This window comes from Azolla caroliniana, unplaced genomic scaffold (genome assembly GCF_043228905.1).
Source record: "Azolla caroliniana isolate FFs.n. ecotype wild unplaced genomic scaffold, voAzoCaro1.0.p SCAF_3, whole genome shotgun sequence".
In the NCBI taxonomy this organism is placed as follows: domain Eukaryota; kingdom Viridiplantae; phylum Streptophyta; class Polypodiopsida; order Salviniales; family Salviniaceae; genus Azolla; species Azolla caroliniana.
In genome coordinates, this window is record NW_028230438.1 from 25,269,118 (window position 1) to 25,323,825 (window position 54,708).

General features: G+C 40.3%; 3 protein-coding genes across 5 annotated transcripts; 1 reads left to right on the forward strand and 2 right to left on the reverse strand.

The window, feature by feature from the left end:
• Window positions 1-639: 639 nt before the first annotated feature.
• On the forward strand, window positions 640-5,555 carry LOC147866832 (lysine histidine transporter-like 8). The gene is made up of 5 exons (XM_087317326.1): window positions 640-1,862; window positions 2,665-2,798; window positions 3,204-3,631; window positions 3,931-4,062; window positions 4,439-5,555. Exons 1-5 carry the CDS (start codon window positions 655-657, stop codon window positions 4,925-4,927), a joined length of 2,391 nt encoding a protein of 796 aa, XP_087173452.1. The 5' UTR covers window positions 640-654; the 3' UTR covers window positions 4,928-5,555.
• A 5,405-nt stretch (window positions 5,556-10,960) lies between these two features.
• LOC147866833 ((R)-mandelonitrile beta-glucosyltransferase-like) lies at window positions 10,961-13,564 on the reverse strand. Of its 2 annotated transcripts, XM_087317328.1 has the most exons (3): window positions 12,980-13,564; window positions 11,943-12,635; window positions 10,961-11,900 (listed from the first exon to the last, which is right to left on the reverse strand). In XM_087317328.1, the coding sequence occupies exons 1-3, from the start codon at window positions 13,473-13,475 to the stop codon at window positions 11,371-11,373; spliced, it is 1,719 nt and encodes a 572-aa protein (XP_087173454.1). In that variant the 5' UTR covers window positions 13,476-13,564; the 3' UTR covers window positions 10,961-11,370. The 2 variants fall into 2 exon arrangements, with proteins under 2 accessions (XP_087173454.1, XP_087173453.1); XM_087317327.1 differs by having other exon boundaries at window positions 10,961-12,635.
• A 7,614-nt stretch (window positions 13,565-21,178) lies between these two features.
• LOC147866834 (transcriptional corepressor LEUNIG-like) lies at window positions 21,179-32,248 on the reverse strand. 2 transcript variants are annotated; one of them, XM_087317330.1, is made up of 19 exons: window positions 32,122-32,248; window positions 31,338-31,403; window positions 31,153-31,250; window positions 29,479-29,588; window positions 28,455-28,730; window positions 27,923-28,008; window positions 27,724-27,811; window positions 27,536-27,638; window positions 27,190-27,239; window positions 26,751-27,074; window positions 25,305-25,517; window positions 24,588-24,833; window positions 24,341-24,488; window positions 24,136-24,245; window positions 23,673-23,822; window positions 23,409-23,564; window positions 23,188-23,304; window positions 22,426-22,632; window positions 21,179-21,574 (listed from the first exon to the last, which is right to left on the reverse strand). In XM_087317330.1, the coding sequence occupies exons 2-19, from the start codon at window positions 31,367-31,369 to the stop codon at window positions 21,431-21,433; spliced, it is 2,658 nt and encodes an 885-aa protein (XP_087173456.1). In that variant the 5' UTR covers window positions 31,370-31,403; window positions 32,122-32,248; the 3' UTR covers window positions 21,179-21,430. The 2 variants fall into 2 exon arrangements, with proteins under 2 accessions (XP_087173456.1, XP_087173455.1); XM_087317329.1 differs by having other exon boundaries at window positions 24,341-24,833.
• Between the last annotated feature and the right edge of the window lie 22,460 nt (window positions 32,249-54,708).

The window sequence follows — 54,708 nt, forward strand, 5'->3', positions numbered from 1 at the left end:
GCGCATCTCGGACTGGTTTATAAACCTTGACAATCGGGAAAGAGTTATGTGGAGTGTTGAGATTATAGGGTTCGGCCTGTACGTGCGCCCACCTCGGAAAATACTCGTGTAGATTGCTTTATTCAGTACACGTAAGCTCGACCATTTTGTAGATGAACATGACTCTCTCTCTCTGAGTTATTGCTGGACAAAACAAGAGGCGGGTGCACACGGGGGTCCATGGTCATGTGACGACAATGACAGATAAGAACCCCTTGTCATCCTAGGGTTTAGGCATGTACATACATACATACATACATACATACATACATACATAGATGCATGCATATATACATGCATGCATACATACATACATGCATGCATGTATGCATGTTACACACACACCCTTTGTGAGAGAGAGAGAGAGAGAGAGAGAGAGAGAGAGAGATTACCGTTGGGAATCAAAACGAGGAAACATGTTGAGCTCTCTCTCTGTTTCTCTGTCTCTGTCTCTGTCTCTGTCTCTGTCTCACATAACACAGAATACAGAAACAGACTCATTAATGAGCAGTCACTGTATGTAGTCAATGGTAACTAGGCATAGAAGACAGACAGACAGACAGAGAGAGAGAAGGAGAGAGAGAAGGAGAGAGAGAAAGAGAGAAGGATAGAGAGATGAGTTCAGTCAGCAGGCCGAGGCCACCACACCAGATAGACAGAGCAGACAGAGCAGATCAACCAAGCAAGCAAGCTTTCATGGCATCACCACCAGCCCCGGAAGGTGAAGAAGTCGCCAGCCTTCAAACTCACCCTAACCCTATCAAAAGACCAAACCCTAACCCTAACCCTAACCCTAACCCTACTAACTTTGGGAGAAAATCTAGCCCTAACCCTAGCCCGAACAAAAAGTCTATTCCTAACCCTAGCCCTAGCCCTAAACAGAGCCCGAGCCCAAGTCATAACCCCCCCCACTCACTTCCTAACTCTAAACAGAGCCCAAAGCAGAACCCACAACGAAACCTCAACTTTCACCACCAAAACACACAACTCAAAAACAACAACCCTAACCCTATTTCTAACCAAAAGACATTTCTGAACCCCAACCCCATCCCTAATTTGTCTTTTGCTCTATCAATTCCAGCTCCTCCTCCCGCAGCGGTAGCGTCTTCCTCCTCTTCTCCTTCTTCATCATCATCTTCTTCCACATATATATATAGTCGGCCATTGACAACATCACCATATCCTTCCTCATCTTCTGCTGCTGTTGGTGGCTCTCCACAGTTCACCAGCAAATCAGCCATGACAATAGAAGAAGGAAGAAAAGAAGAAGGAGGAAAAGAAGAAGAAGAAGAAGAAGAAGCAGGAGACGGAAATGATGGAAAGAAAGGAGTGCTCGGAGGAAAGCCCATTGCTGGAAACAACCTGAAGACCTCAAAAAACCCTAACAATAACGTTATTAATTCGAGCAACAACACTGATGGTGGTGATCATGATGATAATAAGAACAACAAGAAGAAGAATTATGATACTATAGTGAAGGACAGTAAGGATACTACTGAGACTGCGGTGAATGGCGGGGGAATGGACCATTCAAGATTTAAAAGGGTCGCTAAGTTCGGGCCGAATGCACACGATGGAATGGCATCAAAGCCTCCAAATTTAGGGCCGAGGCTCACTACTTCAGTTGTGGCCAAATTTAGGGCATGTGTCGGGGGGTTGGGCCACTTCACTGAATTCAACCCGCACGATGCGTGGCTTCCCATCACAACAGATTCCCGAGGCTCCGGTAGCGCACTCCTCCTCTATTCCTCTTTCCACACCCTTAATGCCGGCATTGGCTTCCAGGGCCTCCTCTTGCCCTTTGCCATGTTCTACCTTGGATGGTAATATTTCTCTCTCTCTCTCTAATTTGTTGTTTTTGGCTCTACCTTTCGTTCTTTTGGCAATTCTTCAGAGTTTAAAGCTAAATTTTTTCTTCTTCTTAGCCCTTACTATTACTATGATTAATTTACTTGTTCTTAGGCAGTTGTTTATCCTGTTTTATGCTGTGATTTGTCTGTTGTGTATCGGTGGAGTAGAGAGCCACAGTTCTTCCAAGGGTATGAATTCAGGAGAAAACTCTGATAGATAGATAGCAAAAGACCATAGACGATGGCTGCAAAAATTTCTGCCTGTATACAGCAGAGAGGTTTTCTATTTCACCCTATAGCTACCAAAAGAAAAACTAAAGTAAAAAATAAGAGCACAGACCATTTTGGCCTTTTCACACTATGTACATGTATCTATGTATATATAACATTGTCTTGCTTTAGGCTGTTTGTCTATCAAGTTTTTTTTGCTGTTTTACTCTGTTTTTCTCTATATCCTACGATATCGTTTGTTTTCGCTTGTGTTTTACCCTTTGCTATGCTCTGGCATGGATATGTTCTCCCTCAATATGTAAACATATCTAGGTTGTGTAAGTAATCATGTGGTTTTTAATTGTTTGTTCCCACTCCAGAATCCCCTTATGCTCATGTTTTATGCGTGTTCCATATACATCGTGTTTGATGAGTCATGTGTTTCATCAGTGTTTATATGCATTCATGTAAAACGAATGTGGGATTTTCACAGTGATTTTGTTTTTGGAGCAACCCCATTCTTTCTGTTCTTCTGACTTTTGTTTTTGCATGTGTGAGAATTCAGGTATTGGGGCATCATTGCGCTTGTGATCGCCTATATTTGGCAACTGTACACAATGTGGATTCTTATAAGACTTCATGAATCAAACCCGGGATTACGATACAATCGTTATGTGCAATTAGCTCAGGCTGCCTTTGGTAACCATCCTGTCTCTTCTCCAAAAGGAAAGATATCCTCAGTGGATGAGCAACAAATAAATCACTGTGTTTTTGCTTATAGCTTTATGATAGATAATTTCCTATTCCTTCTATCTTATATAGTAGCACATTATCACGTCAAAGCCTCACGTAGTTTAATCATTTCAACTTGTTCGTTCTTCTCGTTAGATGAGACAAACATTTCATTTCTAGCTGTAAATTTATTGTTTGGTCTGATGGGCATTGTTTCCTTTGTGAATACTTTTCAGGTAACACATTATGTGGTTTAATCATCTCATTTTGTTGCATTTCATCTTATTTTGTTGTTCTCATATATGAGACACCATTTTACTTTCACTTGATAAGCTCTTGTCAGGATTCATCGTTTTCAGTTCTGGTTTTTAGGTAATCGACTCGGCTTTTGGCTAGCTACTCCGCCCAACATTAATCTTACTGTGGGAACTTCCACAACCCTTATCATCATAGGAGGAAGTACTCTAAAGCTCTTCTACAAGATTGTGTGCGGCCCTGAATGTGGAGAGAGTCCTCTCTCCACGATTGAATGGTATCTTGTGTTTGCGGTCCTCTCCATGGTTCTCACACAACTTCCAAACCTCAACTCCATAGTTGGATTATCGTTGATTGGTGCTGTGACGGCAATCTCTTACTGTATATTGTTGTGGGTGCTGTCTATTACCCGACCCCGACCATCTGGAGTTAGCTATGGTGCTGAGGTTGGGCATACTCCAATAGCTAGCATCTTCACGGTTCTTAATGCCCTCGGTATCATTGCATTCTCTTTTCGGGGACACAACACTGTGATGGAAATCCAGGTAGGAAACAGCATTTTATTCATTTATATATATTTGTGTATTTACATATAGCAAAGAGTATTCTTATGGACTAAAAAAATGTCACCATATGTTAGTTGGTCCTACTCAAATCCTACTTGTGTAGCTTGTATAGCTATCGAGGATAGTCTATTTATTGTCCTCCATGAGCAAGCAAAAAATGGCTGTGTTATGTTTCTTGTTAATTCATGCTATTATTAGTATAATATTTGGTAGGCCAAACTTTTTTTTTCTACTAATATATTGTCACCTTGCTGAAATAGTCATGTCTGCTTTGACAGGCCACAATGCCTTCTACCTTGAAGCATCCGGCCCATATCCCGATGTGGAGAGGTGCAAAGATTTCCAATGCTATCATTGCAATCTGTTACTTCCCAATTGCAATTGCAGGGTACTGGGCTTATGGACGCATGGTGCGTAATGAGTACTATTTCTTAAACAATCTTCAATTGTTTCATGTCAGTGCATGCTGATCTAAATGAATCCATAGTATGCTGGCGAATCCACAAAATGAAAATTGAATAGATGAAATCATTTGTAAACTAATGTAAATTCATGCATTAGTGGCAATGGATCTGCATCCCTTTAATTGTGGCATGTGTAAATTAATGCTACTGATTTTCATCCTGTGTGGCATGTGAATGCTTATATAAATGAAGTCATGTGTAAATTCATGCATAGGTAGATGAAATGCATATGTGAATGTGTATATATGAAATTGAATGGCATTCCAATGTATAACTCTGCAATAAAAAGGACTCATTGATTGCTATCCATCGATCCCTGCAGATGCTCTCATCGGGTATTTTGTCCAGTGTCTACGCATTTCACCAGAGCGACATTTCACGCATGCTCATGGGTTTCCTCTTCCTCTTGGTTGCCATCAACTGCTTGACAGGATTCCAGACCTACTCATTCTCTATATTTGACAACTTCGAAGCTGGATACACAGCGAAATGCAACCGACCAATCAGCATGCACGCCAGGGTCATATTCCGAGTGTTCTACGTGTTAACAAACTTGTTAATTGGCATAGCTTTTCCATGGGTTTCAGGGCTAACGGGATTGTTAGGAGGATTAACTAGTGCTCCGGTCACGTTCGCATACCCATGTTTTATGTGGCTTGCGATTAGGAAACCTAAACAGTATAGCTTTAGTTGGTACTTGAATTGGACCCTCGGGATAGTTGGGATGTCCATGGCGGTAGCATTCGCAGCTGGTGGAATATGGAGCATTGTCACTGCTGGCCTCACCTTACACTTCTTCAGGGCTTCATGAAGTAGAGCTTGGATAACTATAATGAGCTCATCTTCTTCATTTACCCTTTTCTCTACTCTCTCCTTGTGTTTTTGTTTCCCACATTAAAAGGAGGCATTGGTTTGCCTGAACCTCGACCCTAACCCTAACCTTAACCTTAACCTCTTCCCCCCCTAATGTTAACCCTAACCGTAACAATAACCCCTGAAACCAATGTATTTAATCTTCGTTTGTGATAGTGTTGATGCTTTTCTCAACTACTGTATTTCGCATATCAAAATATCTTTGGTGGACCCTACTTCTAACCCTAATTCTAACCTTAACCCACTGTAATTTGAACCCGAAATTACCTTAATCTTAACTATTACCATAACCTGCACCATAGCTTACTTAAACCTTAAACCCTTAAGTCTACGTTTATATCAGCCACAATCCTAATCATATCACACCCTAAAACCCGAAACTCTGACCATGTATAACATTGGTTGACAAATTTTTGGTTTCTATGTAGTCTTTATTCTTGTCTTTGTATATGGTATACAAGGAAAGCATAGCCCCAAATGTTTGTGTCAGAATCAGGACACGAGTGTTTCTTGATCTCATTTGAATGAGTTGAGTTAGTAGAAGCTACATCTGGTTTTGATTTTAAGGTCATGGAGCTGAATAAAGACAGTCACTAATGTTTTTCATTAGAAAGACAATGCTGAATGTACAAAACTAGTTGTGAAGCCAATGTACATGGAGAAGAGCAGTAATATTAACAAGTTTCTACAAAAATTGAAGAGCTTGCTAAGGAAATTGTTTGCTGATGTTGCCAGAAAGTAGAGAAGACTGGCATGGTATGTGAACAGAATGTGTTAAATTATGCCCATGATAGAAAATGTGAAACCCCATACCTTGTATGGAGAGGGACATTGATGCAAAAAGAATATGATGCAAAGTTGGGGTGATTTGCATGTGTTTCTTTCAACTGTAAACATTAGTCCAAAGGAGGCTCTTTTTGGTAATGGAGGATTAGAATTACACTATCACTTTGGATGCGAAGTTTTTGCCCTTGTTCATGGATTGATTATCTCAAACATTTGTTTAGAAATTTTGTTCTTACTCGAGAACTAAGCAAACTGTAATGAGAGGGTGTGGCAGCAATATGCCATGGCCAAACAATCCTTGAATGCCTAGATATATCTCTTGGTATCCTAATGTTGATCTTGAGTTGGATGGTCTCAATTGACAACGACATGCCAAACTTACATACTTTCATTTTTGGTTTGCATCATATGACAATATAACACATCAATTCCATCAACTTCAAGAGGTGACATTTATCTTCATCACCTTGAGTTCAAACTCATTGCTTAAAATGAGCTATTCGTTTTGGAAATTTCATCTCGAAAAAATATACCTCATGAACAATTAATTGTTGTACATATGACCTTTATTTTTTCCCCATGATAATATCCCCGATTGGTATTAACATAAAGTGGCCAAAGGCAATATACAAAACAGTCCAGTATTACAAAGAAAATTGGAATATAAATTAACGAGAAAACTATTGAACACTTGTACAGCTTTAATAGTCTCAACAACACTGGGTTCAAGATTTTTGGCCTTTATCATTGGAGTCTTTGCCACATATATTGCTCAGCATTCCTTCTCCCAGTTTTTGGTGGGCATATCCTGAAATAAGTGTGGTCCAACATGTGAGATCACAGATGGTGAGCTCGCCAAATACTTCCTTGGCTTTCTCCACTTCACCACATTTTCCATAAATATGATATTCTTACGATGACATTGGAGGGTTCTGTAGCAAAGAGGGGAGGCTTCAAAAATCTCTCCCTTTAAAAAGTGAAGATTTGATAATGAACTCTTGCTAGTTTCATCTCACCATGACTCATGGAAAAAGAACATGTGCCAAAAACCTAATATTCTAACGATATAAATAGAAACCTTTTCTCATTAATCAAAGTATCTTGAAGCCTATAAAATATTGAGGCTATATGGGATAAACTAATCTCGAGGGCGAGAAGACAATAAATACTATAGATTATGGTAGTGGCTTTAATATTTGGGAGGACACACATTAAGATGCATACCACGATTAGGGATATGAGACTTCACCATTGAGGACCACCTAAATTATCATTTGATTTTTCATTAGTAGAGTAAAGGTCTAGTACAAAGTAATTAAGCACAATAATAGGCAACACCATATTTTCATTGTGAATATGTTAATACACTTAATGATGTTTTCATAGTTGGGTCGCCATCATTGCCATGGGGCTGTTGCAAAAGCGTATGGTGTTCTCATGGGCCACTAGGTAGGTCAACACCATGGGTTGTCGGCACCGCCATGGATAGTTGAGGCAGACACTTTCGGCAACATCACAAGGGAAGGAACTGAAGTTTGAGAGGTTGAAGATGAGTTGGGATGATTGAGCCTAGTGAGGAATGAACTAAAGGAGCTGCTCGCAAGAGATCACATTACAAAGACATCATATGGAAGGTGAACAACAGTTGATCACAAGACAAGCCTAATGAACAAATGAGCTAATTGTGACACAAATCGAAAATTAAGCAACCGTAAATCATTGTGCAAAGTCGATGATAGAGCAAGCCGAAGTTCATTATTTGTTAGCAAAGAGTTGAGTGATCTTCATAATGACTAATGATTGAGCCGATGGTTAATCATTATAACCGAACACTAGAACAAGAGAGATAGTTGATCATTGACCAAGTGGATAATTGATAGCCATTAGCATAGCAATGAGTAGAGAGGGATGGGAGTTTGTTGAGCCCAACTTAGTTATGAGTATAGAGGATGAAATGGTAAAATGAAGAAATGGTAAAATGAAGATGAGGATAAATTACACATTGGGAGAGAATAAGAGGGTTAGGAAATTTTGATAGAAGTGCAAACATACAAAAATAGACGAAGACAAGATTGACATACACCCTTCACCTAATTGGAAAGGTACTTAAAGATGCGCTATGGGAAGAAATTGTGGGATCTAGTGCTTCGAAGAAGCTGTCGCATGAACACGCTAAGTTTGATCTATACGACCAAGTCATTCAATAGAATTAAATGTGTTAAATAATTTTTATTTTTATTTTAAAGAAGGTTCACCTTGGTATTAATGGAAAGATGCCGAAAGGCTACAACGAATTCATACAATATATTACAACCCTCATATCCACATCAACCATCATGTCAAGTATCAAAAGCCCTCATGTAGGGTTGCTCCAAGACGGCGGGTGGAAAAAGCCATCTTGGTGGAGCATATCTCGACTTTATTCTTTCTCCAAAAGAGGTGAAGACCTCAACGTATTGCCAAATTTTGCGAAATTGTTGTTATTTACGAATCACAACCTCAGGCTCACCAACTATTGCATCATATTGACCTCTTAAAGTGTGTAAGAGCATTAACCATACCTCTTTGACTAACTCAACTGCATTCTGTTTAATTTTCTGAAATACACATTTACATCTAGCCTTCCACAATACCCAAACTACTAGAGAAGATATCGTAGACCAGACCATATCCTCTTCCAAACAACAGACTGTTGTAGTATTAGAGACCTCCAATATATGTGTTAAATACTAGGTGGTCCTTAGTTATCTAAGATCTTGAAAATTGACGACACAATGTCTATATATCCCACTCTTTACACTACGAGGATTGTGTATTAGATGCATCTCCCTTAGTCCTTTAATCTTATCATGACGGGTGGACAATAATCATATGCTAAAAGGTTACAAGGAAGCTAATATTTCTTTCCTTTCTTTCGTTTTATTGCTTTGTGAGAACGCAGGTTCCTTTACTCCCTCTAATAACCATCTCCACTTGTGTTTAGAAAATTAGTAATTATACATTCCAAAGAGCTTCAAGTTTGCTCTCCTATTATACCTAGTTTGCATCACTATTTATCAAGAGCTCATGATGTGTTTCCTATTATACCTAGATGTAACAAATGGAGCACTTGATAAACATATTCACTAATGACACTTCTATTATTGGTGACATGGTTTAGATTCAAATGGAAGTACAAACTCTATTCTAAAGGCAAAACCCATCCAACAAGTGTCTCAATGCATTTATTTTAATTTTTTATAAGGCTAGAAGTTGAAAAATGTTTTCCATCAAACTCTAATGTTGCCATCACATGAGTACAATCCAACCTTACCGTTGCTTTCACACTGTTGGTGGCTAATAAAAAAATACGTTGATCCAATTGCATTTTATGAGACATGTTCTTACTACATGTGAAAGAACTAACATGTTCATAAATGTTTCCTACATTTTAAGATGTCATGTTCATATGAGACAACATTTAAGGATCTAATCTCTCATTTGGTCTTATAGGCCGTTTTGCCCTTGGGCCCCTTAAAATACATCAATATATCTTTCTTTCTACCTCAAAAGCCAACATTTTGTCTAAACAATCTTATACAACAAAACCTTCGATAGAACATATATCATAAAACTCTCTTCAATGTAATAAAATGAAATGAGAAAGAAAGAGTTGTCACCATTCAATGTTGTGATGTTGTAAGATTTTCCTTCCATTTCCGATGGCCTCAAAAAGTGATGGACTAGGGCCGTAACACTTCGAACAGAATCGAGATACTCATTTCCCTCCATTGCCATAGAGCATGGGGAAAATTGTGCCCTCCTACATTTAATAACGCAAAGATCCCACAACGTCTCTTTCCTACTCAAGTGCTGAATACAAGGAGCATGTTACATTAATCGAAGAAACCATATTGTTTTTTGTTGTAAAATTCAAAGAGGAAATGCTAGGGAAACATTTCAATACTATGATAGACCAATCTTCCTTTGAGTGCAATGAACAATCAGAACTTAGTTGGAAGTAGTCGAAAATTGTGACAATGGACCATATAAATTGTGATAGGTCTTACTTCCTTTTGTTGATGGATGATTGAAATTTGCAAGCCCAAAAATCTAGGTATAAAATTTTGGTGAATGAGGGGGGCCTTTTCCCCCAACCTTTGAATGAGAAGACAACAAATGATAAAAAAGAAACCATAACGTTCTAGGAATGTTGAAGAAATGTATGTGAGAGTGGGGTGTATTTTTTTGTTTGTATTACAAATATTTCCATTCGCAAAACATCTACGTGCATTTTATATGAATTCATATTACCATTATTACATTAAAATATATGACATTATAGCGCATTTTCGTGTATAAATGTTTCGAACCAATAAGTTCAAAAATGCACTTGCCATTTTAGTGAACGCTTGCACTTTCATTTGGAAGAGAAAATATTGATTTCGTTCTATGAAATCAATGAGTTTTTATGGAACATGCATTTTAAATTAATTCATAGTACCATCAATACCGAGGAATCCACCATAAAATATATGTATGACATTATAGCGCATTTCTGTGTATAAATGCTTCCAAGAAATAAGTCCAAAAATACACTTGCCATTTTAGTGAACACTTGCACCTCCATTTGGAAGAGAAAATATTGATTTCATTCTATGAAATCAATGAGTTTTTATGGAACATGCATTTTAAATGAATTCATAGTACCATCAATACCGAGGAATCCACCATAAAATATATGTATGACATTATAGCGCATTTCCGTGTATAAATGCTTCCAAGAAATAAGTCCAAAAATACACTTGCCATTTTAGTGAACACTTGCACCTCCATTTGGAAGAGAAAGTATTGATTTCATTCTATGAAATCAATGAGTTTTTATGGAAGATGAAACATTATTTTCATTCACGAATCACAATGCGTGTGAAATATTTGTTTCCTATAAGAACTCATGAGAAAATAAGCACACAATGTTGAGGTTGTGGAAAACAAATTTTTTTAGAGCTTCCACGTTAGTCGGGTTTCCTCGTCATGCTTGAAAGCCAAGTAAATTGTGAGAAATATTAGGATTCAGTTAATTATCTATACAATTCTGTTGAGTTTCATAAACTTGAGATTGTTTCATTTAGAATGAGTTTGTTTCATAAACATGAGCAACATGTTACTAAACACAAGCACCATTCTCATGAACTCCGTACTATAAGGCGTAGAATAAAATCTATGTATTTATGTTGATTTGGTTTCTCCCAATACAAATGGCAATCCCTACATTGGGACTTACGGTTTAGTGAACGAAACTTTATTTGTTTCTTGAACAAACAAGTACGAAGGTGAGGGGAATATTTGGATTACGGAAGGAGGGTCGGTGAGATAAAGGTGGGGTCCCATGAGACAAGACCAACAAATGTATAGAAATTCAATGCAAGATCATATATATGTACATACATATCAAGATTCTCGCGGATTTTTCGTTTCCTCTATATTAGAGAGAGACACTCTTGATGGTGCCAAGGTCCGAGTGAGCCCCATTTTCCCATTCTCGTAAGCACCGGAGAAATATTCCCGTTGTAGAAATCGGAGAATATTCTCTCGGCCATTGCCATTGTTGGGGAGCTAGGCCATTTTTGGGTGAAAAGGCATTTGGGAGTGTAAGATGTCCTCAACACTAAGTAGTGCAGATGAAGATGAGGATAGAAAACGGTTATGGAAGTCTATAACTGAATTTCTTATGGCCCTGCCTTCTTCCTCTTGCATGAGCCTCCTAATGGAGCCACACACCAAGTCTCGTGTGATCCTCTCCAAGGAACTAGCTCTAGGAGGAGGGGCCACTGGGTCATGATGCATCGCAATGGCGAGTTTCCATCGGCGCAGACACTTGAGATTTGTCCGTTGCTCACTCTCGCGTGGACACCCGATGAGCGGGACACCCGCGCATATGCTCTCCATGGCCGAATTCCACCCGCAATGACTCACAAACCCCCCTATGGCCTTGTGCCTAAGCACCTCCACTTGAGGTGCCCATTCACATACCTTACCCCTACCTCTCACTCTCTCTTCAAAACCCATGGGTAACAACCTAGTCATCATCTTAACCCCATCTTCTTCACACCCACGCACACATCCACATTCATTTCTATCTTGACCTTGACCTTGCCCTTGACCATGTCCTTGACCATGTCCTTGACCATAACATTCACCATGACCATGACCTTGACCCTCACATTTATATAGGCATTGACCTCTACCATGTCTGGCGGCTTGACCTTCACCCGAATCTGACCCTGCCATTGCCATCCCTGGTCTCACCACCATTAGGAATGGCGTCCCTCCGGCTTCTAACCCTATTGCCAATTCCCTCACCTCCTCCGCATCGAGTGTGACCATGCTTCCGAACGCGGCGTAGATCACCGACCCCGTTTGTTGACCGTCTAGCCAATTCATGCAATCCCCATCCTTCATCACCAAGCTTGTTGACAATGTTGTTGGTAATGATGATGACCGGAGGAGCTCCATATTACTATTCGCCATGTTGGTGTTCCATTGGTTTAGGGCATAGTTCGACTTTGGTCTTTCATTGAGCACCGAAACCGTGGCCTTCGTCATCATGCTCATAGTGTCGCCCGATCTTCCATTTAGCACTGGACCCATCGCATCCACCATCACTCCCTCCGCTCGCATCGCGTCGATGACATTCGATTCGAGATGGTAGAATGAATTCACTATGACTTTGGACGCCTCTTTTCCTCGAGAGAATGCATTACACACGATATCGAATAGCGGGGATGAAATCGACGTGGAGTCGATGTCGTAGAAGAAATCAGCTAGTCGGAATGTTTCAAGGCCCGGGATGATGTCGATACAGTAATCTTGACTACAATCTGAGCTAAAAATAGATGTGGTTATGTTTTGAAGGATTACAAAAGTTGTTTAAGAGTTATACCCAATTATGATTGATACATAATATTGGTCTAGTAGAGGTATTGAAAAGATTCATTCATGACAAACAACAAAATCTCATCGAAGCATTGCTCCTTAACAACACTAAGAAGTACTCCTAGATGAATAATCAACAACATGCAAAATTGGACAATGGGAAAGTTAGGAACCAAAGACTTTTTTCAGTGCTTCCTTTGTAACACAAACAAATCTACTATGGATAAATTTAAGGTGGTATTGTGATGAGAAAATGAGTACATCTGATGTCAAAAATCTCTTTCTATACCTTGGAGTGGAAGATACCCATTGTTAATGAGCTCCGGTATGTGATAGCCCATGGAGTATACCGTCACTGAGGATGACCAAAACTCGATCCTTGGGATACCAAACTCATTTGCGACATCTTGTGTCCAAGGAAGAAAGCTGTCCGAAACGATGCATGTTACTGGCTGACCCTTCTCCACAAATGCTCTCATAATCTCCTCTAGTTTGCTCCTATATAGTGATTGATTGGTGAGGAACCGAAGAGCCGCAGAACTTGGCGATAAATTGTTGTCATGTGATGGATTTGGGAGCACTTGCATTTTGAAGTAGGGGTGATTTTCCTTATCATCATCCATGTTGTTGATGTTAATTAGCATCGACAAACTTCTTTCAGTATGTAAGAATGTAACCATTGTGCATGTTGATGCCAATTTTCTTGCTAGGAGCATCATTGGATTGATATGGCCTTGTAGTGGGATAGGAAAAATTAACACGTGAGCTGTGCTACAGCTCTCCATCAAGTGCTTGATCAATATAATGATGACTTAGAAATGTAGATCCTCATACAATATTGAAATTTGAGCTATTGTTGAAATGCATTGCTTGTAATTCTCTCCAAATATATATAGAGAGACAACATACAAGAAAAAGTTGCCGTAGTAGATTCTAGCAATTCATATAAACAACTCGTTGTCATGTCCCCTAGCTTTTTGAGGCTTACACTTTTGACAATGACTAGATTGTCGTTTACAGTTTATGGCTTCTACAAAGGGGATGGTCTTTGTGACCATCTTTTTCGCTCTTTGCTCTTTGGTAACTAAATTTCAACAGAAAGCAAAGGTATAGTGCAACAACAGAACTTGACTCCATTCGTGTGACATAGGGGAAGCTCCTACCCAGGTAAAGAAATATAAATGTGCTATTATTTAATGGAAGTACCACCTTCCAACCGTGGTTTTGTAGGGATTTTTTCAAAGTACAAAAAGCTGTTTTATGAAAAGGAGCACTTTGATGTAACAACTATCTACTACGCATGGGTTTACTATTTGAATACTCTTTAGTCTTCCAATCATGCACGATTTCACATACATATTATAAATGTATTGATCGACAAACCGAAGTTTAGGTAGTGCGATTGGTCGGATATGTTTGTTCTTCCCAATAACAGAAAGGCAAGTGAGGTTTATTGTTGATGATCTCGCATAATGGTTAGAACGTGTCATTCTTCTATGCATTGATCCTTGGACAAATGAATTGTAAACCTTGTGCTGCTATTATTACATATTTAATCCATTGAAACTATGGGTGATTAGCATAATTGCATGATTTTGACTATACGATTCTAGTGTCATGAGGACAAGGAACTTGGTTTGAGATCGAAATCCATGCATTGTGCTTTGAACGAGATAGAAGAGACATGTAATGATGCAACGCACACCACTTTCAAAGATGACCTTTCAAATATGATGTACTAGGGATGTGTGATTAACAAATAATTATATACGTTGAAGGAACATTAGATAAGAGTGTATAGGAAACACCACTCTCAAAAATGGTCTAGAAGTCTAAGAAACCGGAAAGGAAAAAAAAATGCCTCCCAGCTTGCAAAAGCCTTTGCTACTCATAAAAAAATTGGGTGATGAAGAAATTTTGCCCATATAGAAATCATCATAGAAAAGCTAAATTTTAAAAAAAGACATGCATTTAAAAGACGCTTTAGATCACGTTGTAACTGTGAGAATCGACAAATAGTTATACATAGTCAAGCTAAGACTCGAATCTCCACCACTAATAAAAGTGTTACTTTCGCTGGTCTTATGTCTTATGTGCTTTATGTCATTATTCAAACACTTGTTAAGATTATATAATATCTTCTTTGTCTACAATAGTTAATGCATTATTTAATGACGACAAAAATACCTTATGTGCAAATAATATGTGATCATGGTTTACATTAGAGTAATTTTGTAGGATAGACACTTGCAAGTCAAGAAGATAGTTGACCTTTGTGTCTATGTGTATCCATATATTCCTCTTGGTGGATGCTAAAGTTACAAACAAAACAATATAATGTAATATAAAACAATATATCATAATGCATTTGAATGGGTGAGTCCTTTTAATGGTTTTTCTCCCTTCAACTTTCATAAAGTACATTCTACACTTAGTGAATATTATCTCTAATTATATTTGTAGAACTTCGAGTCTTTTATTCATGCAATCTATTCCTACCATGCATGTAATCATGCACGCCCTTTCAGATACATCATGAGTCAACTGATGCAAGAATTGTATGATTTACAAAAGAAGTAAATGGTAATTTTCTCAAATGAGGCTAGTCCTAGTCTTATGACTTTCCAAAAGTTGTGTTAGATTTTACTACCCTCTTCTCAATAGATTTCAAAGTCAACATGTGATCATTGCTTGAACACCAAATTTGAAATGAATTGTTTGAGGAATCACAGATTCACCAAACAATCTTGATTGTTTCTAGTTCAGTGAGTTGTGTTGATGGAGTGAGGCAAAGTGGAAGATCTTCAAATTCTCATAAAGACCTATTAATTGATTTCTAACCTAGCTCGTTTGTTTGGCTTACATAAGGTTGGGAGCATGTTGTGCAAGCTCTCTTACGTTTAATATGTGTATTGCTAACTTGGGAGGCTTCTAATCACTCTTGTATACAATGATGAGAACTTACTATGGTAAACACAATTCATGAGAGCCCATCAATTATCAAGTTGCTTTTCCTATCGTCCTTTGCAACATTCCTTCACGTTGCTTTTAGAGAGTATTCTAGGTAAATTGTTTCAAGCAATTTAAAGAAGGTGAGCAACTATGGACATGTCTTAATGACACTGTGCATTTCGCCTCGTAAGAATAACCATGTAGTTCCAAAAATAGGGAGAAGACATCTAGGTTTCTACAAGCTAGCCAAAGTGTGTTGAGAAGTTTTCAGGTGACTTGGAAGGGCTTATGTTGTAACTTGTTATCCTAACAATGTGAGTTAGAATCACTCTCTATGTGGTAGTATAATGTATTTTTTCGAAGAATCGCAATACTTAACACCAATGAATTATCTAAATCTACATAAAAACTTCATGAGCAACTCCTCAACACTCAAGGAAGCTTGTCACTAGGTGCCCGTTCCACTACTTTTGAAATCATAGCCCTTCAATTAAAATCTACACAAAGAAAATAAGAAGAGACGGGCCATTACTTGTGATAGTATGCTTTGAAATCATAAACCTACAATTAAAATCTACACAAAAATAATTGCTTGTGATACTATGTTTTTATGACATGAGGTGACCATAGTTTAGTGCGTAATCCTCACATTTATATAGAATGAAAACTTGTATTATTATTATGAATGTCGTGGTATAGAATATTGATGCCATTACATTATATTATGCTTTACCCCCAACTTATGAGACATACGGGACCCTATTTAATAAGCAGAACTACGAACAAAGGAACAACATTAAAATGAATACTTTTTTCTCGACAACATGAGTATGACCCATCTCTAAAGCCATCTTTATGCGAAATATCGTAATCTTGCAATACGTTCTATTACATGTACCTTTATTATGCTCATGATTCAACCCCTAAGCATGGGGAGTCAAGTGAACCCTCATACATTACCATGTATGCAATTATGTTTGCAATGCCCAACATATACACAATATTTGTACATGTCTTGTTTGCAATTGTTGGTGTGAGTGTGCAATAATTCCAAATCCTAACATGTGCATGGAATGTGTCTACATTGTCAATCTTTTACTATTATCTACTTGATTCGATTCTTCAACTTTGCACGTGCATGTAACCAACTTGATATTGTCTATTTTCCAAACAAGATGAGGTGGAAGTGTATTCAAACAATTCCTTACTCATTCTTGACTTAAATCTCAATGACTAATATGACCATTTCAATTTGGAACCCATGTGAATATAACAATAATGTTAAGAAGCCTAAAGATAAGACAAACTTTGCAACAATGTCCTTATTTCCAAAGAAGAATTAATGACCCCATGGTTATCTATATGCTTGTAGATAGAGGTGACAAATTTCCATCATCAAATGATTGCATGTCAAATTTTAGTGACATAAGTTCGATGTATATAGATTAATGACTTGAATGTGTTGTGACTCATACGGGGAATGATAAATAATTAAATATCTTAGAGCTAATAATGGCAGTTTGAAGACAAAATACTATTCAAGAAGGTATGTATACTTTTTGTCTTGAAAAATAATGATGGTGATTTTTGTTTTCCCACTAGCTAACAATATGTTCAACTTTTTTAGAGCACAAGCTAGACAAGCACATGAAGAGTAACAAGTTCACTCGATCATTATGTTATGGAAGGGGACACAACGTCACACTCATTACTGTATGCTCCATGCCATGAGACCTTGTGGTTATCTTTATGATGTTGCAAATCCAATTACGATGCTAAATCGACATAAACCATGAGAATGCTCATGTAAACGGTTTGTTATCTACATGTACTTATTTGTTTGCTTGTGCACTATATTCACAAACATATGCATACATATTTGATTATCTGTCATTAATTTTTTAAAGAACATTGCAAAGAAAACAATACTTTACCCTTGTTTTTACCACATGGAGACCCTATAGCGTAAGCCTAATTAAACACTTTAGACACCTGAGAATAACAAGCATATAAGTTTATGCTACAATAGTTAATATTCCTTGGTGAACCAATACATTACTACCAAAGGAATTTTGGCTCATAAATAAATGAATTTTACATTTTTTAGCTTAAAATCAATATAATATTTAAGTACTTGTCTTTAAAATAATGGGTTTAGTGGAAGTCTTGAAGGTTTGATGTAGATGGAAGAGTCTTGAAGTTGTATTATAGGTAGAAGAGCATGAGTTAGTCCAATCATGTAAATTTAGAAAGGGATTATGCAAACAGTGAGTGGCGTATTTATCAAGAATATTTTGCACTAGATATGTTTATAATTGAATGAAAATGCCTCTACTTTACATTCGTAAATCATAATCTTATTGTATGACTAAAAAAGTATGTTGCTTGGAAAAAAGAGCAAGCATGTTATTGATCTTTAAAAAAAGTGGAAGAAAGTAGTTCATTTTGAGTTGAGTAAATGTCGAAAATGAAATCTAACGTAATGCGTAGGGTGTGTTTACCCTGGTTAAGTTGTGCTTAATTAATTGCCCATCAAGTGCACTATTCTTGAAAGTAAAGATGCCCCCACAAACAAATGCTAATGCTGATACAGAATTTTTTATCTTTTTAATATTATAATGTCGAAGACCTCAGAAAATGTAGCTTTACAAATAAGATGAGATAGTTGTGATCTCTCTCTTTCACAAAGTACTTCAAATGCAAAAGAACCAACTTAACAACTTTGCATGCAAAGTCTAAACTACTTTGAAAGTTATTTGGGCCCAAGAGCTTTGGAGTTTACTTAGAAACACAAAAACATAGACATATGCGCAGAGTGCTCTCACACAACGTGTGTGGAAGGAACACGCTAGTTTGGAGTATTTAAGACTTCGTCAAAAGTTATTTGGAAACGTACCCTCAATTGTTTGACATTTCCATTTCAAGTATTTGAAACGTACCCTCAATTGGAAGATAAAGTGTACTCTAAGATCATTTTCTCAAGCTCTACCCAAGGCACCAATAATAATAGCCATCAATTCAACTATCCATTGTATATTTTAATATTGTAAAGTGCATTCATTAATGTGTCTCCTTCACAAAAAAAGACATCAATTTCTTTGATGTGCAAACACAAAATGTTTGCCTCTCCTGATACGTTACTATACATAATCTAATATCTCTTCAAATTGATGGCTGGTACTTAACAATATATTAGAGGATATCGAATAAGAATTAAAACAGCAAACTCTTTTAAAAAAAGAAAATTGATATATATCTCACTTTTTTGGATATGTTACAATTGACCTCACAAGTGGAAAGCTTGAATAATATAAATTGGGTGGATATACATGCACTAGTGGACCAATATATGAATTGGAGATTGTTGGCCAAGGTGATGCATAAGCCTGAAGAGATACAATCATACATGTGACAAAACAAACCTACTTTTCCCCTCAGTTACAATGGGCTGCCAACTAACTAATTCCACACACGACTTTCAAGGTACTAAAATGTGATTCCTCAACTTTTTTATAATCCATGAGGATTCCTCACCACCACTCAATGGAATAAGGTGGCCTCCATGTGGACAATAAAATCTCTCTCTCTCTCTCTCTCTCTCTCTCTCTCTCTCTCTCTCTCTCTCACACACACACACACACACATAAATGGGTGCGAAAAACACTTCTGACAATGGTTGCCACAATGGAGTATGAATACCCACTAAGTACACCAATGTAACATGTTGGATTGTTAATATGCAAGATGAATACTCCACGGAGGAAAGAATTTCAACTTGCTCTAATAAAGAAAATTGTCTCATTAGAACTCTCTTCAACTTTCGTAGATATGCTTTGACACAACGTTTACCATCAAATACAAAAGCATTCCGCATATCCCAATTATGCCACAATCCCCAATACCTCAGAAATAGGAAAATGATCTCCATTTGTGATTTTAGGTCGATCTATGTGAATTGTGCAAACACCCACCGTATTTGTGTCAAACAACTCCGTCCCAGAACTTGACAAATTTGAGAAATGTAACACCAAATCTAACCAGAAATCAAACATTATATGAAGCAATGAGTACTATCTTCCATTTGAACAGTGCCAAAGAAGCAATTACCCGTTGCTAATGCACATCACATTAGAGCTAATCTCAAAAGCAAACCTCCAATCAGAATTCTCTAAATGAAGACCTTTGCTATGAATAACAATTTAGAATAAAAACTACATTTTAAGATTTGTAAACATCCATTATCAAAGTTATGTACTTTGCATTCTTGTTCAACCTTAGACCAATGATACATGAGATTAGTAGTCACTTCAAAAAACGTTGTTTGGCCCCATAAACATCAATCAACCTGCGGTTGCTCTTCCATTAGTAAATGGCAAAGGACATTGCATCAATGCAATATTTTATAGTTGTTGTCAAATAAACCCAGAATTGGGCGGGATCTCGATCAATCTCTCTCACAAAACGCACAATTATAATATTAAATGTGTGAAAAACTCTGCAATGGTACCACAACTAAGTGGTCTCGCTATGACATGAGTAGTGGGACATGTTGAATTGCCAACGTGCAATACAAACACCCCTTTCAAACTAAGGAAAAAATTTGACATGCCACATAAAAACTACCATCAAGTTTTGTAGATATCTTGTAAATCAATTGTATAAAAACCAATTATGATGCAATTAGACAAATTTCAAGTCACATCATTTTTAAAGAAGTTAAAGCCCACTAACACTACCAAATTACTAACGGCAATGTCACTTCTATTACAATGTGGTGAATGGTCATGATATTCAATACTCATCGTATCAATGACAACCATAAGACTCTGACAACATTGGACTCAATGAAAAACATGACTCAAGCAAATGAGTGAAATCTTGCAATATCTGTTGACATCATAAATGATGACCCTTCCCTTCAAAGTTATAAATAACGAATTCAATGCATCAATCAACTTATTTTATTGCCTAGATATAGATTGCTTCACCGTAAGTCCTTAATGGATTTTTTGTTCTCCATAGTGACAATTCACATACCCATTTCTGGCATCTATAATGGCAATTCACATACCCACAATAGAACATTACAAGACAATGTTCTTGGTTAGCTATTGTGCTCCTTAGATTTAAGGTATATCACATTACCCAAAAAAAGTACCACCAAACATGGCAAAAAATGAAAACGAGTATAAACCTATTAGCTATCTTAAATTATGCCTCATAGCAAACTTATACTAACTTACACCATCCTGTAGACAGAAACCCATTTAGACAGGAAAACCTCATCACTAAACCAGGACAAAAATTGTACTACAAAAATATTCAATGAGTTTTAGTCCACATCAACCTTGAACCAAAAAGTGATTCTGGTACCCGAAAAAGGCAGCCAGACTTAAAATTATGCTTATTAACCTATGGTTGAGTTTTTATATAATGGCTGGAAAAAACACCATAAGAATCTGATTAAATAGCAAAAAAAATTAGCATTTTGCACACCCAGATTCTTAGCTTTAATATCTATCACCGACACACAAAGTCACAAGAAAATTAAATTTCTACAGATATGAGGAAAAAGTTTCTAAATAAGCTGTGAGCACAATACACTTTGTCGAATGAGACACTTTTCCACATCGGCATCGTCCAATCAACACAATCTACAAGCAGAAAGCACCAGTACACTTTCTCAGCATGAGACACTTATCTGCATCAGCTTAGTCCAACCAACACGATCTGATCTATACGAACCACAACTCGTACATGCTATACTAAAACTGCATAGAGCATGACACTATTTCCATAGCTTGACAATCTTATCATGGCTTGCCGAAGCAACCATCCCCGTAGCTGGTGCCTGGGCAAGAGCTGCAATCAGTCCGTCATGGGCAGGTATTGTCATACTTGTCTTCTCTTGCATACACCAAAGCTCCAGTGACTGAAGATTAAAACATTACATCAATGATAAATCAATAAATTGATCTGTCTTTCTTTTTTATCAACACAAGGTTGTCAGTTAAAATCCTTACATTTTACATCTATGTTCCATCATATGATACTTCGGCTAAACTAAATACCACATCTGTGTCTCGAACTAATGATCTCACGATCTCCAAATAGGTTACAGGGCCAATACAACCATGCAGCAATGGTTTTCCTTGTACAGAATTAAGATTCAAATCTCAATGATCCGTTGTGCCTTTCACCTTATTGATCTACTAATTTAAAATCCCCCAGTCATGAACAAAGTGACAGAGCTTCCCTGAAAGGCCCAAAACATATCGGCATATTCTCCATCATCCCTTGTCTTTCTGATAGTATTCCCCACAACCCTATTGGTCTGGAAAACAAGACACACACCTAGTGCCCAGGGCATTTTTTTTATTTACTTCATTGAAGTTCAAATACTTTCGGCTACTTATACATCAGCGTAATGTACATACCAAAGATCAGCAATCAATTCTTATTATGACATTAAAACTTGTTTTAAGGTGAAGGCATAAGAACCCAAAACCCTCAATATTCCAGGGCATGTTGTAATTTTTATCATTTTTTTATGTCCACTACTTACACATCAGTGTAATCTTGACATGCCAAAGATCAGCAATCAATTCTTATTATGCCTACAAAATTTGTTTTTAGGTGAAGCCATAAGAACCCAAAACCCTCAATATTCTAGTCTGTAAAAATCAGCACAACTTTCAAGAAGGATAACATTGTTAAGAGATGATACTTATAAACCTCAAGGTTCATTTTTAACATACGGTATTTTGTGTAACAAAAGATTACCTGGTAGCACCCAATCACAAGGATCTGTGGATAGGTAGGATGAAAAACACAAGAGTGAAACACATTGCCATTGCAGCTAAGCTCATGCAAGCACTCTCCCTCGGAACCAGGCCTCAGTGACCACACACGTACTGAATCTTCACTCACAGAAGCAACATAATCACCAGTGGTATCCCAACATAATGAATGTACTAGTTTTGTATGCCTCTGTTCAAGAAATAAGAAAACAAATTACAATGCATCGACCTTAAGATACCCATATGGTTTTAACTGAGAGCAACCAAACAGCAGTACAAGTAATCAGAATTTATGGTCTACATGAAGGCATAGAATGTGTGTATTAAGTTGAGCTTCAGGAATGCACACTAGGTCTGTTTTCAACAATTTTACTACTTAAAAACCTATTGTAACAAACCATTCACCAAATAGATGAGGGCAAAAACCGGAGAAAAGCAACCATTTACCAAATAGATGTCAATACCTAGAAACGGTAAAAGAAGCATTTCCTGCAATCCGTACAAAGACAGCCAGTCTAGGACAGCTTTTAATTTAAATTGTAAGGCAAACTTTATTGTGAACTATTTAAATTACAATGACATTTAAGACGAGATTTTCATATCTCAACTAACATGCTAATCAAATATTGAATTAAATCTACCTGCAAAGAGTGCAGACATGTTTTGATCTCAACATAATATATTGCAACAACATTCTCAGATGCATCTCAACTCACATGCTAGCCAAATATTGAATTAAATCTACCTGCAAAGAGTGCAGACAGGTTTCAGTCTCAACATCATATATTGCAACAACATTCTCAGATGCAGCAGCTAGTAATTTTCCCGTCCTAGGCTGAAATCTGACTTGACTCATTCCCCCCTGTAACAAATTAAAGAAAAAGTTCAAAATTCATTCATTCAGAATAATGTACATTTCAGAAAGTGATGATTTTCTCCATGATATTAATTAGTTTCTAAATTAACCTGGAACATTCTTGTACAGACACCCTGGTTGACACTCCAGTACCGAATCTCGTTTTCTCCATCACATGAGCAGAGAAGATCTTCATTCTTAGGATGAAAATCTAGTGACATCACTGACCCACGATGTCCTGTGAAGCTCCTCAACAAATAGCTTGGCTATGGGAAAATTTGCCAAAAAAAATCATTACTGAATCCTAATTGCAAACATAACATACAGCACTCTAATTTCCAAATAGTTAAGCAAAGTTAAGGTCGTGTACTAACACTGTCTGCTTCCCAGACTCTCACGGATTTGTCGAAGGAGGAAGTTGCAAGCCGTGTGGAAATTGAGCTAAACCGAACATCAGTAATTAACATGTTATGTTCTTCCAGTGTGCTCTTCAATTTCAGAGTATCCATGTTCCATAAAACTGCCTGAACAAAAAGAAATTCAATCAAGGTTTTCAAACATCAGTTCTTTATTTCTCCAAATGCCCCTGAGTTCTGTTATTTACTCATTGTCAATATCTCACCAACTTATGTTCTACTTGAGAAATTATATGGCCTGGTCAACCCTTTTTTCTCTCCTTCAGGGGTTGACCAGGCCCCAGCAGCATTTCAGGAAATATGATAATTCATGGACATCTGGGGAAATATACGAACACTTGGGAACTTCAAAGTTTTCCCCTCTAAACTATCAGGCATTAGAATCACTTTGATGAGTTTAAGTTTTGTAAAATATCCTTGCCTTCTTATCATGGCCAGCACTTGCAAGTAGCTTTCCATCGGGGGAGAAGTGGCAAGACACCACTTTGCTATTGCTTGCCTGAAGGTGAGCAACTTCAGTGAAAGAAAAGACTGTTTAACAGAAAACAATGAAGGGCCACTTATAATTTCTTCGTAAAATGCAGACGAGATACATAGATTAATAAAACAAGCTAAGGAGAAGAGACCTTTGCTAACATCCATATTCTGCCCTGTAGTAGGGCTCCTCTTACTACAACTGAACAATGGTTCTCTTTGATCTGCCTCTTCATGAGACAGAAAAGATTCAACATTGTCGTCTAATGAACCATCATCTGCAAACCGATCTATCTCAGCCTGCATATTAGGGGAAAGAAAAGGTAAGAAGCCAAAATCCTCAATGACAAGAGAAGCATCCACATCATTGAAGGTGCGTTCATCATCATTGATTCTCACCAATTGATTAGATGAGCCTCCTAAAGGTCCAGCACCATCAGAACCATACATCAACAATGGTTTTGATGAACCACCATTTTGTTGAAGTGCACTGGCCATAGACATGACATCACCTGCCGTATGAGTAGAAGGAGTTGAAGGTGCTGAATTTGGTCCAGCAGTATTTCCAGTTCCAGTACTATTTGCAGGTCCCGAAGAAGAAGTCGGCTGCTTGCGCTTCCTTCCATTCTGTCCTTTTGAAACACCCTGACAACAAAAACAGCATTGTAACAGAACAGCTTTGACAAAAGTTAAAGAACCAAGTATTCTAATGAGCTATGTGACAAAGCTTTATTGAACATAATATTTTATTAATGTATAAACTAAGATTTCAAATGGGTGAGGTGATAAAGCTTTGTATAATAATTGTACTAACAATTAGATAAGCTGGGTAATTCAAATTACCTAAGTAACATAGCCCTGTTGAATATAACATCTGTACTATTGTAATCACTGAGAACTCAAATGTGCTAGGTAATGATTCTTTTTTTGAAGCTTAGCTTTTGTATTATTATGCATACTAATCAAAATGAACTAGGTATAAAGCATTTCTTGGGCATAATTTCGTAGTATGACAAGTATTCCAAACTGAAATGTGCTAGCATAGGAACTTCTAATTATGGTATTTTTTCCTATCGAGTTCATGAGAGTGACTTAAGTTAAGATGCTGAATCTTACTTGGTCACTTGTTCTGAAACTATTGACAAGGTTACCATCCACATTACTACCAACTCCTACAAGCTGTTGAGATGGTGCAGCAGATTGTGTCTGTTGTGCTGATTGTGTCTGCTGAGAGGTTTGTCCTTGACCACCACTCAGTTGCTGTAATTGTTGTTGCTGTTGTTGCAATTGTTGGTGCTGCTGATGCTGTTGGAGTTGAGCTAGCTTTACCTAGTAGCAACAAAAATAGCCTTTATATTTCAGAAGATTATTTCTGCAAAAACATAGTATCAATTGTAAACAAAATAGCATTATACGGGTGGTGGTCCACATCAATTAGTCAAGTATTGATCAGGCTTACAAATCCAAACAACAAACTGGACTTAAAAATGAGAAAGAAATAAACAAGAATTTCCAAAGAAAAGAAAATTAACAAGAAGGAAAGCAATGCAAAGAAGCACAATGAGGACACATAGAGAGAGAAAGAGAGATGAAAATGTACATACAACTACAAATGCAGACATCATCTTGAGGGATTCAATATGATCGACTTTATCATGCATCGCCATTCACATCTCTCTGGCTCAAAAACCAATACCCATGTAAGCTTCAGGATTTCAATCAAGGGTGACAGCCGGATATACAGAGCAGGGCTTACAGTCTTCATTCCTCTCAATTACAAAGGTAATGGTTTCTGGTTAGCTAGGTTCCATGGTTTCTGGTAAGCTAGGTTCCAAGAAAAGTACAACTATCACTGTACATGTCCCTTCTCAATTCCCTACAGTGATTTCAATGAAAATTGGTGACAAATTATTCGTTGATCTTTTCTGGATATCTATTGGCATACCAACTATATGATCCTGAAGAAAAGGACATCATGAGATTCAATTAGTAGTGGCATTTGTAAGTGGCCATTTAGGCTGGGCATCTACGGAGATGAAAAACAAGTACACCTAAAGAAAGAGAGAAGTACAACGTAATCTTCAGAGTTTAGTTAAAAAGTACGTAATTTTTCTGATCCTCCAGTTCACTGGAGAATGTTTAATGTTATAGGTGAATTTCTCAAATCATCACAAACCTCATAGAACCATTGACATCTTGTTAAGAGAGAGAAACACTCATATGTTCAAAAAAACAAATTAGACGTTCTAACAACTGTCTTCAATTCTCAGAAGATGAATATTGAAGAATCACAGCATGAAGTTCAATCATATTTTTTAAATTAATCAACTATCAAGGTTTAGTTGATAAATATAGTTTTTCGACATGACAGTAACTTCTCTCTCCAAGTCTATTAAATGTACTAAATGTCTGTAGGATTCAGAGCAGCTACAATCTCACAGAAGTTTGGGTGTTCTGTCCACAAATCTGTCATGATTGTGCATGCATTCTCTCCTTTAGACTCTATATCTAATATATAGATAGAATTCAATAATTACATAGCAAGCTATAATGACCATGCACCTTCATAAGTAGTTCCTCGCTATTGCGGGTCACAGGAGATGCAGTTTGCATAGGAGAACCCACACCTTGCATAACATCGCCCATACTATTAGGTTGACCATCCTTATTAACTATTCCACTTCTGCTTAAAAGCATTTTAAACCTTCTAGATTCCATATCACTTAGAAGCGGAGAGCTAGTAGATAAGAGATTTCCTTGTGCTTGTTGTGATTGCAATAGATGTTGTTGCTGCTGAGAGCTCAACATCTGAATCTGATGGTATTGTTGTGGAGACTGGATGAAGGACTTTGATTGCACCAAATTTGAACGAAATTGATCAAGCCCCTCAATTTTTACCAGAACAAGGTAAATTTTGGAGTTAGTTTGAAGCAAATAACTATATTTTAATATTGGTGATGCACAGAGATATACAGAATTAATAATAGATATCAGGCCATACTGTCAAAGGCCATCCTTTGATAGGTAGAGCATTGCCGGCTTGATTTATCCCTAGGAAATAAAGCAACATTATTAGAATGATGATCCACGAACTTAGAATCCACAAAAGATGTAAATCATATTAAACGAAGATATCTCTTTGACATAACATGGCACTCATCTAGCAAAACAAATCACCATGAAGTGCAAGGTTAGATATTGGCATTACAAGAGTTAATATTAATGGTAAACAGGTAAAACAAAAATGCACAAAATCCAGCACAACAAAATCATCAAAAGCTGTCAATAACGGAAAGATCATGGAGTCTTCTTAAGCAATTTTAATCTATAAAATTAAAATTTGAGACCTGGACTTAATAGGCTCGGTTTTGAATGTTGTATGCCAAAGAGAGCAGGATCTGTTGAAGGTGGCCTTTGATTAAGAACTCCGGTCACATCATTTTTGTTGTCCTGAAAACCTTTGTTATCAATCATGTGAATGTCTAGCCCCATAAGAAATGGTTACGATAAATGAGAATGTAACATAACAACTTGCCTGGCCCATTCCAGACAAAGACTGATTTCGACCTTGTACTTGCTGAAGGGCATTAGTGACATTACTAGAGCCATTGTGTAAAATCTGCCTGCAAATCAGGTCATCAAAACCATGCAAAACTCATAACTGGTCAGCAGACATTTCAATTTCATGTTTGCCAAGGAAAGATACATTATATTTTATGCTTCAGATATCTCACCCAGAAGGCTGACCAGATGTAGCTGCTGTTTTCAACAATGGAGTTTGACTGGGATCGACTATTTGGTTTGGACCATCTCCATATCTCTGTAATACCACAGATATACAAGGGGTTCTAAACAGATATTCCATTCCATTTTAAATAATTGACATTGCATACGGAAGGCAATGGTAATGATTTCAATATTTGCACTCTGAAATTTGAATTTGGAAAGATGCATTTTAAGGAGAGTCAGTGCTCCCTCCTGGATTGATGAAGAAGTCATGTCATACGAGCATGCAGAATATGTCCACACAAATAATGAGCTTCTTACTTTTGAATCAATATTATAAACTGCCATATCATTATTGGAAAAATATAAAGGACCTACTCCCCCATAAACAAGTTATTTATCTATAGATAATAGCTGCAATTTATGTTTGGATTATCCACAAATAAGAGTGCGACAACAGCACACATACAGACACTGTATATGTGTATTGTTTGTGTTTTGCTTAGCATACGCAGTGTAATCTCTAAATTTTCTACTAACCTTCATGCTTGCATCATCTGGACCATCCCTCTTTTGTGGATGCTTCAAACATTCCTCATAAATCTTCGTGGCCAAGGCATTCGCAGTAGTTTGTTGTCTTAGCATATTGTCAGCACCTACACCATTGGCAACCCCATTCATGGTAATGTGGCTACCATCCCGTCTTGGGGGTTGCTGCTGCTGTCGTAGAAGCTGAAGCTGCTGCTGCTGCTGCTGCTGTTGTTGCTGCTGTTGTTGTTGCTGTTGTTGCTGTTCCCGTGCTTTCAGTTGTTGAGTCTGGTAACCCAAAAAAAAGGTAGAATGAAATAGTATAACAAACCACAGAAATCAAACACTCTTTCCATTAAGAACCAAATTCTTCGATCAATTATTTACTCTATTAGTAGCATGGAATACTAGAAATAAGCCTAAAACATCCAAAATTCTGATTCTTTTCACGAAGAAGCGCATTACTAGATCAATAGTTTAGTTTCAGGAGGTAGAACATGGAGTACAGCGAACACTGGGTACTAGAAACAAGACATTGAACACATCAACCTCCTTCCACAAAAAAGTGCATTCTTAGATCAGTTGTTGGGGCAGATCATCCAGAAAAATTTAGTAAAATGAGATACTAGAAACAAATCCTAGGCATCCAGTACTTCAAACGCTTTGTTGATCTAATTATCCAAAATATTTAGAAATATTGGAAATAAACACTAATCATCCAGAACATCAAACTCTGTTCATGAAGAAACAAAATATGTAGCGAAACAAGATACTAGGGGCAAGTCCTTAGACACCAAAATTTCAAGACTCAAAACTCTTTCCAAGATCAATTGCTGCACTTGATTACCCAAAATATGTAGTAAAATGAGACCTCCAGAAACAAGTTGTAGATAAACAACACTCCAAACAAAGAAGCATATTATTAAATCTATTAGAATAAAGAGTATCTTAATAAATGAGATACAAAAAACATGTCCTTAACATCCAATGATACGACTCTTTCACAAAGCAGAAATGCCCATAAGACTTATATCACCTCTATATAAGATGCGGCCACCTCAGAATGCTTTTCATTTGTGCGAGCAATGAATATGTCCCAGAACACAGACCACCATTCGAAAAGGAAACCTCCTGGTGCATCTATAGCTGCATTTTCAACGATACTTATTGAACCAACATATCAAATATGCAATTGTTGTTAAACGACAGAGACAAACGAAATCTTGCCAATGATTTCAACAATGATTCATGAACAAAGATATCAAAATGCAACTGCCGATAAAAGAAAATGATAAAAATGTTAGCACTGGCGTCAAAAATGTTTCGATAGCATATCAGAATACAATTGGAGCTAAGAGACATAGCATAACCTCACCAATGGTTTCTATAAGGTTTAATGAAAAAACACATCAAAATGAATTTGTTACAAAGAAAAAAAAGGGCAGAAGCTCACCACTGGTTTCAATCAATTTTAATCAATAAATATATTTACATGAAATTGCTGCTAAAAGAGAAATAGCTGTAGAAACTGCCCAATAGTTTCATTGTTGTTTAATGCACAAAGAAATCAAAATGTGATGGTTGCGAAGAAACAGAGAGAAAATTTTAACAATGGTTTTGATAACATTGAATGAGTAAGCATGCAAACATGCAATTAAGGCTAAAAGGCAGAAGGTTATCAATGTTTTTGACAAACATTTCATAAGCAAACATATCACAATCCAATGGTTAAAATTTGTAAATTATAGTATGAAGAAATCTGATCAAGAAGAAATTTGGTCTTAGGATAACTAAACCTATTTGCTTAAAACCATAAACACTGTCAAGATGGCCTTGACTGCTTCCCTTATCCGAGTTTCCAATCTTCAGATAGTGCTAATGGTTACTGTGGGGATTCATGCAAAACTCTAACAAAAGCTTTGAGTGTACGTCTAGGTCCCAGCAACGGCGTCATAAGACGTGTGGTGTTTTAGGAGATTTTCCCATGCACAGTTCATCACCAGTGGAATCCTTTCTCCACACTAGGATCTTTAAGGTGGGGTTAGATAGACTGACATCTACCTTAATGTAGGCCACGCAGGTTTAATGAACAGGAAAATAAACGACGTCATAAGACGTGTGGTGTTTTAGGAGATTTTCCCAAGCACAGTTCGTCACCAGTGGAATCCTTTCTCCGCACTGGGATCTTTAAGGTGGGGTTAGATAGACTGACATCTACCTTAATGTAGGACAATCAGGTTTAATGAACAGGAAAATAAATAAAAATACAAGATTTCACAAGGTTTGATGAACAGACATACTAAAATCAAGTTGTCAAGGATTTTTACTGAAAATATGTATTGAAGCCGTGGGTTTCAATAATATCTAATGAGCAAACATACTGAAATACAATGTTTGAAAAATAGCCAATAAGCAAACGTGCCAAAATGCAAGATTTCAACAATATTTAACAAGCAAAGATACCAGAATGCAAGATTTCCATTATGTTCAATGAAAAAACATACTAAATGAATGCTTTCGACAATGTTTAATGGGCAAACAAACAAAATGCAAATATTTCACAATGTTTAACACGCAGACAACAAACAAAATACAAACTTTTAGCAATGCATATAAAGTAATGTATCAAAAGCGAAGCTTTGAAAAACTTTAACGTGCAAACGTATCAAAATGCAATTTGTTGCTATAAAATAAAGAGCACAGCTCTTACCAACAGGGTCTAATGAGACTTTTCCTTCAGCTTGAAATGCTTTAGCAGAAGTCTGAAGGTTTCGTTTTACAAGATAATCATATATATATACATCTAGCCTGGTAATACAACACGATACAAGAAGCTCAAACCATTGAAAATCCATCTCCGATCATATAAAGTAAGACAAACTGAAGCAAACTCACATCTTATCTGCTTCCCAATTAGTCTGTGCCATCCTTCCTAAGAAAAATTAGTGCAAAATAATAGACCTGTGTCATGAAATGGTCACTTCAGAACATTTCAAGTTCTTGAGTTGATTGAATTTATTCTTGATCTCATGTTTTACATTGTTATTCAAAATATATCATCTTATATTAAGGTTCAACTTCAAAATACATACTACTTTTATCACTTATGGTCTAATACAAGAATGTAAATGTATAAAATTTGGCGGCTTAAAATGCGCTCCATCAAAATGCATATCTATTGTACGGAAGTGTGTATGCATGTCTATAGATAGATAGATATGTGTGTGTGACTGCATAGGTATGAGATATATGCACATATATAAATATGTATGAGTATACATATATGATATGTATGTATAGATATATATGTACGAATGTGTATATAGATAAAGGGATATGTGTAAATATTTAAACAAGTATGATTATACATATGTATATGCGTATATCTATATTGTATATGTATTTGTGTTTTGTATTTGTATTTGTATACACAAATCTCGTATGAATATATGATTATATGCGTGTGTTTACACATATATAATATATATGCACGTATGTAGACGTTTGTGTACACACAAAAACGTATATATAGCACGTGTGTATGTACAACAACATGGATGATCCGATAGGTGCTCAAAATGCAGGGACTTTTAAACATATATGCAGTATCAGGATAAACAAAAGCTAAAACTAAACCACAAATAGAAAAGACAAGAAAGAGGAAACTAGCGAAGATCACCAGGTAGAAAGGAAAGAAACGCTAGATCGCCATCGCCAATGCCGAAGCACAGAGGAAGCGGGGACACGACGAATGCAGAAGACTGACACAGTGAGCCTCTCTCTGTTAATGTTAATGAATGTGTGTGTGTGTGTGTGTGTGTGTGTGTGTGTGTGTGTGTGTGTGTTCATATCATTTATTTGTTTGTTTGATTTTTTCTTTTCTTTTCTTTTTTCTTTTTTTTCTTTTTTTTTCTTTTTATTTATTTATTTATTTATTTATTTATTTATTTATTTATTTATTTATTTATTTATTTATTTATTTATTTATTTATTTATTTATTTATTTATTTATTTATTTATTTATTTATTTATTTATTTGTTTGTTTGTTTGTTTGTTTGTTTGTTTATTTGTTTATTTGTTTGTTTGTTTATTTATTTATTTATTCATTCAATCCATTCATTCATTCGGACGTGTTCATTTACTTATTATATTTTTCTTTGTTAACTATTACACATATTTACTAAAATAGCCCTTATTTTCCAAAACAAACTCCAAACCTTCCCTTCCATGCATCCAAGTTTTTAACCACCACCTTCCGACGACATACACGTTGTTCTCATCTCGCCTGCTCCCCGGATATCATTGGTCTTACCGCTCGCGTGCCTTTTGTGGGCATATTGCATCCATGTATGTCACTAAAAGGATCCCCTAACACCTCTAACCTTTGTAAAATCGTGACATTGTGTGAGAGGTATGTAGCAATTGATCATGTATGTAATGTTATCGGTCTCTCGCATGTCTCTTTCTCTGACTAACATCTATGCTCGTTTATTTTGCATGCATTGATAATGTCTTGTAGTTCCACTTTATTCACACTTGATGTACTCCTAATCTCTAGTTTACATGTTTGGGTAGCCAACATCATGTTGCATATCCATTGATATGTGCTACATGCCGTGTTCTCTTTTTCTGATAAATTAAAAATATGTGCTTGTCTCCATCAATTCAATTGAGCTTTATTCCCTTTTTCACTAGAATTCTAGTTTGAGATGTAAATCGTCGTCTCTCTATTTTATTGAGGTCAATATGCAATCTCTCTCGTTTATTGAGGTCAATTGTGCATATGTAGTTTTCTCTCTCAAAGCTTTGTTTTCAAAATTCCATATTTGTCATTATGAATGCAAAGGAGGAGGATTTCCCATCAACACTGAAAGGCATTACAATGAAATAAAAGGGGTGGATATGTTTTGTCATTTCCTTGTACGTGTCTGGCCAATTGGCACAACCCTCCAAGAAAACAATGCAAAAGCTCAATATATATGCAAAAAAAATCAGTAAGGGACTTGTTATACAATAGCGAATAACGTTGGACAACAAGCATGAACGTGAGATACATGAATAAAGGGTTCGAGACTCCAATTGAAGTAAAATGGCCATCATCATGTCACTCAAAAGGATGTGATTGCACCAAATATCACACAACTACAAGCTTTATCTAGAGTTTCAAATTTTTCTAGAAACAATGTGTATATGAAGATGTAAGGGATGTTTCATGCAACTCTAAAAGTTGTGAGATCAAACATTGCTTTGGGCATCTTTGTGCATGCAAGTATATAACACCCTCACAATTGTCACACCATCCCACATGCAAGTATATCACGACAATGGTGGTCTTTAGAAAGGATAGAATTGTTGTCATAAGATTTTGTTAATGATAGATAACCAACCTAGTGATGTTGTTGAAAATTGATGAAGCATCACAAATACTAGTGAAGAGTCATTACAAGTGTGTGTTAAAAAGAAAGAAAACAATTTTGACATCATTGTCATCTTTATCACATATTTTTAATTATCTTTAACTTTTACCTCTCTCTTTTTATGAGTGTGTCGAGAATGGGGGACGAGGGAAAGACCTATCCCACATGCAATTGGAAGAAGGGGGGAGGGGGGGGTGCTTAAAGAGATGAGGATTAGGGTCAAGCAAATGTTTCTTTTGCACCATTCCGTTGGAGGATAGTACACATAAGTTCATTCAATGTGCTATAGCGTGTATCATTTGGACGTTCTCATTGGATGTTTGACACGTTTAAACCTGTTGTTATTTGAGGCCTCAAAAATAGGTTTTTTCTCAATATGTTTCAAATTGTTCTAATTTTTACGATATTGACTGCAACATAATTGGAATGTGTGTAATGCTTTCATGTTTGATAGTAAACATTTTTTTATTTATTAAAAAGATACACCTTAGTAAATTACTTGAGAAATGTACATATAGAAAACAGAGGGAGACATTTCATCTCACCTCTATTGTAATACAAAACCTAATACCAACATCTGATGATACAGATGATATCACAATAAGAACAAATGGAACACCATCTACAAGCTATGCAATAAAAAAGGAGGAATGGAATAATTCCACTTCATACCAGGAGACGTATCTGAAAATAAGTGAAGCCCTCGCCACCGTTTCTTAAAGTCCACTTGACGTTGCCTTTGAGCATCAGTTGTACCCTGCAAATCATCATATTGTCCACGTATGGTGTGGACAAATAACCACCAGAATTCAATAAGCATATTATTGAGATGTATGTGAGCATTATTAAAAACAACATCGCATCTCGTTTTCCATATTGTCCACAGCGCTAGTGACGTAACAGTACGCCAAATAACCAGATTTTTCCGTTCTAAACTGAGGAATAACAGATGGAAATGAAGTGAGATAGATGTACCCATTGGAAAAGTAAAAAACATGAGAAGCATGCATACGTTCGTAATTCATAACATCTCCATGAAGGACACCCCATAATACTGCGCCCCACGAGAAAGTAGAACGAGCATAGTGGTTTCTTAGTAATAAAAACAACTTACTCCAGAATTGCTTGATTTTGGGACACATCCAAAACAAATGCAAAATAGATTCCGTAGATTCACCACAATGCATTCCACAAGCATATTGCTGATTTTGCCTCAACCAATCACCAACAGGAAGAGCATAATGTATCAACAACCAACGAAAACAAATAACTTTTTTCGGCAACTGCATACTCCACAACCATTTCCAGAATTTTGTAAGTTGTAGTTCATTCACATTATTTGCAATCCAATGCTTCATGGCAGCCGGGCATTTATACTTTGATTGCAATAATAAATTTCTACCTAACTTAACTGAATACTGAAAGAACTCTAAGTGTTTACCATTTCCATTAGCATTCGGTTTTTTCTATTGATAATCAGCTGGATCCCAATCCAAATTATAAAGCGGCTTTTTTTGAAAAACCCACAACAAACAACACCGTAAGCATTCTTGAAATGGTGGATCCAAGAGCCATTTTTTTCCCGATCTTGCAACTACTCGAATCACTGAAACATTGGCGGATATCCACACATCTGATTCAGAAAATACATGCCACAACCTACCATCATCATCCACATTAAAGTATATTACATCACCCATAGTGTTAGTTACTTTAGCTCCTAAAATCACTTTTAGAGGAGAGAAATAACCAAACCAAATCTGATTGCTAGAGGGGGACCATGAAGCCATAAATTGTCCCAATGCCACTTGCATATTATCGCACATAATAGCACTTCCTCGAACTGAAGGCCTCGACAAAGGTTGTAACTGTTGATTCATAACATAGCATCCCCATGCTTGAACATTGCCTGCTATTGATGCATCCATAGAAGCCCAATTCAACCGAGGACGGCTACCAAGCAGAAAACCCCTTGAATCTGAAAAGAGAAAGTTCCAGATCAAGGGTTGTCTCAACAAGTCATCCGTTGTCGAAGGTACCTTCCGAATTAGAAACTTTTTGACAGCTGACCAACTTGTGAGAATTCCATTAAAAAACCTATCTTCTAATAAGGTTGTTTTAAACAAATGAAAATTCTGAATAAAACCCCATCTTAAAGATGGTTGCCACTTTCCTCCTATTGATGGGCACATAGTAGACAACCTATGCATCATCAAACGACTCCAAACACCTTGCATTGGCAGCATAACTCTGCACACAAATTTAGAAAGCAAAGCCTTACACTGTGCATCTGGATCTACCAGCCCCATCCCACCATTTTGTCGTGGAGCAATCAATACTGCCCAAGCTACTTTAGGCCTTTTACCTTGACCTGTTTTCCCTCCCCAAATGTAGTTACGAATGAGGCGTTGCACCTGTAAAATACACGATCTAGCAAACAATGTAGTTGAAGCAACATACCAAATAGTCGCTAACAACACTTGGTTAGCTACAAGTATACGACCTGCAAGTGACAGGTTAACCGAATCCCAAAGCAACAATTTTCTTCTTAATTTTACAAGTAGAGGAGCAACTAACATATATGCAGTAACATGAAGTCCCACTTGACAGCCTAAGTAACGAGTAGTGGTTCCATTAGGAACCCACTTGAATTCCTGCGAAGGCATCCAATTAGGCAAGGAATTTTGTGACACCCAAAAGCCAAGAGATTTATGCCAATTTATCTTTGCTCCAGAGGCCAAACAAAATTCCTCCACTACTTCTTGCAATTTACTTAAATTTTCATCATTACCTTGAACATAAATTGCAGTATCATCTGCAAATTCTGCATCCAACATTTGTTGTTGCGTGGCAGGCAAAGGCAAACCCTTCAAAGCAACTTGAGAGGAGTTTAAATACATTGAGAATGTTTCCATAACTAGCAAAAACAGGAATGGGGCCAATGGACAACCTTGACGAACCGAACGCGAGATAGAAAATTTTCTAGTTTGCCCACCGGCGACCAACACTGAACTAAAGGCCTCACGATACAAGGAAGCTACAGCCCTAATCCACTGCGCAGGAAAACCTAATCTCAATAATGAACCTTCCATGAAGTCCCAATCAACTCTATCATATGCCTTCTCAAAATCTAATAAAAGTACCGCTAGATCTTCTTTAGTTTTCATTGCCATCCCTGTTAATTCCCAAAACAAAAAAACATTGTCAAAAATACTACGTTCTTGCATAAATCCCGTCTGTGAGTCATGCACAATCTCTGAAAGAAAAGGTTGTAGTCTCAAAGCCAATAACTTAGCATAGATTTTGTAAATTGTATTCAATAAAGTAATGGGCCGCCAACCCTTCACCTCATCCGTAACAACCTCACCTTTCGGAATGAGGCATATTAATCCCTCTTTCCACTTTTGTGGCATAATACCTGTATTGAACATTTCTTGAAATGCTGCCAATAGATCTTCGGCAATCAAGTCCCAATATGTAATGAAAAAATCTCTTCCCATTCCATCTACTCCCGGGGACACATCTGGCCCAACACCTTTAATAGCTTGTAATATTTCAAAGGATGAAAATGGACGAAGAAGCTAAAGAGATATCCGAGATGTTACCTTAACCACAGTAACAGCCCATACTTTTTGGCGCATTTGTTGAGTTTCAACACTTGGAGTATCTGCTGATAACAACGACTCATAATAAGTGGCAACAATGTTACTCATTTCATCTTTATCCATAGTAACTGTACCATCAGATCTTTTCAATTGTACAATCTGAATTTTATTTCTTTTAGGCGTAACATGTTGGAAAAAGAATTTTGACATGGTGTCTCCTTTTGTACACCATCTTGCTGCAGATGCATGAAGAAAAAATTGAGCACGTATTTGCTGCAGAAAAGAAATAAGCATCATAACATTCTGTAATTCACAATGAATATATTGAGAATGAGGCTGTTTTTCTTGCAAATTTTGAAGAGAAGCCAAACCTCTCTTAGCATTCAGCAATTTTCTAGTGTAGCTACTTTGTTTTAACTTAACTTGTTGTATAAAGAAGTTGGAAACTGCGAGAAGAGCATTCTGTAATTTTTGACAATTAGAATCCCCTACAGCCATTCTCCAAATTGACAAAACTGTATTCTGCAAACTCATATCATCAACAATAAACCTTGGCACATACAATCGAGAAATAGAAGTATGGCTGTTCATACAGAATTTGAGCATAATCGGGGCATGATCTGAGAACGAAGTGCCTGATATAATACCCACATATCCTCCACGATCCCAAAAAAAAGAATCTGCATAAAACCTATCTATTCTCGACAGATTAAGAGCAACACTTCTTCGATTGGAACGTGAGTATAACAAGGAATCGGGCATGCGAGAGAAGGTTGGAATATGCCACAAATCAGTAACTTCATATTTGAAAATTAACTTTTCCCACTCACGCAATTCTAAACCCGATATAGTAGTAGAAGATCCACCTAATCTATCACTAGGGCTTTCAATCATGTTCCAATCACCACACATGCACCAATGTTGTGCCACAGGAAGATCTTGCAATAACTTATTCCACAAACGAATTCTTCCAGTAACAGAATTCGGAGCATATACATTCAAAAAACCAATCAATTTTCCGGAGATAAGAATAAGCATATATTGAACTCTACCACCAAACAATACTCCTTTAGCTTGTACATTAGACTGCCATTGCATTTTAAGTGCGATACAAAGGCCACCTTGAGTACCAGATGGTCCAAAAGCCGGAACCCATTCATAAATCCAATTACCACGTAGTAAATTTCTATTCGATGCTATCCTTTGTGAATTAAGATGGTGTTCTTGAAAGCATAGCATATCAAGTTGACCTATTGAAGGTAAAGATAATTCTTGATTCAAGTAACATCTTACTCTATTACAACGACTCGTACCTAACCCTTGAAGGTTCCAAGATAAAATATTAAAATAATACATATCAAGATTGAGATGGAGAAGACCTCTTATCAGTCAAAACCACTTGTCTCTCCTTTTGAGATGAAGTTACTGCTCTTGTTATTCTTTTTTCCACACGGAAATCCTTGACTAACACACGATGGTCTTTATATACCCTATTTTTGCTATTCCCAAGCGCTTCTATAGTATCCTTTGCAGATGCAAAAACATACGGTGATTGCCCCACCCCTGTCTGCAAAACATCTGAATATGATCGAGCATTTACCTTTGCATCATTATGTTGAAACGATGTTATCATTTTCTGAACTGACGCCTTAACTTTCGTCGGATCTTGTTCTAGCATTGAGTCAATGACTGGAACAATTTCCAAAGAGGAAACGGAAACCGGCATAACTACATCTTTTTGCAAAGCGTCCATACTACATTCAGGCAACACTAAGGGAGGAGGAATGGCTGGAATGATCTCCAAAGATGGAGCAGAAATCGACATTCCTAAATCTTGCCTCAACGTGTCCATACTACCTTCCGATAGTGCAAATTGAGGGACATTGGAACAACTCATATCAACACCTTTTCCCTTACCCACTTTATCTAACAATATATCAAAACCCTTTACTTGTTGAGTTTCATGAGGCACCAGTGAAGTGACCACATTATTATTTTGCTTATGCATAGCTACAATAGGCTTCCCATGGACAATCAAACAATCTTTTGCTAAATGACCAATTTTTTTACAAGAAAAACATTGGTTGGGCAACCCAAAGTAAAGCACTTTCTGAATTTTTTGAAACATATTACCTTGCAGTTTTGGAAGGCGAATCCAATTAGGTAACACTACATCTTTCTTGCAAAGTAACTTGACCGAGGGAGCTCCTCCTTTTTCTACAATATCCTTGAATGTAGATGAGTTAACATGTAAAACTCTACCTATTGCTGCCCCAATTTTGTGAAGAACCTCCCTCCACTCCTTGTCTAAACCTGGAAAAACAGCAGTACACGTAAAGTATCCCGTTGCCTCCACCTGTAGGGCTGCCGTATCAAAACCATGGGTCCATGGGAAAAAAAGAATCCATGCACCTGAGATTTCTACCGAGTGGATGGAAAGGATATTGCAAACGGAAGAATGATCTTCAAACTCCAATTGATAGCAACCTCGGCCCATCAATTGAATATCAGTTATCTTATCCAATTTTTCCTTTAAGGCTGCCTGGAGAAGATGACGAAGATCCCCTCTACTCGGTCGTTTTCCCAGGACTTGGGCAACAACAGAGCACCGCTCCAATCGTTTAACTTCATTGAGAACAGTGAGCTCATCTTCTGGTGCCAATTGGACATCTATAGTACCGTCAATCGTAGGAGAAGCAGGGGCCGATTCGCTGGATCGCTCCTTGGGCGTTGACGAAGACGGTGTATACATCGACTCTCTTCTAGTCCTGAGTTTGTAAGACTCCCTACTTCCTAATTAATCGTTCTCTCTTCTCTTCCAAATCTTTCTCCTTACTTTTCCCCAATCACCACCACCACTAATTTCATCTGCTTCGATGGATACAAAGTTAATATAGGCAGAAATCAAACCTGTTGGTAGAGATGTTGTAGCGCAGCAGAACGAATTTGTAGCCCAGTGGTTGCTTCCCTTCCTCTGTTGTGGCGGCCGCGAAGCTCAGACATAGGGGAGGGTCGCCGAATATGGTCGCTGGGTCTGATGCAGAGGGATATTGCTTTCCTTCCTCAAGAACCTATTAGAGAACTTTTTAGAGAGGTCAAACATTTGTGTGTTTTATTATCTAGTTCTACCCGATAGTAAACATTTGAAGGTATTCTTATGTGGAATTTCCAAGTGTTTGAGCATGTGGGGATCATCCCCTCAAATGCGTATTCAAGTTTTATAGTGGTGTTACATACGATAGATAGGTAGGACTATGAAGTGTTGTAACAAGTGGATTTACATACAATTAATATAAGTGTGTGCTTTTACCATATAGAGAGAGAGATTACCGATAAAAAAAGAGAGTGAGAAAGAGTTGCCTAGATGGATGTAGCTCAGTTGGTAAGGTTGCCCGATGGAGGCCAGGTGGTCATGGGTTCAACCCCTACATTCCACAGTGGCATCTAGTGAATTAAGAGATATATAAGAAGTATATAATAGATAGGTGAGGAAGTTGGGTTTCGAAACCACAACGCAATGCTTGTAATACTAATAACTTACCACTAGGGTTAAGGTAATTATGATGTCGTGTTGTTATGTGTGCCGCATAGGAAACTAATGCGGGACCACGGGGGCCCTGAACCAAGGAGTGCGCGAAAGTAGAGAAGGAAGAGAACGGAAGCGATGGATCGGCAAGTACTGGTTGCCGACAAGCACCGTGCTCATCGAGTCAAACGAGAACACAACTACGCACGAGTTAGATAGAGAAGCGCGCCCGATCGGATACGAAGACGACAACAGATTAGAGAATGTCACAATAAAACAAGGTGACCACTTCCCAAGAGGAATCGATTACGACTAACAAGTGATTACAACCTTTTTGATATTACAAACGACACGCCGGTGACCAACCAAACACACGCACACACACACATACAACCGAGTTACGCAGTGGAGCCTCTGTCGTTTCTGATATTACAAACGGCACGCCAGTGACCAACCAAACACACACACACACACACATACAACCGAGTTACGCAGTGGAGCCTCTACTAGAAGCACTTGGGTTTTCCTTGTGAGTAGAGGCAACTGACCAAAATCCTGCAGAGATCACATAGAAACAGTGTTCAGTACCCAGTCCGACAACACCTCCCCCTTTCTCCCAAAACGCGATACCCGCCAGTCTTTCTCTTGTGCCCCTTATAGGCCGGCAAGGGAGGAGTGTCACATCTCCCGTCACATCATCCTTATTCTCTGTCCCTTCGAGCAGAGATATGCTTCGATTTCCAAGATATGTTCTATCTAATCTATTTACATCGCGTTGACCTATTCTTAGTTATGTACAAGTTATTTTAATTCCGTGCGCTTATGTGTACGCGCCGGTTCATGCGCTCTAATCCTTGATTCCCTTTATGGCCGGTTTTCTTCATGACATCCACCCCCACCAAACCGCGCAACCACCGGCATGCACCAAAAAGAGATGAATATCGGGAAAAACCGGCCCGTGTTCACTCGTCGCTCTCCGATTCGCCGTCCGCTCTTGCCCGTCGTCACCGTCATCCGCGCTCCTTGGGTCTAGTTCATCTTGGTGTCGTTTCTTGAACGCCTTGATCCTCTTCCTGGCTATTGGTATTGCTATCTGCGTTCCGTCAAGTTCCGCAAGGTGGTAGGTGTCGTTGTTGTTTGCGCTCGTTACGATGTAGGGCCCGAACCACCTTCTCGCGAACTTACGCGTCGCCTTGTGCTGGTTGTCAAGGCTGATATCGTAAACCAACACCTAGTCGCCTTCCTCGATCTTCCTCAGTCGTAGCTGGTGCATTCGATCGAACCGGCCTTTATTCTTCGCTCTTGTCGCGTGCAGCTCCGCCTTCGCCTGATCCACATCCTCCTTTCTTCACTTGAGTTATCGAATCTGCGTCGCCAACAACTCTTCCCGGCTCATCCCGTCTCTCCAATGCACCACAACCCATGAGGAGATCATCCGCTCCATCGGCATGATCGGCTTTTGCCCCTACATCAGCTCTACCGGCATGAACCCGATTACCGAATTGTGCGTAGTTCGGTCCGCCCATAGCGCATAAGGTAAGAGTCGCGGCCAATTCCCGACTTGTCCTTCGCACACTCGTACTAACGCCTTTCCATTTGCCCCACCTTTCCATTTGCCTCCGGATTGTACGTCGTAGTGAGAGAGAGCTTAACCCCTAACCGACCGAACAACTCTTCGCCTTCCTGCGCGTCCAGCTTTCCCCAGTCAGCCACGATTTTCCCTACGCACCCGTACCGGCATATCACCTCCTCGATTAGGAGCCGACACACAACCTTAGTTGTCTTGTTTTGCAGTGCACGACCCTCCACTTGATTTGTCAGGTCCTCTCGTGCAAGCACCAGGTACCGCATCTACCCTACCCCCATCGACATCGTCACTAAATCCACCATCCATTTGAAATGGACGGCCGACGGGTAGGTCGGGCACAACTCATCCCGATCTCGGATCGCGGAATGCATCTGACAGCTCTCGCAAGTCGTCACGAACTGATGCACGTCCCGGTAAATTCCCGGCCACCAATACTTCTCCTTTAGCTTCTCGAATGTGGCCCACGTATGTCCGGCCCAAGGACTCTCGTGATACGCCGCTGGCAACGCCTCCTACTCCTCCCCTCTTGCCACCACGTGGCGTGCAATACCGTCTCATTTCTTCAGATGCTTCCATATACTCCCGTTATGTAGAAAATACTGGTACGCCTTTTTCCGAATCAGGTTTGCCTCGTCCTTCATCCATGCTGCGTCCGCCGTCATTGTCCTCAAGAACCTACCCATCTGGAGCCACTCCCTGTCGTACTCATCCTCGTTAAATTCGTTAAGTGCCAAAGTGCTTCCCTTCCTTACCATTATGCGAGCCGACTCGAAGAAGTCTATGCTGACTTCTTCGTCCTCTAAAACCACGTCATCCTCGTCATCGAACCGTGCTCTCGAAAGCATGTCGCCCACGACATTGTCCTTCTTGGAGATGTGTTGTATCTCCGGATTTAGGGACTTAATGTATGCGATCCACCTGAGCATTGTTAGGTCCGGCGTCGCACATCCGGAAACCATATCGAGGATCAATAGGCAGTCCGTCTCGATTATAACCTCTATTTCTCGATCAAATAGTCTTTGTGGCCTTGACTACCGAAACAATTGTTGTATGTTTTAGGGCTAGGGTTAAGGACGATGATAATCATGATAAAGATATACATTGTGGTTATGATGATGATGGAGAGTATGGGATTGATGGCGAGAGAGATCATGTGCATTGAGAAGCATTGCGGGGTGGGGGGTGCTGCCTAGAATGGCTCCACCCCCCTCCCAAGGGGGTTCAACGTTAAGGGGAGGGAAGAGAGAGAGAGAGATGAAAAGAGAGATAGATAGAGAGAAATGATTCATTTTTCATTCATTCCCCATAAGGGGGTTAAATAGTACAAGAGGGGGTAGATACAAAGGGGTGTAAGCCCCCTAGAGCATTCATACTGGACACTCACTCATACCTCCTTGTATCCATCCACATGCACACACGTGTGCATGTATTCACATATGTATTGACTCACAATTACATTTATGCCCCCTACACATACACAACATTATGATAACATTCGACCCTCGCTCATCACACTTGACTCTCCGTACATCTCGTACGAGGTAACACAATATGGCACGCCCGTGGGAAAGTGCCTTGCACGTCGATCCCACATGCCTTGATGATGATATTTCTTTGACCGGAACTTCCATCGGTCCTTTCAACGATCGACTCCCTCGATCGGAATGCTTGACTCAAACACATTTGTCGGTCAGCAAATCTTCTGCGACACGAACATTCTCGTTCTGTCGACTTATGAACTTCGTAAAATCATTTGGGTCGTCAAAAATATGTTGTATGTATGTGTGTTCTTCCTTTATTTTGAGTTGTGTATGGTCGATCACGTCCATTTCTTTAGGTGGATGAGTTTTCAAAATTTTGTATGTGCCCTTTGATTTTTAAATTAAAAATTAAAAATTTTTATTTTATTTTTTCAATGCCATCATGTTTTTCGAAATTCTTCGAATGCCCTCAAGTTTTCAAAACTCCTCGAATGCCCCTTATCGTTCTCTTTTTCCCTCTTTTTTTCCGTTTTTGTCTTTTTCTTTTTCTTGCCTCTTCTTCCTCTTTCTTTCTGTTTTCTTTTCCCGCTTCTCTACTTGCCTTCCTGTCTCTCCTCTCTTCTTCTGTTGTTCTTCTGTATTTGTCTTCCTCTTCCTTGCTCATTTTTCTCCATCCTCTGTCTTAAGCCTTCTCTGCCTTCTCTTCTATACTCTCTACTTTCTTCTCTGTGTGTTCTAGTTCCTTCTCTCATTCCATGGTCTCTTCGTCACTATCTCCATTTCTTTGTCTCTGTCGTCTACCGGCCACTCGTGACCGTTGGTTGTCGCCGCTCCTCTATCTGTCGCCGATACTATCCGGCCCGTTGTTTTGGCGTCAGTTGTCCAGCCTTTCTGGGCACATTTCAACCACTCTAGCCATTCCGGCTGCATTTCGGCCATTTCTGTGCATTTCAGCCGCATCGACCGCAACCGGCTCCTTTCCGGTGGCTGCCCTTGTTTTGCCGTCATCATTGTTGTTCCGACCGCTCTTTGATTGCTTGTCCTTCTGGTCCTGCATCCGCGGTTGTCTCCATCTCCTTCCGACCGGTTGTCGTCTCTGTCCATTTATGCCTCGTTTGTTGTTGTGTGTGTCTGTTTGGCCCTTCGTTTCAGCGTCATCTCCGATCCGGTCGTCGATTGTTCAGCCACCGCCATCGCTCTGGCCGGTTCCGTCTCTGTCCGGGCCTATCTGGCCACTCCGGCCATTGGTTGGCTATTCCGGTCGCTTTGGCCGCTCCTCGGCTCTCGGTTGCTCCGGCTGCCTCCGTTGCGGACTCCATCACCGTCTCTGTCGGTTTCGTCGTCGTCCGACACCGTCCGTCATCCTGGCGGCCTGTTTGCTTCCCTGACCTTGTCCGGCCCTCCGGCCGCTCCGGCTGCTGTCGGTTGGTGATGACCGTTCCTGAAGCCTCTCTCATCTTTGTCGGCCCTGTCCGGCCGGTCTGTTCAGTCGTCATCCGAATGTCAGCCGTTGATATCTGACGGTTGTCTCTTCGTTCGTCGCTTTTCGACGTCACTGTTGCTGTTTCGGCTCTGTCTACTCTGACGGCCGCCCGGCCATTACGGCCGCTTCGGTGCCAACTAACTCTTGTTCTGGTTCCAACTTTTTCCGCGTTGCTTCTCTAGAAACTGGAAACTGTGAACATGTCCCATTCCGGTACCGCACATCTTGCTGGCCCACGCTCCACACATTGTGTCTTCCTCCGCAGTCTCCTTGGAACACGCACACGTTGCTGCTAACCGCACATTTGCACATTGTCATTTCCATTCTCGGACACTCATGTAACGCCATCCTTTTGCAACTTGTTTTGCAACTTCCACTCATGCATTGACACCGTTTTTGTACATCTTGGCCAACATTTCTCGGACATTTAGGGCAAAAACAGACCACACAAAACATTCACATATAGAGATTAATTTGTTGTAGAATTGTGCAGCAATCAATCTTGTCAATCTTCCATTTCTGATTTCTTCCGCCTTTTGCTGCATATCGCCATCATTACCCGGACATCTCTTACATATCATCATCACTATGCCTCACATTGTCGCGTATCATTCTTCAACTCCGTCTCCAAAGGGGGATCCCATCATGGTCGCCAAAAGGTGTTGTATGTTTTAGGGCTAGGGTTAAGGACGATGATAATCATGATAAAGATATACATTGTGGTTATGATGATGATGGAGAGTATGGGATTGATGGCGAGAGAGATCATGTGCATTGAGAAGCATTGCGGGGTGGGGGGTGCTGCCTAGAATGGCTCCACCCCCCTCCCAAGGGGGTTCAACGTTAAGGGGAGGGAAGAGAGAGAGAGAGATGAAAAGAGAGATAGATAGAGAGAAATGATTCATTTTTCATTCATTCCCCATAAGGGGGTTAAATAGTACAAGAGGGGGTAGATACAAAGGGGTGTAAGCCCCCTAGAGCATTCATACTGGACACTCACTCATACCTCCTTGTATCCATCCACATGCACACACGTGTGCATGTATTCACATATGTATTGACTCACAATTACATTTATGCCCCCTACACATACACAACATTATGATAACATTCGACCCTCGCTCATCACACTTGACTCTCCGTACATCTCGTACGAGGTAACACAATATGGCACGCCCGTGGGAAAGTGCCTTGCACGTCGATCCCACATGCCTTGATGATGATATTTCTTTGACCGGAACTTCCATCGGTCCTTTCAACGATCGACTCCCTCGATCGGAATGCTTGACTCAAACACATTTGTCGGTCAGCAAATCTTCTGCGACACGAACATTCTCGTTCTGTCGACTTATGAACTTCGTAAAATCATTTGGGTCGTCAAAAATATGTTGTATGTATGTGTGTTCTTCCTTTATTTTGAGTTGTGTATGGTCGATCACGTCCATTTCTTTAGGTGGATGAGTTTTCAAAATTTTGTATGTGCCCTTTGATTTTTAAATTAAAAATTAAAAATTTTTATTTTATTTTTTCAATGCCATCATGTTTTTCGAAATTCTTCGAATGCCCTCAAGTTTTCAAAACTCCTCGAATGCCCCTTATCGTTCTCTTTTTCCCTCTTTTTTTCCGTTTTTGTCTTTTTCTTTTTCTTGCCTCTTCTTCCTCTTTCTTTCTGTTTTCTTTTCCCGCTTCTCTACTTGCCTTCCTGTCTCTCCTCTCTTCTTCTGTTGTTCTTCTGTATTTGTCTTCCTCTTCCTTGCTCATTTTTCTCCATCCTCTGTCTTAAGCCTTCTCTGCCTTCTCTTCTATACTCTCTACTTTCTTCTCTGTGTGTTCTAGTTCCTTCTCTCATTCCATGGTCTCTTCGTCACTATCTCCATTTCTTTGTCTCTGTCGTCTACCGGCCACTCGTGACCGTTGGTTGTCGCCGCTCCTCTATCTGTCGCCGATACTATCCGGCCCGTTGTTTTGGCGTCAGTTGTCCAGCCTTTCTGGGCACATTTCAACCACTCTAGCCATTCCGGCTGCATTTCGGCCATTTCTGTGCATTTCAGCCGCATCGACCGCAACCGGCTCCTTTCCGGTGGCTGCCCTTGTTTTGCCGTCATCATTGTTGTTCCGACCGCTCTTTGATTGCTTGTCCTTCTGGTCCTGCATCCGCGGTTGTCTCCATCTCCTTCCGACCGGTTGTCGTCTCTGTCCATTTATGCCTCGTTTGTTGTTGTGTGTGTCTGTTTGGCCCTTCGTTTCAGCGTCATCTCCGATCCGGTCGTCGATTGTTCAGCCACCGCCATCGCTCTGGCCGGTTCCGTCTCTGTCCGGGCCTATCTGGCCACTCCGGCCATTGGTTGGCTATTCCGGTCGCTTTGGCCGCTCCTCGGCTCTCGGTTGCTCCGGCTGCCTCCGTTGCGGACTCCATCACCGTCTCTGTCGGTTTCGTCGTCGTCCGACACCGTCCGTCATCCTGGCGGCCTGTTTGCTTCCCTGACCTTGTCCGGCCCTCCGGCCGCTCCGGCTGCTGTCGGTTGGTGATGACCGTTCCTGAAGCCTCTCTCATCTTTGTCGGCCCTGTCCGGCCGGTCTGTTCAGTCGTCATCCGAATGTCAGCCGTTGATATCTGACGGTTGTCTCTTCGTTCGTCGCTTTTCGACGTCACTGTTGCTGTTTCGGCTCTGTCTACTCTGACGGCCGCCCGGCCATTACGGCCGCTTCGGTGCCAACTAACTCTTGTTCTGGTTCCAACTTTTTCCGCGTTGCTTCTCTAGAAACTGGAAACTGTGAACATGTCCCATTCCGGTACCGCACATCTTGCTGGCCCACGCTCCACACATTGTGTCTTCCTCCGCAGTCTCCTTGGAACACGCACACGTTGCTGCTAACCGCACATTTGCACATTGTCATTTCCATTCTCGGACACTCATGTAACGCCATCCTTTTGCAACTTGTTTTGCAACTTCCACTCATGCATTGACACCGTTTTTGTACATCTTGGCCAACATTTCTCGGACATTTAGGGCAAAAACAGACCACACAAAACATTCACATATAGAGATTAATTTGTTGTAGAATTGTGCAGCAATCAATCTTGTCAATCTTCCATTTCTGATTTCTTCCGCCTTTTGCTGCATATCGCCATCATTACCCGGACATCTCTTACATATCATCATCACTATGCCTCACATTGTCGCGTATCATTCTTCAACTCCGTCTCCAAAGGGGGATCCCATCATGGTCGCCAAAAGGTGTTGTATGTTTTAGGGCTAGGGTTAAGGACGATGATAATCATGATAAAGATATACATTGTGGTTATGATGATGATGGAGAGTATGGGATTGATGGCGAGAGAGATCATGTGCATTGAGAAGCATTGCGGGGTGGGGGGTGCTGCCTAGAATGGCTCCACCCCCCTCCCAAGGGGGTTCAACGTTAAGGGGAGGGAAGAGAGAGAGAGAGATGAAAAGAGAGATAGATAGAGAGAAATGATTCATTTTTCATTCATTCCCCATAAGGGGGTTAAATAGTACAAGAGGGGGTAGATACAAAGGGGTGTAAGCCCCCTAGAGCATTCATACTGGACACTCACTCATACCTCCTTGTATCCATCCACATGCACACACGTGTGCATGTATTCACATATGTATTGACTCACAATTACATTTATGCCCCCTACACATACACAACATTATGATAACATTCGACCCTCGCTCATCACACTTGACTCTCCGTACATCTCGTACGAGGTAACAGCGACATTGTCGGTTGTGGATATTTTCTCTAGACCGATTTTCCCTGAAATGACGCAGTCCCGAACGAAGTGATATCGAACGTCGATATGTTTGGAGGCGTTATGGTGAACCGGATTTTTCGACAAGGCAACAGCACCTTGACTGTCGCTGTAGACAACTGGAGCCGAGTCATGGTCGACTTGTCGAAACGTGTGCGCCAGCCGACCGAGCCACAAAGCTTCTTTTGCTGCGTCGGACGCAGCTACATATTCTGCTTCGGTCGTTGAGGTCGCTGTGCACTCCTGAAGTTTCGACTTCCACGAGATTGCTCCATTGCCGAATTTGAAGCAGTATCCGGTTGTAGATTTCCGACTGTCTATACAGCCGGCGAAGTCCGAGTCGGTGTAACCGACTACGCCTGAGGTTCGGTTCGGACCGAAAAGAATGCCGTGGTCTTTTGTGCCAGCCAGATATCTGAACACATGTTTGACTGCGTTCCAATGCGATCGGCCAGGATTGTGCATAAATCTGCTAACGACTCCTACGGCGTGAGAAATATCAGGCCGTGTCGCGACCATCAGGTACATAAGGGAGCCGACTGCCGGTGCATACGGTACCGACTTCATATCTTCCCCCTCCGGACCGGATGTCGGGCAGTCTCGCTGAGAGAGCCGAAGATTCATGGGGAGCGGGGTTGAAGCAGATTTGGCTGATTGCATGTTGAAGCGTTCTAAGACACGTCGGGTATAGTCGGTCTGAGACAAAAAAAGATGTCGTTTATCGCGATGCCGACTAATCTTCATGCCAAGGATGTGTCGTGCCGGACCGAGGTCCTTCATGGCAAACCTCAACCGCAGTTGCCGAATGAGATCGGCAAGGTCGCCCGCGTGGCGTCCAGAAATTAGCATGTCGTCCACGTAAATGATGAGGAAGATGGGTGATCCATCTTGAGCTGTGTTGGTGAAGAGACAATGGTCCTCATCGCTTTTTGAGAAGCCGATCGATTGGATGAAGTCGTCGAACTTCTTGTACCATTGTCGCGGTGCCTGTTTGAGGCCGTATAGACTCTTCCTGAGTCGGCAGACTAGATGTTCTTGGCCAGTCGCCACGAAGCCTTTTGGCTGCTCCATATAAATTTCCTCGTCAAGATCACCATGGAGGAAGGCTGTTTTGACATCTAGCTGAATCAGCTCCAAGTTGTCGGCTGCCACTACGCCGAGTAGGAAACGAAGGGTTGTCATTTTCACCACTGGTGAAAAAATCTCGTCGAAGTCGACGCCATATTCTTGTTGGATGCCCTTCGCAACTAATCTGGCCTTGTACTTTGGGGTGGTCGAATCAGACGTCTCTTTTAGTCGATAAACCCACTTGCAAGGAAGAGCACGTCGGTTCCTGGGTAATTCAACCAGATCCCAAGTCTTGTTTGCCCGAATGGAGTGCATTTCCGACTCCATCGCCAGATGCCAGGTGGCTGAATCGACAGATGTCGATGCTTCTTCGTAAGACGTCGGTTCGCCGGCGTCGGTGAAGAAAATTCCAGGAGAATACCTCTCCGGAGGTTGCGATAGTCTCTCGGATCGTCGAGGTAAGATTGGACTGGTCGCATCGGGTATCGAGGTCGGATGGTCCGAAAGCGAATCATTCGGCTGTGCCGAGTCGGAGTTGTCCGAGTCGGTAGTGTAAGGTTCAGCTACCCGTGAAGCTGACCGTGTGTTAAGAGCGGGGCCTTCTTGAAGGGTCGGCACATCGGAAAATGTTACCCTTCGGACTTCGATCGGTTTTTCGACTGATGGATTCATAGCCGACTCGTTGAACACAACGTCCGAACTTCGAACGATTTGTCTGCGTTCGGGGTCCCAGAGTCGGTATCCCATTTCGCCGTCGGATCCATATCCAAGGAAAATGCATTTCCTGGACCGAGGTGCAAGTTTTCGGCGATCATCTTTCGGAATAAGGACGTACGCCTCGCATCCGAAGATCCTCAGCTTGTCGTAATTCGGCTTACTGCCGATCCATAGTTCCTGAGGAATTTGAAGTCCTAGAGGTCTACTTGGCGACATATTGATTATGTGTACTGCCGTGAGTAGAGCCTCGGCCCAGAAGCCATCCGACAGTCCGGAGTGTTGGAGCATGGAAACTATCCGTTCTTGGATTGTCCGATTCATGCGTTCGGCAATCCCGTTTTGCTCCGGACTGTGTGGTGCCGTAAATTCACGTCGGATGCCGCGTTGTCGGCAGAATTTGACGAATTCTTCGGATTTGAACTCTCCCCCATTGTCTGTCCGAAAGCATTTCAGCTTTCGGTCGGTTTGATTTTCCACCATAGCGAGCCAATCGGTGAAGATCGAGAAGACCCGATCTTTGGTGCGAATTGGATAAGCCCACACCTTTCGAGTCGAATCGTCAATAAAAGTGACGAAGTAAGAGGCACCGCCGAGAGACTGATGCGGCATTGGGCCACAGACGTCCGAGTGGACCAAATCAAGAGGTCTCGTTTCTCTTGGTGCTGATGTCGGGTGTGATGCGGCTGCTTGTTTGCCATACTGGCAATGCTCGCAGAATTGATGGTCCGAGAAGGAGAGGTTGGGGATGTATCCGGCTCTAGATAGGTGCGTGATGCCGGCCTTGCTGAGGTGTCCTAATCTTCGGTGCCATAGTGATGACACAGGAATATCCACCAAAAACAGGTTACCCTCTCTGAGCGTAACATGTAACGGATACAGTGAGTGTATCTTGGGTCCTCTAGCAAGCAGGAGGTTCCCCCTGTGGAGTGTCCACCCTCCCGAAGAAAAACCGGCACGAATGCCGTCTTCATCTAGTTGTCCGACTGAGATCAATGGCCTTGAGAGCTCGGGTACATGTCGGACATTGTGGAGTACAAGTGTAGAGCCACCGGCAAGGTTGAGCTCTACTGTGCCGATTCCGATGATGTCACAGTGTTGTGAGTTGCCGACTCGAACTGAGTCGGAGTGACGGATCGTATATTGCCGAAATTGGGATCGATGAGGAGTCACGTGAAATGACGCGCCCGAATCTAAGAGCCATGTGCTCGATTCTTCAGTCGTGAGCAGAACTTCTGATCCGACTGGATTTTCGATTGATAGTATATTCGGGTCGTTTAGTAGCACATCAGCTGAGGAGCTGACGTAATTGATCTCCTCATGCCGGCCACTCTTCTTGTTGTTCTTGTTCTTGAGTGCGCGGCAGTCGACTTTGATGTGTCCGGGTTTCTTGCAATAGTTGCAGATTCGGTTATCCCGTGACTGGCTCCGTCTTCGCTGATTGTTCGGCGGCCGTGAGGAATCTCTTCCTCGTATGTTCGATCGGTCTGTCGAACCTTGTACTACGTAAGCGTCGTCTGTTGAGTCTTTGGCGAAAGACTTTCTCCGAGCTGCTTCGGTCAGGATTGCGCTCGTGACTTCGGAGTATTTAACAGCCGTGGTTGACGCGTTGCACACGGTTGTGACGAAAGTTTCCCATGATGAGGGAAGGCTGCTCATGAGTATCATTGCTCTGAGTTCATCCTCGATTGCCGTCCCCTGTGACGAGATTTGGGAGCTTATGCTTTCGTACTCATTTAGGTGTGCTTGAACCGAATCGGATTCTTTCATCCGCAAGTTGTAGAGGCGCCGGATCAGAAACATCTTCGTTGCGGCGACCTTCTTTTCGTAAGTGTCCGACAGTGTTTTCCACAGTTCGAATGCTGTCGTACACGATTGCACCGTAAAGTATACCGATTCCGATAGGTGCATCCGAATCGTGGCGCGGACGATTCTGTCCAGCTTCTGCCACTCAATTGGTTTGTATCCTTCTGGAGGTTCTTCATTTTCGATGGGATCGATTTGCCCCTTGACTATGAGATAGTCCTGCATTTGTTCCTTCCAGAAGTTGAAGTTCGATCCATCGAACTTTCGTAGACTCATTTCTGACGAGCCGGATGTTGATGCCATCAAATTCGGTTTCGGTTGACGAAGCTCGGTTCGGAGTGCAGCCGGTTGGCTCACCCGATATCGTTCTAGTCGGATTTGAACCCGAGTCGGTTCGGCTTCGGAACTTGCTCGAATTGACTCCGGTAACTTGAGGGACAGAACCGACTGGTCTTCCCGAATGTTGCCGAGTCGGAGTGAGCCCGGTTCGCTTCGGATATATATGCCGAATACCGATTATTGAAACCGATTATCTGGACCGATTCTGCTTCGGGTGGCTGCAGCGACTAGAGAGACAGATCCAACTGATCCTCCCGAATGTCGATCAGCCGGATGAAGCGCGAATTGGGGTTGTTGTCTTGAGACCGATCTGCACCGAGTGGTTACAACGAGCGGCGAGCAGCGTTTAATGACCTTTTCGGATGTCGTTTAACCGAGTGGAGCGCGATCGTGTCAATGTTGCACAAGGGGATTTCACCTCGAGCGTTGCGATCACAAGGAACGGAGTACAACCGGCTGGCTTACTCCAAGCGAAGAGGATCTAACGCGAGGAGATGCAAGCCTCGTTTTTGTTCTTCTTCTCTCTTTCTTCGAATGACGCGAATACTGTGCAGGCCGTGATGAAGTGAAGAACCGACTGCTGTGCAGGCGGTGATGACGGCCGACAGCGGCTCTGATACCAGATGTTGGTAGACAAGGGGCCGTCAGTGCGGAAGATCAAGAAGCATTTGATTTTGTTCTGTACCTGCGTATGAGAGCTTGTAGGTCGTTGCACAGAGAGAGAGAGAGAGACAGAGAGACAGAGAGGCACAAAAGACTCCTTATTCCATAAAGCAATAATACAACACCCAACCTTACAAAAAGGTTACAAGGTCACTATATATAGTGACCGACTTAGGGCAACTACCCTTTATGCTAATTACATAAATGGCCAAAACGGGATAGTGTGAATACGTCCATTATACACATGTATTCGACAATCCCAATCAAAGGGTGTCCAGTGGAGGATAAATATGAATTGATTAGGCCGGACGGTGCTAAAGGTTCGTGACGGACCACATCAACGATTGCAAGAAGGTGCTATAGAGGCTTGAGAGAGCACGACTCACATTCTCCGGGAAAAAATTAGCTTTCGGGCAGCCTGAAATCATGGTGGTCGAACACTTGTGCGGACCTTACAGCCAGAAACCGCGCCGGCGAAAGTGGAAGCCATCTCCGCAATGAAGGAAGAATGCACATTAGGTACGAAGGTACAAAGGTTTATGGACACATGCGCGTTCTACCACATATGGGTCCCGCATCACGCACACATCGCAGAACCACTCTACATGTTATTGAAGAAAGGGCGGAAGTTTGAGTGGAAGGAGGAACATGCGGAGTTGGTCCGAAGGTTGAAGGAGGCACTAACCGCGGCACCGACACTTCGGAAAGCGGTTTACGACCCAAGGAGGTCCCGATTTACATGACCGTAGACACGAGCCCGACCGGAATCGGATGGGTGCTCAGTCAGGAGGACG

What these genes read in the sequence shown, in the direction of transcription:
- LOC147866832 (XM_087317326.1), top strand. Translation starts at nt 655, where the DNA reads ATGAGTTCAGTCAGCAGGCCGAGGCCACCACACCAGATAGACAGAGCA. An exon ending in GCCATGTTCTACCTTGGATG is followed by an intron (nt 1,863 to 2,664) that starts GTAATATTTCTC and finishes GTGAGAATTCAG; the next exon opens with GTATTGGGGCATCATTGCGC. An exon ending in ATTAGCTCAGGCTGCCTTTG is followed by an intron (nt 2,799 to 3,203) that starts GTAACCATCCTG and finishes TCTGGTTTTTAG; the next exon opens with GTAATCGACTCGGCTTTTGG.
- LOC147866833 (XM_087317327.1), bottom strand. Translation starts at nt 13,475, where the DNA reads ATGGAGAGCTGTAGCACAGCTCACGTGTTAATTTTTCCTATCCCACTA. An exon ending in TGGGTATCTTCCACTCCAAG is followed by an intron (nt 12,636 to 12,979) that starts GTATAGAAAGAG and finishes TTTTTAGCTCAG; the next exon opens with ATTGTAGTCAAGATTACTGT.
- LOC147866834 (XM_087317329.1), bottom strand. Translation starts at nt 31,369, where the DNA reads ATGGCACAGACTAATTGGGAAGCAGATAAGAT. An exon ending in CAGATGATGCAAGCATGAAG is followed by an intron (nt 28,009 to 28,454) that starts GTTAGTAGAAAA and finishes GTGGTATTACAG; the next exon opens with AGATATGGAGATGGTCCAAA. An exon ending in GAGTCTGGGAAGCAGACAGT is followed by an intron (nt 23,565 to 23,672) that starts GTTAGTACACGA and finishes ATTTTCCCATAG; the next exon opens with CCAAGCTATTTGTTGAGGAG.